General features: G+C 33.1%; 1 pseudogene; it reads left to right on the top strand.

Moving 5' to 3' along the window:
- The first annotated feature begins 24214 nt into the window (after nucleotides 1-24214).
- LOC144367349 (E3 ubiquitin-protein ligase RNF139 pseudogene) lies at nucleotides 24215-28200 on the top strand (annotated as a pseudogene).
- Nucleotides 28201-72089: the final 43889 nt, after the last annotated feature.

The following is a 72089-nucleotide window of genomic DNA, read 5'->3' as shown; positions in this document are numbered from 1 at the left end:
GGAGAAACACTATTTCCTCGGTGAGCAAGAATATTCAGAAGGGTAGCTGTGTCCGACTTTGAGATTTCTAATTAGGGACTACAGAGGAGGAGGTCATCAACATATTGTAGGAGGGTTGAGTTGGGGCATAGAGGGAATAAGTCCTCAAGATCTCCAGCGAGGACTTGTCCAAATATATGTGGGCTGCCTCAAAACCCCTGGGGCAGGACAATCCAGGTTAACTGTCGGGAATATCTAGTTTGTGCATCAGTCCAGGTGAAGACAAATATGTCTTGGGAAGAGACAGATAGTGGAATTGAAAAGAAGGCATCTTTAAGATCAATAGCTGAAAAAACAGATGGAGTTTGCAGGAATGGAGAAAAGGACAGTATAAGGGTTTGGAACCAGGGGATGTATGGGCATGGTTGAAGAATTTATTAACCTTAAATCCTGCACCATATGGTATGTTCCATTATGCTTTTTTACTGCTAAAATTGGGGTATCGAATGGAGAGTGTGTGGGACAGAGGAACCCTTTCTTAGTAAGCTCTGAATGATTGGCTTTAGGCTCTTAAGACTGGCAGTTGGCAGTGGGTATTGAGGCTGGTTTGGGAAGTGGTTAGGGTCTTTAAGATGCACTTCCACAGGAGAGTAATTTGCAGAGGACGGGGTTTCGGTATCCCATACAATTGGATCTACCATTTTACAGGGGATGGGAAAATGTGTGTTCTGGTGGTCGCTGGGGTCTCCACACCAGACACAAGGGGGTAGAGTTTCTTCTCTGTTGGGGAGTAAAGCCATGATGAAGATATAAGTAGGAGAGGACAATAAGGGTAAGGTTCTGGGGGCCTTCAAGATGGATAATGTATCCCTTCCCAACAAGAGCACCAGACATAGGAGGCACTGGATGTGAATTTGCGTGACAAGATATAAGATTACATTTAGTATATTTAAGATTATTCCAGCCCAAGGTAGTCTAAGCACAAAATTATTGGTTCAATTAGTGGAACAAATTCATAGTATTTTGCTTTTAGGCATTTCTGCATGCAGGGCTCAAGAACTTTCTTCAGAACTGCTGCTTTTTTTCCTTTTTAAATCTCTTATAGACTCTCTTCCAATGGTGGACTCAATGGTGGCCAATGATGTTCATCCTGCATGTAATGACCTTGTAGAAGGAATATTTTCCTAAAGCTTGGGCAGAAAATCCCTCCTGACCTAGTAGGGTTTTGGTATGGCTAGTTTATGTAACATGCCTATCCAAGAAAAGATACCATGTCAAGAGGATGAGGGTTATATGGTTGATGAGGTCTGCATCATGAGCCCTTGATGTCTCTCCCAGTTGAATTATCTGTGTTTCTTAGAGGAAAAAGGGGTTTGTGACCAGAAAAAAAAAGAATAAAGGCATATTGTGTAAATGATGACAATAAACACTAAAATATAATATGGCACCATGGCAAATTTGTATAATGAAGCTCATGCTGATGACTGATAGCCTAGTAATCAGCAGAAAAGAAGAGAGGCCACAAAAGCCGCTGAGATTTGAACAGTATTTTCTTATAAATGTGATTTGCCATTATCTAAAATCTATTTACATTTGCATTCAGTGACTTGATCAATTTTCTCAACACTTTGCCAAATAAAAAGCTTAGTACTGCTTATATTATGCTGTCCTGAAAGGAAGTATAGAGACTAGGGAGAAACCACACCTGTGGTAACAAGATGTGGAAGGGAAAAGAAGTCATTAAGAAACTCATGTATGCAAACGATCAATTGCCATAATTCAGATTTCATTTTGATACATTTATTTCCTTATAAGGACTAATTTACCCCATGTTTTTGTAGACCACACAATTCTTGGGTTTTACAAAGTGGAATAATATTAATAATAATAAACTATCTTTTTCTGATTTCTATTTGACATTTGTTTTAGTCAACTTTCGTTGTTGCAACCAGAAGACCTGACAAGGGCAATTGGAGGGGGGAAACTTTACTTAGGGGCTCATGGTTACAGCTGTCTCCATCCATAGAAGGCTGGCTCCATTCACTGGGGCTCAAGGTGAGGCAGAACAATATGGCAGAAGAGTGTGGTAGAAGAAAGTGGCTTAGGATACTGCAACAAGAAGGAGAGAGAGATAGAGAGAGAGAGAGAGAGAGAGAGAGAGAGAGAGAGAGAGAGAGAGAGCTCTTTACCACCACAAAATGTAAAAGCCAAAGGCATTCCCCCATGACCTAACTCCTCCAGGCACATCTTAATCTGTTTTCAGATATTACTCATTTAATCCCTATCAGGGGATTAATTCACTGATTTGGTTAAGGCTGTCATAATTCAATTGTGTCACCTTTAAGCCTTCTTGTATTATCTCACACATGTGCTTTTGAGAGATAACAAAATACCATATATCTGAACCATAACATGATTTCCTACCCTTATTCTAAATTGTATTATAGCATATTAATTTCTAATTACTTGAAGAAAAAATAATGTTCATGTTCAGGTACTAAGAGTGAATACTAATGTAAGGGCTTTTGGCTACATGCATTTATGTTTCTTGCTTGTGAAGACTGTGATGGCACCCTTACTGCTCCTACATCTACCTGCTCCCTAACCTGTAATATGAGAAATGAGTCTTTCTCTCTAGACCTCAGATGGAGCACACCACTCCTCTCAGGAGTTCTGTGTTTTGCATGCCATGAGGATTTTCATCTTCAATGTCTTTTTGCTAACATTATGCAAGGTGTCAAGTTATATGAATGCTGCCAATGCTTTGGACTCTTCCAACAGGTACACATTTTGCATGTTTACTCCCTTTTGATACTTTAAAACCATATCAATGAAATCAGCCAAAACATTGATAGAGACTGCTGCCCTGAGGGTGCCAGACCCCCCATTTTACTTGGCTATCTCTCAAAGTCATAGTGAACTTGACCTGTAATGTAATTCTCCAACCTTTGGAATAATCTATGTAATATTTGTTCTCAAGTCCCAAGAAGATAGTTCTATATGAAATAATATTTCAAATGTTTCCCATGACATCATCCTTTATTCTAAAATCCCAATTACTTTCCCAATAACAAAATGTCCCTGGAAACTGAACTAGAAATATTCTAAAATCTCAATCTTTTATGTTTCCCTTTAACACAATTATCATTTCCAGTCAATTCTCTATCTTGATGATCAGTTCTAAACAATACTGTGAGCATATCATACACACTTATGCCAAAGGTGGGAAGGAATGAACATTAATAAATTGTTTCCTATGAATGCAAATAATATCTGAGAAAGAAGCAACATAATTGATTTTTACTCAGTTTCAGGGTTTAGTGTGACTGATATCAATGCATCCTCAGAATAAATATGTAATGAGATTCTTTACTCTGTGATTGTTTAAATCTTTTTATATGCTTTAGCTGGTGGGTCCTATTTTACTCTTTAAAATCAAGGAAAAATGAAATATTGTTCATATCATTGATGCACTGACTGTGCACCTGGCAGGCAACAAAAGTTTAAAAACCTTAAATTATCATCATTCTTGAAGCTGGAAGTCAGAATTTTTGTCTTGCTTTCCTCTTTATGTCCCTTTGTTTGCAAGGAAGATAGATGGTTCTTTAATGACTAATCCAGAAAAGTTTTATTTTTATTCCAAAATTTTACATATTTTGGTATAAGAGTATACTTGAGAAATGAATACCAGACTAATGGTATTTAAAATATTTATATATTTGTGTAATAGGTATGTATCTTAGATAAGAATATAGCCACATAGCATTTAAATTCATTGTAGCTATAGAAAATTTAGAAAAAGTAAAAATTAAAGAAAGACAACTTAGGAATTCATAAAAAGTAATGACCACATGTGGTTTTAGATCAGATGATTATTTAAAGATTGAAACTACTCCATAGTTATCAGGATCTACATACTTAATATTACATATTTCAATTTAAATTATTTCTATTAATGCATTAATGCTATGTAATTTAATAGTAAGAGTCCTGTCTGATATTCCAAATAGTACTTTGAAAAAAAAAGAATATATCAGCTCGTTCCATATTTTATGGAACCCATCTCTGGTGAAATACCATAAATGTTCAATAGTACAGCTGTCATATTCATAAAGCCCCATTGGTGTAAGGGAAGTGTTTTAAGTCTTGAGGTATCTAAATCACTCAACTCCCTTCCTCAATTACTACCTTCCTATATTTTTAGACTATACAGCATTTTCCATTTTCATTGGCAACAGGAGAGAAGTGGATTAGCCAATTCTAGAGATAACTAGTTAAGAGATCAACTGATTCTGTGAGTACATCATCAACAAAATCAGCATAAAAGAATTAGAAAGAACCACCCTGTTTTTATGGAGACAGATGGGTAAGGCAGTATCACTCCTTCATTCTGCCCTGCACAATGTGGGATGGCAGCCCAAAGTGATATATAAATGGCAGAGAAATTTTCTTTAATAGTTGTAATGGTTAATTTTAGGTCTAACTTGACAAAGTTCCCAGTATGGGATCGAACACCAATCTAGATGTTGTGGTGAAGGTATACTTTAGATATAATTAACAGTTAAATTATGAGAGTTTGAGTGAAGTATATCAACTTCCTTAAAGTAGATGTACCTCATCAAGTCATTTGAAGGTCCTGAGAGGATAAAGAGAGGTCACCATAGGTAAAGGAAACTTCTGCCTCTAGATTCATTCAGACTCAAGAATGAAACACCTTTCTTTCTTTTTCTCTCTAAAAATAGGGTGTATATATATACATATATATGTGTATACACACACACACACACACACACATATTTTATTGCTCTTCTATATAACCCTGACTAATATAATTGTTCTTATTTGGGGATTATTAAACAAATAACAAAAATATTATAGATTTGCTATAATTTTTAGAGAAAAAATGATATATTAGTATATATCACTAAATACCCTTTTAAGAAATGTTTCTTATTTACCTATGTGCTTCAGATGCTCACTAAGTTTATCCTCAGTAGTCTCATCTTTCTATAACCCCCTCTGCTTGAGTGTGACTAGGATTATGTTAGACTGCAAAAGTGATGGAGCAGTCACAACCACAGCTAAGTGCCTCATGTAAGATTTATCTTAGTAGAATATAGGCAGAAATTTTTTTGTTGGCCTGGAAGAAGGGGAGGTACCATGTTTTAGAGAGGGCTTGTGCAATTGCCATGTAGCATGAAACTAAGAGTGACCTCTAGGAGCCAAGAGCAGCATGCAGATGACAACCATCAACAAAATATGATCACATTCTGTCAAGTGCAGAAATAGTTAATTCTGCTAACAAGTTCATACCCAAAGATGAGAACACCTGTCTTCTGAATGACATGCTTCTTGGGCAGACCTATGTCTCTTACTTTTAAGATTCTCAGCATGGAACCCCTTTATGCAAGGCCCAAACTTCTGACTGACAGAAACTTAAAAATAATAAATTTATGTGGTTTTAAGCTCCTAAACTTCTTCCCCTCTTTCTCCATATTTGAGCAACTTGATAAAAAAGTCTTGTACTCCATTTTGTTTGGCACTGGCTAAATCCCACCATTCTTGGCTTATACATGTACACAGGGAGTTTCTCCACATAACACTAACCCTAACTACAATAAAAGAAAAAAACACATAATCTCCAATTCTAGCTATCTCAAGCCATTTAAGGAACTGCTTAGGATCCTTCCCTATTCTCCCCATAAGTTCTCATTATGTTAGTAAATTACTTTATAATTTTACTTCTGGTGTGTGGGTGGGGGGTATGCATGTGTGTGTGTGTGTGTGTGTGTGTGTGTGTGTGTGTGTGTGTGTGTGTGAGAGAGAGAGAGAGAGAGAGAGAGAGAGAGAGAGAGAGAGAGAATATGAATCAGTTCTTCCAACATACAGAGCAGTTTTAGGTGGAGTGGTCCATCAGACTTGTATGGGCAGACACAGTAGATGATGTCTACCCAAGAGGGAAATATCTGATGGAGAGGCTGTATTTGGGTACACAGACCATTTTTTTCCGAATCACATATCACATAAATTACTCTTCCAGCTTAGAAAGTGGTGGCAATAGGTGGAGTGGTGGGAAAAGCAGAAACTATTGTGATGTGATACTCTGAATGGAAGAAAACATTGAGAATGGAGAGAAGAAGCATTCCCTCTCTTCCCCAAATGTTAACATTCCTTTCTTTCTTTCTTTCTTTCTTTCTTTCTTTCTTTCTTTCTTTCTTTCTTTCTTTCTTTCTTTCTTTCTTTCTTTCTTTCTTTCTTTCTTTAATTCAAGGGTAGTTAACTACTGAGCCACATTCTCAGGCCTTTTTATTTTATTTTTTAAATTTTCAGGCAGGGTCTCATAAGGTTGCTTACAGTTGCAAAGTTGCTGAAGCTGAGTTTGAAACTCCTATCTTCCTATATCAGCCTGCAAGCTGCTGGGATTACAGTGCCACTAAGCCTAGCTATATTACTCCTATTTTTTAACCATTTGGATGCCATTCCCTGCTCCTGTGTTCCTGACACACACACATGTTTCTCTTGGAATTCTGGATTTCCATTCTCACATCCTTAGTGTCTTAGTTTTTTTTTTTTTTTAATTATTCTTGTCTCTATTTTTCCCAACAAATCTTTCATTTTGATTCTTTGGATGAACAAAATATTTAAATACGAAACTATATTATTGATTGATATAAATTATATTCTTGCTGCTAAATTAAACATTAAAGTTTCTCCAGTATTCATGCATTTCAGGTCCATTTCCTAAAGATCTTATCTATGTCCAGGCAAGAGACTACCATGATAAGGGTTTTATGCACTCTACTTAATCAGTGAAAAGATCTCGCACTATTATACTACTCAAATCCTAAAAGAGGATTTGTTCTTGCCAGAGAAATCTATTTTCTAAGCTCTGGGATATGTTCACAAAGATAAATCAAAAGCAATTGGTTTCTAAAGTTACTCTTGAAATGAGTATGATAGCTATTTGTTAGCAGTTTAGAAGAGCAAGAAATAAGATACCAAATAAAGTGTGAAAAGTAGTTTTGAAACTCACATTATACCAGATTTAGCATTTTCTGTTAAATATGCCCAAAGGAAGTTTATATAAAATCCTAATATATTTTAACTGTAATTTTGTAATATTGGGCATGATGAAGCTTAAATATAACACTTTACATGCTCATGATAGAGATTTACATATATCCTTCACAGGCAAATACATAAAATTTCTTTCAATGTCACCATTTGTGTGTGTGTGATTGTGTGTGTGTGTGTGTGTGTGTGTGTGTGTGTGTGTGTGTGTGTTAAAAATGTGAGTTATCCCAGAAGTCATGATTCACACAGTTTTTGGTCTGGCATATATGTCATGCATGTTGGTCCTAAGCTAAAATCTGTCATTTATTTTTCTAAGGAACATAATATATTGTGTCACTACATAAAACATGGACCCAAGTATGGCTCCTCTAACTCTGATTTTAAAGTATGAGTGCACATATTGACTGAAGGCTGGCCTGCCAATTGATGATCATTGTCTTGTCTGACAATGTTTACCTAGCAGCTGTAAAAGACATAAAGTTCAGTAAAAATGACTAAAGTTTTATAAGTCACCTTGGCTACACATTAGGGTTCCATACTTCTGAAATTTCATTTACTACCCTCAAAACCAAAAATCATATCCTTAAGCCTGTAACAAATAATCTCTGTTGCAAACCTCATTTTCTTACTTTATCTTTAAAATGTTGATTTAAAAAAATATTAAAGTAAAAAAAAATTATGGTATCTCCTGGAGATCTCATTCTCAAACCAAATTTTCAAACCACATAAATTTGTGGCCACACTGCAAAAAAAATGAGCATTCCAGACTTCTCTCCCAAATTTCCCCATATTAATCAAAAAGATGAAGTTTGTTAAGAGCTATTTTCAACAAAAGTAAAATAAAACTTTTATGTGGGATCATCAAAACCCTAATATAAAGTGAATGTTATGACAACATACTGTGGATGATCAGAAGTCTTTGTATTAGAGTTCCTGTTTGGAATTGTGTTCTAAAAGCATGGAGAATTTCAAAGCTTATATTCAAATAAATGGAGTTAATTGTTTTGATTTTTTATGTAGAACTTGAGTCACTTGGATTAAAGATTTTTCTAATATGCCTATACAACAATTTACAAGAAATATGTGCAAACATATAGAACACTTATACAATATAATGAAAATCATATTAAAGTGAAGAATTATGTCATTTTAATTTTTTTTTTTAATTTTCATATTTTTGATACTGGGAAATGAATACAGGAGTATTCAAACACTGAGCCACATCCCCTGTTCTATTTTATATTTTATTTAGAGACAAGGTTCTCACTGAGTTGCTTAGTGCCTCACCATAGCTGAGGCTGGCTTTGAAATCAAGATCATCCTGCCTCAACCTCCTGAGCCTCTGGGACTACAGGCATTTCCCACCACACCCAGCATGTCATTTCTCTTAACAGTAAGATATGGGATTAATTAGACCTTTACTTATTTAATTTAATATATATATTTTACCCATTCCAATATTCTTTCCTCATTGTTGGATGTTATAAGGTTTTTTCTACTTCCTTTGTATTCAGAGTTTTAGTTAGCAATCCTTAAGAGTGGATTTTTCTAGCTACAAATTTTTTAGGTTTACTTGGAGAATTGTCTCTACTTCCTATTTTATCTTCATTCCTTAAAAATATTTCTAGGAATTCATGAATGGTTTTAATTCAGATACATACATACACATATACATGTATATATGTATTTTTTTTTCTTTCAGAATTTGAAAATGAATTTGCTGCTTCCTTCCAGAAGACAAGAAGTCTGCTGTCTTTGGAAGTGGTGGTTTCCCATAAGAGCCACATCTTTTCTGCCTGCTTTGGAACTATCTTCTTTGTCTTTGGTCTTTCGGAAGTTTAATTAGAATGTATTCTCCCATTAATTTTATTTAGATCTGTCCCATTTGTTTCTTATTTGGTTTTTTGAATTGTTATATTGTGTTTTCTACAAGTTTGGGAAGTTTTCAGCAATTATTTTTTCACTCTGCCATTCTCATTCTTTCTCTTCTTTTAGTTCCTGGAATTCAATATTACAAATATATCTCTATCTCTTTTGTTATTGTTCACATGCTTGAGACTATTGTTTATTTATTTATTTGATCTATTTTTTCCTTTGTTCAGAATGGGAAAATATGAAAAATACCCAAAGCTTAATGATTGCAATACTCTAACATCTCTACTATTTAGCCCATTCAGCAACAGATATTGCATTATTCGATTATGAATCTTTGCATATTCTTTCATAGAAGGTGGTATCCCTGAGCAGGTATAGCAAACTGGGGCAGGATTTGTGTGAAAAATTAGCTTCCTTTCAAACCTAGGTATACAATTTCAGCAAAATGACCAGTTGAGTCAGACTGCCTTAGGGAGGGGGGTTCAGATTGTTATTTTCTAGTAAGAGTAGAACACCAGTACACGGTTTACTTTTGACTCTGAGTGGGTTTGCAAGCTCAGTTCCCTAGTGCATCCTTCTGATTACATGAGAGAAGTGGATGAAAACAGGTTACTGACCCACTTTTCCCTGTGGGATGGGGCAGAGACTTAGCATGTAGAGCACAACTCCTTGCCATTCAGGAGCATTGTGAAGCATTGTCACTGCCTTGAGAGAGAAAGGGAACACGGTCCTCCTCCATTGAGCTGAGGATAGAGGGTCTGTAGTGCTGCTTCCCGCTTTTACACAGGGGTTGGGAGAAGGGATGATCATCTTCTCATGCCAGTGCTGAAACTGGAAGGCAAGTGACGTTCCACTTGAGTTTAGCTGAAGTAAGGTAGTTGTTTTCTGTTGTCAGGCCACAATTTCCCAGTTTCTTTGGCAAGAAGGAAAAGTCTTCTCTTGATTTTTTTTTTTTGGTTTAGGTCACTTGGCAATTCTGGGCTAGAGACTTTTAGGGCTCCCTGAGAAATATGGGAAGATATGGAAATCAAGGATATTCTGCCATGTTGCTAAAGTACAGAGAATCCCAGGCATTGTGGTATACCTTTTTCTTTCTACCTTTTAAAATTTTCTTGTTTGTTGTGGTATTTTAAGAATGGGATATTGAAAAATGGGCATAATCCCTCCATGGAGTCCTATTTTTTATCCTCTCCTAGCATGTCACTCCATCTGCCTCTCAAATCTTTTTGCAAGATTGCAAGGTGTATTCTTTACACCACCAGGTACTTTCAGTAATCATGGAGTAGAGGTCTTCTTGCCTTTCTTTGTGCCTTCATTCCATCTGTGATATTATCCATGAAGCCCTGTGAAAGTGCATCTTCCTGCTTCCCCTAATTTTGAAGTGGATTCTCAGAATCACACAGTGGTTGTTCACTATTGACCAAAGGCATTGCACAAAGATGTGGAAAATTCTCAACCCTCAAGTTTGCACTTGTGCAAGAGGTTCTAGAATTATTTCTAATGTCAGAAGGGTTCACTGGAATTTCTAATAGCTAACATTTTTGTATACCACTTCCAGTGGTTTGAATGGATCTCATAAAAATTCATCCCCACCAAGAACCTAGAAATACAAAATTATGTAGATATAATCAAATTAAGATGAGATCATAGTAGGTGAGAGTGGGACCTAAATACAATATGACTGAGGTATTTATAATAAGAGGGAAATTTGAACAGAGGTACAAGAAGAATCCTGCATAAATGATTCATAAATAAAGTATGTTTTGTTAGTTTCTAAATTGTGTGTGGGGAAACTAAGTTCTCATTCCAGAGAGTTCTCATTTAAAAAAACAGAAACAAAACATAGAATATAGTAAACTCTTTGTGATAGATATTTTTTTCTTTAGGTTTACCTTAGCTTCAGGAGGTGTGTAATTTCACTGAGAGTGATGTGTCTTTAATCTGGGTTATTTAAGTCAAATGTCAAATTCCTGAACATTTTCTACTTACTCCTTTTTTTGATGTTGTCAACATCTATAGTATTTTCCTTGCTTATAATATCTCCTTTATCATTCATTTCTGAGTAACCAAAAAGGAAAACACATGATAACACTTAGCACCTTAGTTTGCTGACTTTCTTTAGTGATGTTCATTGAAAGTTCCAAATGAAATCCAAGATAGTTTATGTCTAACACTATAGGTAATCTTATCAACATTGCCCCAACCCTCTCATTTATCAGTTTATGAATTAAATATGTTTAAAAAACAGCACACATTGCAGAGCAAGATCAACAGTTTTCTTTGGTTTGAGCACATGTAGCTGTTTTTTTCTTCCTGCCAAGCCTGTCTTTGGCTAGGGTCATAAATACAAATCAAGGCTGATGTCAGAATTAACTTGGGCTCTGATGTAAGAACTACTTGGGGAAAGCAAACAGGGTATCCCAGAGAAGTGAAGGATACTAGTGTGTCCCCAAGATAATAAGAGGGTATCATGTAGATAAAGGTACATATCTAAACTTATATATCTATGATCATGCCATAAATTAATCTTTTGTAGGTCAATTTATAGTAGAAGTCTTTTTTTTCATACAATATATGTATGAAGATATATTTAGGGATACAGAATCATTGTAAGGCCAGCAGCATGATTCAGGACTCATGCCTTGTGCTTCACTTAAACATGGGATATAAATGCAAAAGTGTGGAGCACAATTTCAGTAGTGCTAGCTTTGGAGATTCCTGCTGTGTTCAACATAAGATTGAATTGTTACCCTGAGATGCCATCTCAATCCAGTCAGAATGTCAGTGATCAAAAACATAGATAACAATAAATACTGGCAAGGGTGTAGAGGGAAAAAAAACTCTGGTACACCATTGCTGGAAATATAAATTACTATAGCCACTATGGAAATCAGTATGGAGGTTCCTTAAAAAATGAAAAATACAATTACAATATGATCCATCTATACAACTTATTGGTATTTTCCCAGAGTTAAACTCAATATTCTCTAATGATACATGCATACCATGTTTATTGTAGGATGATTTGCAATAACAAAGTTGTAGACTCAGCCTGGATGTCCATCAATTAGATGAATGGATAAAGAAAATGTGGTATATATACACAATGGAGTTTTACCAAGCCATAAAGAAGAATGAAATTGTCATTTGCAAGAAAATGCAGGGAACTGAAGAACATGATATAATATTAACAAAGTGAGTCACTCTCAGAGAAGTATCAAATAGTTTCTCTCATAAGTGATGAGATGCTAATGTGAAAAAAATTATTTAAGTTTTGCCTAAAGTTGACCATACATAGCAAGGTATAACCTCACTTAGTATGTAGAAAACTGAAACTTAATAGTACATTCCCATAAAAATTACTGATTTTCTGTGTGAGCTACCAGAAAATAACAAGCCATAAACTAATTAGACACATTCCCATAAGGTGAACTCTAAGCTGTAACCAATCAGACTATTTCTGTCTGTAAGTTATCTTTCTATATATAAATACTGCCTGTCAACATTGCTGGATGGAAGTGTCTTTACCTTTAGTAGCCCATCGTGCACTAGATTGTTGAATCTGGTCTCTGCTCAAATGTGTTCTGCTATATTTGGTTTGTCTGAAGTTTTTCTTTTAACATAACATCAAGAGGATGGGGCTCAGTTATCATAAGAAATCCAGGTAGCTTTGAGAGAAAATCTCATTTTTTATACAATGGGAAATAAAGGAGTTGTCTGAATCCTTTTTAGTAGAAGGTGGTTGAGTCCTAAAATCCAAACAGTGATGATCCCACAGCATCCTAAGCTATGTCAAATCTTACTTGTCAAACAGAGAACAATCAAACCCCTGACAAAACTAATACTCAAGGTTGTCAGGAAAAATGGACATGGCTGCCAGAGGTGTCCTAACATATATTATTCCAGTCCCATCAAGAACACAACAGAATTAGTTTTCTGAAAATACTGACAAAAAACTCTCCATGAAATATAGACAAGAGGAAGAAACAGAGATGACAAACACATATATACACAGTATCCATGCAAATAATAGTTTCTGGCATGCAGGCTTCTTTCAAATTGCATTTGTTTTCCTGCCTGGATTCTAAAGAATATGAGAGATAAAACATAAAGATGATGAAGAACTCCTCTGTTACAGATAAAGGCCAAGTTGGACAACATGTCTACGTGCATTAGTCAAGTGGATTGAATTAAAATGTACAGCAGAATTTAGCACATTACACATCTGGATCTGAAAGTGCTAGCGTTGCGGAAAATGAAAGTTAATCTTTTGGAGAAGCAAAGGGGATCTCTGAAACCAATCATACCCCTATGTCAGGGAAAGGGAGCAGAGCTAAGCAGAGTATGACCAGGTATTCTTCCCAAATTTATCAATCACAGATGTACTACATACACTTGGGAGAAAGGATAAGCTCAACAAAAAACCTACAATCTACAGAGATTCAGAAACAGAAAAAAAACATAAAAATGAGGACATCCCCTCAACAAATCATTCTTTACTATCTCTATCTGTCTACCTAGCTATCATCTATCTCTGGTTCTCTGTTATGCTTAGGTGCATTCCTAAGAGTTGTATTCTAAATTACCAATTCTTCCATCCATACTTTATAAGAGATATTAAATTTAACAAACTTAATACTGCATTTTTATTTCAAATATTTCTAATTATTTTTATGTCCAGCTACATAGAAATATTTTCTTATTCCATTTTATTTATAATTTACTGATTTTCTATGTAAATGTTCTCCCCCCCCTCTCTCTAAAGCCATTATTACAGTGCTGTCTTTTATTTTCCTTTTCACTTAGAGTGAAAATATGCACTTAATGTTTTCCTGGTTCCTTCTAAGTTCTTCCCCCCTCTGGGGTTTAGAGTTTTAATACACAGGCTCATCTAGGATGTTGAGAAATTTGTTTTATTTTGTTCTACTTTTTCTTTTTTCAATTCTTTAGTGGTTTGCATGTTTGTCTTTTTTCATCACACATGGACTCTCATTCATAATTGTTGAGGTAAACACTAGTCAGTGCCTAGGCGAGCTTGTTCGTGAAAGAGGGATAAAAAGGATTCTAAAGAATGTGATAACGAAGAAAATAGAGATGGAAAACTGGCCACCCTCCTTGCCTCCAGTCTTTAGGTGAGGACCAAAATGGGGTGACTCTAGTTGTAAATTAAAAAATAAAATAAAAATGTGCTTATAAAATATCCAAAGAAATTCATCTGCACAAGAGAGACACAACATATCCTCTATGTTGCCTGGCCTGTAGGCATGGGGAAGCCCTCTGTTACATCCTGACCTGACACTGCCAAAAATAACAAAATTGCCAAAAGGCTTATAAATAATAAACTGTTGAAATCTTCTCATTTGAGTCCTCAAATTTCTTTCTTTGGAATTAGAATATAGTATGCTAGGGCTTTTGCAACCCTGGGGTGAAATGCTATTCGACTCTTTTGGGTGGCTGGATTCCTGCCCTTATTTTATAGGAGTTTGGAGAGATTGTAGATTACAGTCCTTGAGCCACTGGGAAGCTTGGTTCATGCTCCTGCCAAGAAAACAAATAAATTTTCCTTTACTTTCTGGTACATAGATTTTTATATAAGTTAAGGTAGAGACAAAGGTCAGCTTTAGCTATTTATAGATTCCTTTCAGGAGCAGGTAAATCTTACTGTACTCTCTGGAGTTATCATTAAGTTTGAATATGGCAACTTTTCTTCTCTTGAGACAGGTTTAATTCCAGTTTATTAGACCTGGCCACTTCCATCAGCTACTAGCCCAGACCTCACCATTATAATGTTAGTTGCTTCAGCCCCACTCACTGTTTCTAGTTTCTTCCTCTCACTCTAACACCTTAGAGGATGAGGTTTTTGGATTGCTTCTTGGATGTATTATCTCCCACCTCACACCCTGTATTGACAGTATGGAGGCGGACAGGAATGATGATGCAAGTTTTGCTATAAAGCCAGAAGTCCTTTGTTGGAGAGATTATACATATCCTTGTTTACTCAATTGAAGATATATATTTTCTTATAGTTCCAGAGGCCTAATTTTAAAGCCATTTTTTTACATTTATGGTATATGTGGCTTTTAAGGGCTTATCTATGTTGTTTAATTCATTTGCTAAGTATGTTTTCAGATAGTTCTGTCTATTCGTTCATACCAAGAATCCACTCCTCTAATGTGTTCTTAGAAGCAAGGATTCACTTTGCTGGGAGTTACCTTATTAATTTCCTAGCTCATTACTTCATAATTCTTCACATGAATACAGGTGAATTATTGTGTACTTACCCATGGTTGCTGAAGGTTATGTGAGATTTATGTGAAAGTTCCTTTCTTTCTTTTTCCTAAGGGATACCAATCCAGTTACCTTACTGACATCTTCAGCACGTCTCCTAGTTTTATATACCTGCATTGATTGACATTCAAATATATATTTCAAATTCCTGCGTCATAGCTCAATCCTGTATCAACCAAGAAAATCTCAAGATTTTTAACCATCTATTTACTCTGTTTTATGACAGAGCAGGTTTGACTGTTTCTTTGCTCTTCAGGAAACATGAACCTGGAGATGAAAAGGGAGTTTCCCTTCCTTGATATCCTCTAATCTCTTCAAGAGATTTTATTGGTGTATTTTAGCTCATTTTGCACTAGTGGTGAGGTCAGGTTGGAAAGCAATTGCAGTTTCCTGGAGGCCAGTGTACCAAGATTTTGATGCTTTTCTTTCTCTTCAAAAGCTATTTTTATAAATAGACTGGAACATTGATGTGAATGGTAAGGCTAGAAAAGCTAGCTTGAAGGCCTCATAGTCAGCATGAAAGTCAAGTCAATTTTTGGCAGGTATTTTACAATACAAGTCTTCTTGAATTATGATGGGGACCACCTGATAAACACATCATAAGTTGAAAAATGTGATAATATAAAAATGTATCTCACATTCCTAACCTACAGAATGTTCTAGCTTAGTAACAGAGTACTGTGCAACATGGTATTATGGGTATCTGTTGTTTTTCTCTGGATTTCAAGCCTTATAGAGAGCTACAGCTCACTACCACTTTGCAATATCACAAGAGAGTATGTTAGGACTGGGGCTGTAGCTCAGTCATAGACCACTTGCCTAGCACATATGTGAGGCACTGGGTTCAACCCTCTGCACCACATAAAATAAATTTTTTAAAAGGTAGTATGTCCACCTACAACTTAAACACTTTTAAAATGATAAAAAGCGAGTATCTTAACCATATATCAATAGCCCTGGAAAAGATTGAAATTGAAAATGAAAAGTACAGTTCTGATCATGTATCAATTTTGCATCATAAAAAAGTCAAAAAAGAAGACAAACCATCATAAACTGGGGCTGGGGATGTGGCTCAAGCAGTAGTGCACTCGCCTGGCATGCGTGCGGTCGGAATTCGATCCTCAGCACCACATACAAACAAACATGTTGTGTCTGTCGAAAACTTAAAAGAAATATTTAAAAAAATTCTCTCTCTCTCTCTCTCTCTCTCTCTCTCTCTCTCTCTCCCCCCTCTCTCTTTTAAAAAAAATCATAAACTGATGAGAGTCTGTACAGAAAACTAAACAAAGCTTTGCTTTCACTTGACTCAAGTCAAGAATTCCAAAGCAGTATAAAAAGTCCCACACAAGGGCTGTGGCTGTGTCTCAGTGATAGAGCACTCACCTTACCTTGCATGCATAAGACATTGGGTTCAATCCTCAGCACCACATAAAATAAAGTAAAGGTATTGTGTCCACTATAACTAATATGTAATATGTGTTTGTGTGTCTCACACAATATACTATCACTTGCATCTTAACCCCATACTAAAATATGAGAAACCTAATTGCACGAAGTTTCTCTTGAAATACTTGTCAACACTCAAATACCCAACAATATTTATTGATGATATTCAACAAATATTAGTAGAATAAATAAATAAACATGTAAGAGGTTTTTTATCTTTTATTATGAGTTTGATTGTCTTGAATCATTTCACTTGAGGCTGATTAGAAAGTAATCAGAAAAGTCTGGTTACCAAGTAATTCAAAGTAATGGCATCAATCTGTAGCACTGTGTGTCAGATACAAGAATACAATGAAGCTTGGTTCTCAGAAACCAGGCCTGATACTATTTTGTCACTTGGTTCTATTTTTACCCCAAGGTGTCCTCATCCTATTTAGGGTAAAAAGGAGAAAATGATGTCCATTATATTTTAGAGACCATAAAAGATTCCAGGTTATAGTTTATATGAGAGTAATATGCTCAAGATATTGTTAAGTGAGTAAATGTTTTTTAAATATACAGAAGTCAAAAAGGAAACAATTTTAACTAAACTTCACAGAAAACACTGACTAAATTTCCAAATGTAATTTACAGATCAAACAACTAAATTGCTATAAATTCTTGACACATGTTTTAGATGGCAGGAATAAACACATGTGGAGAAATAATAAGCCATATCTATTCACTCGTATAATCATGTTTGTGTTATGTATGGCTATGTAATAGAAATTAGCAGATAAAAACATTTATGATGTCCCATTTTTTGGAAGGAGAATCCAGGTGCATCAGGTTGTTTGTACTTTATGTTCTCACTAGGCTGCAGTCAAGCTTTCTGATGGGATTTGTATTCTCCAAGGGTCTTCAGAGAAATAAACTCAACGGTGTGTGGGTGTTTGTGTGTGTGTGCACGCACATGCACGTGTGATAATCGCTCAGTGTCTGTTGAAGACTGTTTCCAGTTTCTCCTATTTTACAAAAATCTAAGGATGCTAAAGTACCTATGGTATAGCTGGGTATAATATTTGTATTTGTATGTAACTTACACAATCCTCCAATATACTTCAGACTCTCTCTAGGTAACTTATATCTGATGCTATGTAAACAATGGCTATAATGTATTAGAGAATGATAACAAGGAAAATATGTCTTTATGTATATTGTAGTCAACATAACCTTAACTACATTTTCCATCCGCATTTGGTTCAATCCACTGATGCAGAACCTACATATATGGAGTGCTCATTGTGTGTATGTTAATAAAGTTAAAGAGAGAGAAAATTCACTTTAAGAAATTGGCTAACAGGATTATAGAATTTTGACAAGTTCAAATTCTGATGGACAAAGCAGGTATAGACCAGGAAAATGCTGTAGTTTGAGTTCAAAGGCAGTCTACTGGTGAAATTTTTCCTTTCTTAGGGAGAGCAGCCTGTGTTCTAGCAAGGCCTTCAACTGATTGCATAAGGCTTATCTACAATATGGAGGATAATCTTTACTCAAAGTCTACAGAGTATAATGTTGACATCATCAAAAAAGACAAATAAACAAATAAAAGAAACAATGACAAAAAAAATCATCTCAGAAACAGCCAGAATAATGGGTGACCATGTATGTAAGGTAGGTATCATGGCTCAGTCAAGTTGAAACCCAAAACTAATTAGCATGAAACTGTGGTCATCTCAAGGCTTGACGGGATAGACATCCATTGCCAAGCTCACAAACCTGTGTTTTCACAAAACAGATCCTTATTGTCTAAAAGTACAGTTGCTCACCAAAAGGTCTTTCTATAGGGTATGTTTAGAACATCACAACTGGTTGTCCCACGTCAAGGGAACTAATAGAGGAAATAAGAAAAGACATCCATAATGAAAGTAATGGTCTCTGCATATCCTAGTTTCAGAATTGATGTACTTCTGCCATATGTCTATGTGGACTATGTCTATGTACTATGTCTCTTTTGCCATATTCTATGTTTCAGGAGTGTATCAATAAATTTATTCCACAGTCCAGGAAAAGGAAGAACCTATGATGTCGAATACAGTAAGTATCCCTAGAGGCCACTTTAGAGGCTGCTCACCCCAATATGTATATAAGCTGTGGATCATTTAGGATATACTCTTGATGGCAAAAAATGTAAATGCTTACAGTAAATATTCTTCTTAATTGATTTACTTATTAATAGCAGAATAATAAAAAGTAAAATCTTGTCTTTTCCACATATCCCATCTTCCTCTGCATTTTCATTCTCACCTGCTTATTTTAAGGTACATAGTAGCTTCTAATTTAAGATTAAGCTAAATGTGGCCCTAGAAACATATTTAACATCAGCTTGTTTTTGAATAGCTTGCTTATTACAAATATTTCTTACCTTTTTATAGAATCGTAAAACAAATAAAAAAGACAAAAGAAAGAATAAATACACCGCTATGATTGTATGTAGCACACGAAGTGTATACATACTCTCTGATCCTAAGGGGGAAAATGCCAACACTGACCTGATTTTTCTCTTTTAGAAAATTGTGTGTGTGTGTGTGTGTGTGTGTGTGTGTGTGTTGAATTTATAAAATATAACATGTTGCAAAATACAATCCATCCAATTTTATTTTGAAATAAATATCGATTTTAAAAGGGAAACCATCAATTTTCTCTATTATAGTTTTATTTCAAGCAAATAATTTTCTTTCCTGTTTTTCTGATTAAATAAATTTCGCTAACAATGCATTGAATTTAATAAGAATCATATGAGATGATAAATTTTCTCAATTTGATATTTATGTGTAGAAGGATAACAAGGACAAAAACAAACAAAACCAACCAAACAAACAAAAACTCATCCAAAGAAACCCCAGGGTAAATAACAATAGTTGGTATTTACACATGGGTTTCAGAAGGGTCTTTTGCATTTTGACACATCTCAGTAAATGAGACCATCCAAAACAAAGAGAGGGTTCAAACCAGTGAGTTTCTGAGAGCAGACTTCAAGGAACCCTTGCATTCTATCCATGGGAGGGAGAAAGAAGAGAAGAAGTTAACAGTTGATTGATCATTTAATATTTACTGAGTAGTAATCCTAGGGGACCTGGGATACTTTTGAACAAGTACTATATTTAATGAAAAGATTTTGAAATCCTCCACCAAACTCTGCCTCCTGCTTAAGGCCCCTGTGAGGTTCAGCAAGCTTAGGAAATAAGCAGGTCTGTTCAGTTTTCCATTTTCTTTATTTTAATTTCCCATTCCTAAGAATGGAAGACAAGAACTGGAGAATAAGCAGCAGAGATCTCTTTCTTAGTGTTAAATTAATCAAGACTTTTTTTAATTGTAAGACTCAAAAAAATAGCAATAGCTATTTTTATTTGGCTCCTATGTAGGCATTTATGCATAGTGGAGAATCCTCATTCTTAAAAGCACTGTAAAATACCATTTTCCTTGGCACAATAGGAAACACCCATTAAAAGTAATTTCTGTTCCTTAGAGTGAGGATCAGGGTTGGAAGTGTGGAACTAGTGCTGGTTCTCCTTATTGAAATTATTTTGTTTCCATCCATTTTTTACTTTTCTTAAGAATTATTTTTGGCTTTCTGGTTAGCTGCATATGCTCCATGACTTAGGATGGGTTATATTCCAATAATCATGTCGTAAATTGAAAATACAAGAAGTAAAAAATACATTGAATACACCTACCCTACATTGCTCCTAGCTCAGCAATATAGTACACTGTAGAGTGTCACTTGCTTCCCCTCATTGTCATGGATGACTGGGGGGCTATGATTCTCTGCTGCTGACCAGCACCATGAGAGGATTCTACTGCATATCACTTCTCTGGGAACAATACAAATTCAAAATATGAAATACAGTTTCTACTAAATATGTATCAATTCTGCACAATTAAAAAGCCAAAAATTAACCTGTCTATTATAAGTAGGAATTACCTATATTTCTTGAATTGTCTAGCTATTTTACAAGTATTTCTGTATTCATTTTAAATTTAATGAAATTTATTTTGATCTCAGATATTCCTAAAGATGGTAGAATAATATGATCCTGGAACAACAGAGGTTTTCCTATCCCTGCTCCAGAGAAAATGTTCTCAAATTCCACAAAGGAAATCAAATTATCTCTCTTTCTTACTGATACCTTAGAAAATATTAATTGAACTTGAATTGACTTAGCAAAAATGTTATGTTTATTATTGCTTATGACTTATTTTTGAAATTTTGTCATTTTATTTTCATGGAATTCTTTCTTTTATGGGGGTGGGGGTGGGGCTAGCAATGGAACCTAGAGACTTGCATGTGCTAATCAATGCTAAGTAATTACTCTCCCACAGAACTATATCCTAGCCACAGTGAATCATATTTGTAATCTGATTTAACCACTGAGCTCATTTAACCACTGATTTCATTCCCAGCCTTTTGAAATTTTTTAGATTGAGATAGGATCTCACTAAGTTGCTTGGTCCTCACTAGAGCTGTAGAGGCTGGCTTTGAGCTCACAATCCTTTTTCCTAAGCCTCCCATGCCTCTGGGATGACAGGCATGTACCACTGTGACAGGCTGTATCATTTTATTGTGTATTTTATGACATATTAACTCAAATAACTATTTATTGTTGGCAACTGAAATGAATCAGACAGCTGTTGTGACATCAATTTTCTGGCTAAAAACAATAAAATACAAAAATACAATTAAGACTCTGAAAAATCTTATTTAGTCAGTGAACTGGTAAGATCTGGAAAAGAATTTAAGTCTCCTGAGTCCAGAGAACATTCCCATGGTTAGAATTATGAAGCTATGTTTATTTAGTTGGGAATTCCAATTTATGAATAAAGTATATCTACTTCTGAAACAGTGATGAAGTAAATATTTTTCACAGTAATATGAAAAAAGTTATATCTTTCATAGGGAGAAAATTCCATCTTCCTCAAATTGTTTTAGGTTTCCTTGGGACCCATTATATTCACACGACAGTTTTCATGATCATTTTTTCTTCCGGGGATGCTAAAAGCTGCTTGGATGATTCTTGTGTTGTCTAAAGGTAATCAGGTTGAACAAGAATTTGACTACCCTCTACAATTTCTCTTATCTTTACTTAGTAATCACATTTTTAAAGAAAATATTGCCCAGGGTACTAAAAATTGAAATAATATATACAACATGATTTTTATAATGCTTTCATATTATATTTTGTGGTGCTAAGAAGGTATGTGACACATTTGCTCACACGGGAAGGAGGATGTGTGGCTGGGGCATTAAGTAAGGAAATGATGAGGTACCTGGAGGCAAGAGGCTCTTGCTTCAAAGAAAAAAATAATCATATTTCACTGTCTAATTGGGATAATTTGGCTTTTTGCTTTTGTAAGAAAACCTTTAAGTATATATTTCATGAATGATTATTTATGAATATAGCAAATAAGAAACCTCATATGCTTCATGTAGAGGAGGCTAGCTAGTAACTAGACTTACACAGTAAGTGCTAAGTGTTGTGAGGTATGTGTCCAAAATGTGATAGGAAAGGCATCCAACGAAGTCTAGGAAGAAAATGAATCAAAACACCATTATCTAAGAAGTCATTCATCAAATTAAACTGAAATATAAGTATGACTTGGCTCTAAATATAAGGAAAAACAGCATGAAGTAGATAGGCACTATCAGTATTCACTAAGGATTTTGACTAATTTCTTAAAAAAAAATTCTCTTTAATCTTAGATAGGACACTGGATGTGACCAATGTGAGTGGAAATGACATGTTTTGATTGTGGACAGCAGCAATTAAGAGTCATTGTGCAATATTTCATACTTTCTTTTGTTGGTACAATGAAATCTAAAGACTCAGCTTGAAATAGAAACCCCTCACAACAATGCAGTTTCCTTACACCAAGGTCTCCCGTAAGTACGATGAGAACATGCTTCACCATGCATTGAACATGCAGTATTGGGAATAAAATTTGTGAACTTAAGCTCCCGACATGGTAGAGGTGTTTGTCAGTGTGGCTCAGCTTACCTTGATGGTTACAAAAATGATTTCTGTAAATGATGAATAATTCAGAACCAGGAAGTAGAGTGACAAGAAATACTGTTGGGACATCAGGACTAAACCATGAAACATTTTGCTTGCAAATTTTGATGAATTTGATTTTTATCTTGTGACTACATTACTGACATAAATGGACTGATATATTGTTGGCATACATAAAGTTTCACAATCTTGGCATTGCCGACATTTTGGGCTATATGTTTCCCTGATTTTAGGGACTGTCCTATGTATTGAGGATATTTAGTTACTTCTCTGGCCTTTATATACCAAATGACAGTTGTGTCCTCTTTCTCACTTATACAAGCCAAAAACATTCCCATACATTGCTAAGGATCCTTCACTGGGCAAACCCATCCTCATTTGGGAACTACAGGCATATAAGAGAAAAATGGATTCAAGATAAGCAACAGAGAGTGACTTTCATACCATAAAAGACCATTCACATTTTATAAACTAGTGGATGATAATCTCAAAGTTTTGTAAAAATTTCTTAGATTATACCATTGAATGTGGATTGCAGAGGGTTAATGTCAACCGTGAGGGTACTCCCTTGGAAGTGTCATGACATGTCTTAGACACTAATGTAGACAGACAACAGTGCATTGAGAGAGGAAAGCAAAAAGTCTGAATCCATTGAGGCAATAGTATCATAACAACATGAGTCATGTAAAATGCAGTTCTTCTCTGGTAGGAAGAATGTGACTTATAGGAAAATTCATAATGGTTTTCGAATTAAAAATTAAATTTCTCTTTAAGTTATATTTACAAGTCCAAGAAAAAAAGCCTTTATAAAATCTCTTGCATTATACTCTTCATCTCAAATTTAAAACATTGAAATATTATCCTGTAAATCAAGGATCTTGTACTAACAGTCAGATTTTGAAGGTTGATAGGAAAAAAATTGCTCCACTGTTTTTTGGTTATATACATCATGTGTATTAATTGGTTACATTCATAATCTATCACTGAATGACCATCTTACACTGTATATGCATGTTGACATTAGTTTTCCATTAATAAGAAAGACAATACTTATATAAATTTTTAAAAGCTTATCTTAAAAAGATAGCTGTGTGAAATTCTGTGTATTCTTTTAAGGTTTCTAACTCTCACAAGATCTAGGAACACTGTACTATCATCATTTCCAATGGGGGCACATTAAAGTCATCATTTTTCCTATTCTTCTCTACCTGGTACTTTAGAGCAAAATGGCAATTGCTGAATATAGTACACATATCCTTTTGATGGTAATGGTTCTGTAAATTATAGATTGACAATTTAAATATTAAAAAGTAGGCTATAACTTTGGAAACTTTGTATAATGAGGTGGGGGGAAAGGTAGCAAAATGTAAACATGCATTGAAAAACTCACTAATGATGTTTACTTCATTACTTAGGTGCTATTAGATTACATTGGATCACTCAAAAATAGAATATCTTTTCTGCTTTAATAACAGCATTTGTGTTTCTTTTTTATTGCAGGCATGGTACAAGAGTGGCAATTTCACAGTAAGCAGCTAGACTGATGCTATTCATTAGCAATAGTATAACGTATCATAGGAAAAAGTAATGTTCCATTTAACTACAAGTTTCAAAATCTTAAATCCATCTCTGCATGGCTGTCTAATACCGTACATGCATGATGCCATTGATTTTATTTTCATTAACAAGGTAAGAAAAGAAACATTTAAATAAATTTTAAAAGTTTATCTTTAAAAAGATAGCTGTGTGAAATTCTGTATATCATGCATTCTAGCTAGAAGAGAAAAAACAATCTCTCTCATTAGCTAGATTTCCTACTCAGCCCAGCTGGGCCATTGCAGTGATCTAGGGAGTCCAGGTGATCATGAGCCAATGATTATTCATTTGTATGAGCAGACAGAATAACATGCCAGTAATAGTTACCCACAGTCAGCATCTGTGCATAGACACTGATAGGGGTAATTGTGATGGCAGCCAAAATGGCAAATCCCAGCATACTCTCTGCCTGAACACAGCTATTTGAATGAAAAAAAAAAAAACCAGCAGACATTGAACCTGCTTGCATCTTCCAAATTTTCAGAACTGTGAGGAAATAAATTTCTTTTGAAAATAAATTACAAAATCTCAGGTGTTTTGTTACAGCAGCAGCAACACACTAAAACACTAATAATATTATACTACTCCAAAAAAGGGTATTGAAAGAGAGAAAGAAAAAATAGAGAAGAAAATAATCTTATGATGGATGAGATCAGGCATTAGAAATTCTATGTAGCATTTCCAGTACTGCATTATTTTTTTTCCATATAATAGGTGCTCATTCAAATGCATATAGTATTTTTGTCTCCATATAAAAAGTTTTGCTTTCAGTGTGCTTTAATTTATAAAACTGCTTGACTCTATAGACTTAACTGCTTACTCTACTCTTTTCATTCAAAGATAAAAGTGAAAAGATACCTCAATTAATTATTCAAATTATTTCTTTGTGTACTTCTAACACATTTTATCCATTTCCCTTGTGAGGCCTTCAGCATTCTTCTGCACAAACAATGACACATAGAGTATATCTTCCTAATACAGAGTTGCATAGTTTTTAGGTATAGGTGTAGAATTGGTGGTTAATATAAGATTATACAAGTTGTCTCCTGTATTTAGCAATATTATCTTTCAGGCCATATGAATGGTGTAAAGAAGTTGCAAATACTCATTAATTATGCTATAATTTATTATTTTAAAATGTCATTTTTATATGTTTGTTAAGGGATGTATAGAACTTTAACTTAGACAGAAAAACTTTCAAAAAGATTACATTTCAAGTACAAAGGAGGAAAAAGCAAAATGGTATGACTTGCTCCTCCAACACATCAAAGTGCATTGTATCTGATGATGGTACATACGGAGATTTCAAGAGTTGGTGGGTGACACATGTAGATGGAAGCTGAACTATAAGTAGCCTTATAGAAAATGGGGATCCCTGTAAAGCTTTCCAGTGAAGACTATCTGACATTGACTTTTGATGTTAGTTATATTCCTGGGCAGAGGTTGGGTTAGATGGAGTAATGAGTCATATGTCAAGAATTAGAATATAAATAGTAATTGCACATATATAAAAGAACCACTAACATTTATGAACATGTACTAATTCTCAAGACCTTTGTTAAATGCATTTTAATATATTATCCAAAATATTCTTACTCTAAAATAGAGAGATAGTTATTATTTTATGAATGAGGAAATAGATTCAGAGAGGTGGAGTTATTATATACAGGGCATGCCCAATGTTATGGGGTTTGAATATTATACAATGTAAAACTTGTTTAACAAAAAATTGGAAATAATAGATTCAAATTAGGAATATATATTTCTGATGAGAAAATTACAGAAAAATTTTAATTTTACAAAACTAAGACATAACATAACTATCTGATGGGACATCCGCACCTGCTGCTTCGGGGCCCCACCGCCACCATGAGCATCTGCCACACCAGGGCTGGGCAGGCCGGCCGGCGGGACAGGGCCCTGGATGGCGGCGGGTCGGGAGACTCACCCCACCCTCCCTCCTACTGTTCACCCTCCCTCCTCTCTCAGGCCCGCCCCACCGCTCAGCCTTTCTACTAGCTGCAACTTCAGTGTTGGTGAATTACTATGCTTCTTTGCACATTGACTTCTATGGTGCCTACAATACATCAGCTTTTGGAATTGAGCTGCTTCTTCGAAAAGGGCCCTCATTATGGATGGCACTCATTATTTTACAGCTAACATTTGGAATTGGATACATCACACTACTCCAGATTCATTCCATCTATTCACAATTAATTATTTTGGATCTCTTGGTTCCATTAATAGGATTAATCACAGAGCTACCCTTACATATCAAAGAGATTTTAGTTTTTACCTTTTCATTGATTCTCATATTAAATACAGTGCTTGTCTTAGCAGTGAAACTTAAGTGGTTTTATTATTCCACAGGATATGTTTATCTTTTAGTGAGGCACGTGTATCGAATTTATGGATGACAGTTATTGATGAAGGACACATGGAAGAGGATTCATTTCCTAGATATACTTCTGGCTGAAAAGGATTACAGCTCAGGCTACAGTGTTAATGTACACTTTAAGGATGGCAAATGAAACTGAGTCCTTTTTCATTTCTTGGGATGAATTCTGGGACCTCATTTGCAATCTTATAATTAGTGGATGTGATTCTACACTAACTGTCCTGGGCATGAGTGCTGTAATTTCCTCAGTAGCCCATTATTTGGGACTTGGAATATTGGCCTTTATTGGATCAACTGAAGAAGATGACAGGTGGCTTAGCTTTGTAGTACCAGTTTTATTTTTTATTTTTGTTCTTCAGACTGGTTTAAGTGGGCTAAGACCAGAAGAAAGACTTATTCACTTAAGTAGAAACATGTGCCTTTTATTAACTGCAGTCCTACATTTCATCCATGGAATGACAGACCCTGTATTCATGTCTCTCGGTGCCTCCAATGAATCATCTTTTTGTAGACATTTTCCTCTTCTGTTTGTCTCTGCTTGCCTGCTTATTCTTCCTCTTTTACTTAGTTATGTTCTTTGGCATCATTATGCACTAAATACATGGTTGTTTGCAGTTACAGCCTTTTCTGTGGAACTCTGCTTAAAAGTAATTGTTTCTCTCACTGTCTATACACTGTTCATGATTGATGGCTATTATAATGTCCTCTGGGAAAAGCTTGATGATTACATCTACTATGTTCGTTCAACAGGCAATATTATTGAATTTATATTTGGAGTAGTAATGTTTGCAAATGGGGCTTATACTATGATGTTTGTGTCAGGAAGTAAAATTTGAGCTTGTATGATGTGCCTACATGCCTATTTTATCATCTACTTACAAGCAAAGAATGGCTGGAAGACATTTATGAATTGTAGAACTGCTATGAAGAAAATTAATTCACTTCCTGAAATAAAAGGGATCGCCTTGCAAGAAATAGATGATGTATGTGCAATTTGCTATCATGAGTTTACAACATCTGCTCGTATTATGCCATGTAATCATTCCCATGCACTTTGCCTTCGAAAATGGCCGTATACTCAAGATACTTGTCCAATGTGCCATCAAAAAGTGTACATCAAAGATGATTGCGAGGATAATGCAAATATCTTTAACAACAATGGCTTTATTGCACCCAATGAAAATGAAAATCCAGAGGAAGCTATAAGGGAAGATGCTGCTGAATCTGACAGGGAATTGAACAAAGTACAGATTGTGATGATGATGTTCAAAGAGAAAGAAATGGAGAGATTCAGAACACAGGCACAGCAGCTGAAGAATTTATTAATGATGACACTGACTGATTAAAATAGCATTTACTAATCATTGAGGTATTTGTTTAAAATTCAGATCATCCAAAATTGAGTAATATGCTTCACTTCCATGTGTAACCAAGCACAAAAACAGTATCAATGTTGAATCTGTGAATGGTTTTCTGTTTACTGTGATGTGCTACTGTAAAAATACCTCTTTAATTACTTCTGGTCTCTTTGGTGACCTATTTCAATTTGTGTTCATTATTGTACATACAATAAAATGTTTTCATGTTTTTATGAAAAAAAAGAAAAATCATTAATACATATTTTCAATGTACTGAAAACAATTTTGTAAAACAGTATAACTTAGTATCTAAAATAGGTTTTACTTATGTTCAAAAGTTATTAATATTTCTTTCAATTGGTACTATAAAAAGTCAAAAGATTGGCTAGGTCTCCTGAGAATTTTCTAAATTTATTTTGCAAGGAATAACACCTGTTATTATGTTTTATATCTAAATTCACTAAAGACCTAAAAAGAGCATGCTACAGGGACACTGCTACATCGATGTTCATAGCAGCACAATTCACAATAGCAAGACTGTGGAACCAACCTAGATGCCCTTCAATAGACGAATGGATTAAAAAATTGTGGCATTTATACACAATGGAGTATTACTCTGCATTAAAAAATGACAAAATCGTAGAATTTGCAGGGAAATGGATGGCATTAGAGCAGATTATGCTAAGTGAAGCTAGCCAAGCCCTAAAAAACAAATGTCAAATGTCTTCTTTGATATAAAGAGAGCCACTAAGAATAGAACAGGAAGGAAGAGCATGAGGAAAAGACTAACAGTAAACTAAGACGAATGGGGGGAGAGAAAGGGAGAGAGAAGGGAAAGCATATGGAAATGGTAGGAGACCTTCAGTGATACACAAAATTATAAGAGGTTATGAGGGGCAAGGGGGAGGGGGAAAAAAGGGAGAGAATTGAACAACAGCAGAGGAGGTAGAGAGGGAAGCTGGGAGGGGAGGGGAGGGAAGGGGGGATAGTAGAGGATAGGAAAGGTAGCAGAATACAACAGTCACTAATATGCCATTATGTAAAAATGTGAGTATGTAACAGAAGTGAGTCTGCAATTTGTATTTGGGGAGTTCAAAACCCAATTGAGTCAAATGTATGAAAGATGATATATCATGAGCTCTGTAATGTTTTGAACAATCAATAAAAAATTGAAAATTTAAAAATAAATAAATAAATAAATTCTCTGTATTTAGCAAACCTCACTACTTTATTTAATATTTGTTTTCTCAAAGTAATCACACTTAGATTCAAAAGAAAGTAGAATTTTGAAAATGCAGTTAGAGGTTTCACATGCAATACCTTGCTATGATAATATTAAACTGTGTTAAATTATATCTAATTAAAAAATTACATAATGAACAGAATTCAAGATATGTTTAAAATATCAAGTGACCAGGCATAAGAGATATAAATAGTATGATGGAACTGAATTAATCTTCCTTTCTGTATATGGGTTATTAAGGGAAAAAAAGAGAGAGTTATAACAATGTGCCTGCAAATGCCTTTTAAAAATTTTATCTAAGTAAACTCTTCATCACATGGTGATATTATGATAATCAGACAATATATTCTATAATTTGATAATATACTTTTTTCCAATGTAGGAGCTCTCAGCTTTTGTGTTTCTTCTAAATATAATAATGCCTCTTTTTAAAATTCTATGAAGAAAAAGTAAAAACTGAAGGATGACCTCATTACCAATAATTCATGCTCAATCACGTTGTGTTGCATTTTATGAGAGTATTCTTGTAGAGTTATATGCTTTAGTTCTACCATTAGAATATGAAACTTGGAATTATTAGAATGGAATCAACAGATCATACCCAGATGTATAGTGATTTATTTCAGTGGTACTATTAGGATTGCAAAGTTTGCAAAGGCATTCACTAAAATTCTCAGTCTGTGGTAAAAAAAAATAGCTTGCCTTGAAAAGAAAAGTATTTTCAGGAGAACAAAATAATTTAATGTATTTTCTAGGTAATTATTTTTTTTGAATCACATTTACAATGTTGATGATTCTTTTCACTAGCAAGCTTCTGATAGAGGGTTCATTGAGGTTCAGTAAAAAAGCATAATTTTGAGGAAGTCCTTTTTTTTAACCTCTTGGCAGATTTAATCAAATTTTACCTGTATGTTAAGGCTACTGGGACATTTAATTTTATAGAACTGGCCACAGATATATTTGGAAGTTTTCTGTTGTTAAGATCTCCTATAATGTATTGATTAATGCCTCATGTTGTTAAGATCTCCTATAATGTATTGATTAATGCCTCATGTAGCTCTACAAAATTTAGACATTACCTTTGATGTAAGATTTATAGGATTATACTAGATAAATCAGTCAATGGAAAGACTCTTTGAATGACAATTGGTACCAATAATTTAAGATTTCTTCTTTTTCTTGCCAGAATAACATTTCTGTATTTCTTTTCTGACATATGTTATTGCATACTTTATGGCCATATTTTTATTTTGAAATTGAAATTTAAAGTAATATTTTACTTCTTTTTCCTCAAAACTTTTTGATTGAGAGCTTCTTTTATCATAGCAAAATTCTTCTTACATTAGGTTTAGATAGTTTTTCAGCATATATATGTCATTTCAAAACTTTATTAATGTAGAAATTATGGTAGAAATATCACTCTATCCAAGATGAAAGTTCCCCTAAAGGGAAACCTTGAAAATTATTAAATTATTTTATCTATTTGCTGTGGTAAAAGAAAGCAGTGTATATACATTTTTATCACTTTTGAGTGCATTTTAGTTGAATTTTTAGTGCTTCTATCAAAATATTTTTATATTATGTGAATGGAAATTGTGAAATCCCTCAGAGGGACATCATATAGTAATACTCCTCACCTCTCCTGACTCCCACAAAACTTCTTCAAGGGAAAGCATTAGCTTCCTGAGAATGAGTTGGATTAGGGTGCTAAGCATGTTGCAGCTCAGCCTTATGCTTTGGAGACAGCTTACCTTCAGGAAATAGACATGCCATGTCCTGTTTCCAAGGCATTCTGCCATGTTGAAAGATTGTCTGCAGTTAGTTAGTTGCCAGAGACAGAATCAATATTTTTCTTAATTTTAAGATTACAATTAGTAACATTTTACTTAAGAGTCACCAGTAATGCAGATGAAATGTTTATCTGTCTTATTTTATCTCTTCATTGGTTCAGAAGTCAGGTGGAGAATAGTGTGACTTTATATCTTAAGATTTTCATATTACAATAATATTTCCCAAGCAACCACAAAATAATACATGTGCTGTTTAGTTTTCTTCTTACCTAAGTAACAGATATAAAACAGAGCCGTGGGGAGGAGAGGTAGGAATCATAAAGAAAGCTTATTCATTAAATTATATGCAAAATATTAATGATAAAAGCATATGTGTTTTCAACCCATAGAGTACAGCATATCATAAATGAACTTCATGAAAATGTTTCCACTTAAGTGACATTGATTGGTGTATAGAAAATGAATAACTACAAGTTAGAGGTAGCATCAATGGAGAAGCAAATATGTGAGCCATAAGACAGAGGAAACTATAGAATCAATAAAAATCCTGGGATAAGGCTTCAAGTAAGCCATGAAAGACCTTGGGAAAATAATATTTTATTGCACCTCAACCTATATAAGCAACTTCAATAAAATATTAAAATGTATGCATCTCTGTGAGAGAGTTATTTATCAATGAAGATTAGAATAATAGGTAGAGAAGAGATATTTGTTTTACTCAGATCAATCAAAGTGCACCAACACCATTTTTTTCCTGATCCTGGGCCCAGAAACCCATTCTTCCTGTTAGTTGTAGTGGCATTCACAATTTCTAGCTAATTTCATATCTCTCATTATAAGAAAAGAGGTCAAGCATGTGTGATTTCCCAATTCCTGGCTAAGAATTATTATTAGAGTAATGATTGTAGCACTGTTATTGATCACAAACACATAGTTCTTTGAAACTAGTTTGTATTGAAACAAAGATGACCTTCTTACCTATGTAAGTAATTTTGTTCTGGTTATAGGTCATTACTTTTGTCATGATGCATCATGATACATTAAGTCACCAAAACTCCTGGCTAGCAATGACTCTCCCAAATGTCATTACTTGGCTTTAGCAGTAAAGACTGCAAGTGCAAATCTTGCCTGCAATATGAAGTAAAATGTGAACAATGGTTTATTTTCTGCAATGCTAAATTAACCATTTGGATTTTTGAAAAAAAAACCAGAATAACACATTCTTCAATTCTTTAGGCATTCTAGAATGTGATCTCTTTCAATACTGACTACATCACTTCCTTTCACATGCCACTCCTATTTCTGCAGGAAATAACTTCTCTCACCTGGCATGCTAAAGCCCAACCTAGAGAGTGTGATATTTCCCCATAGATCAGAGAAAAGAAAGAACATTAATCATAAAGGTCTGTACGTAGTAAGAAGAAAAGACCTTATAAGCCATAAGAAGTGATAGGTACGACCTCTTTCAGAGGATTACTTGACATATGGCAGAGGATCTGAAAAATGAATAAATTAACTGTACTGCATGCCAGTGGTGGGGATTCACAATAAACACTATATATTCATAACCCATTGTGTTATAAAATCCCATTAGATCAGCATGTGAAAACACAGAAAGGCAAGAGGCAGGAAATGTAAGTCCAAGTTAACTGATGGATTCTAAATTATATGATTGTTCTGGCCCCATGCCTAAAAATGACTAAATGTAACCCCAAATCAGAGGGTTCTCACTAATCCAGTGGTACAATTTCAAGTCATCCTCTGAAATTAATAACATATTGAGTAATGATAAATATCTGTTTTTCAGACCGTAATCTAAAAACTCTAATCCATTGGTTTGCAGATCAGGGCTCTTTGGGTATCTGGTCAACCTCATGTTAGTGTGAATTGGAGGATGGCATTTGAAAGCACCCTAAAGGAAAGAAATAATACTAGTGTCCAGATATACCACTACTGCCTCTGATATGTTCCAGGTCCCAAAGTCAGAAGGTGCTTCAAAATTGCTGAAAGTAGGAGGGAGACCCAAGGTGCATATTTTTTAGCTTGAATTAAACATACATACACAAAACACTGATTTAGTTTTAATTCTAAATTTACAATTTATGAAACAAGAGAACTCAAGCTGATACCTACCATTTCAATGACTTTTTAAAAAATCTTTACTATAGAAATAATAGCCACTTGGCAAAATTGGTGGCAGGAAAAAATGAAAAAAAAATTCATTAAGTGGGTTTCTGATATCATCAACCCTCATTAAATTACAATAGGGATTCAAGTTAGCTCAGACAGAAAATAATGCTGAAACAAAAATCATGTTATTTTGATGAACTCTAAAGTAAGACTTAATGAATACTACTGAAAGGAAAAGGATCTTTGAGATGGACTGAAGAACTTCACTCAAGTCTATGATGAAAAAAGCCCACTGACTAGGTAAAACATTTCTTATATATTGAAGTCCAAGAGATCTTTCAGCCTAAGACAACACAGGATACATAAACACAGAGTTACTATAATGGAATTATTTACTTTGTTGTAACTTTAAGTCCAACAAGTTATTTTCCCTATTTTGGAAAACCATATGATTGCTTGACTCTATTTTTACAAATTTAAGGATTCACATTTTGGTCTTGGGAGAGCATACTCGTTACTTGTAGGAGATGAAATTGTGTGGTTGTAAAAGAAATGCTATTTAGTTTCACCAAAATGCAAAGTAAAAGAATAAAAAAGTCACAGTAGAATATCATAGTAATTGGGCAATTACATCCTTTAAGCATCTCTATTACGCTCCTGAGAGGCTAATTGCTACTACTATTATAGTGAATGAATGTAGTCATTACACATTTGAAGACTTTGTCTGCTATTCATCTTTCTTTTGTGTGTATAAAATATATGGATAATATATATGTGTGTTTAACATATATGTACATATATATATATATATATATATATATATATATATATGTATGCCTTTGCATATACACATATGCATCTAAGTGTGTATACAAATTTGCTTCTATGTATACATGTAAAGAATTACATGGAAATAGCATTATATTATTTTTGAACAAAAATAAAAGTGTAAGTTACTTGGCCTTATTTTTCATACCCTTAGAGTCAGACCATCTACAGTAAAATGTTGTCTGATTATATTGGAAGAATAGGCTCCCATTGTGTCTTAAAATATATGAAAAAAATGTTGACAAATGTGTGTAGCTCATTTGTTCATACAGCTAATGGGTAACTATTTACCCATTGATTTCTCCATTTTGGTTTTGTTTGGAATGCACTTAAAACTGGCTATAAAATATATCAAAATGAATTAGCTCACTTTGTTATCTCTCCTGGGTACCCACTACAGGAGGGCATCACAGACTGGATTGCTATGGATATTTAAGAATGCACAAACTAAGTTTGCTTAAGGATGCATAAACTTAGTATCCTTTATCAAAAATGCTTGTACCAAAGTATTTCAGATTTTGGAATATTTTCAGACTATACTAGTTGAGCATTCCTAGTCTAAAAATATGAAATCCAAAATTATATAAATCCATTTTGGATTTTAGAGCTTTGCATCAAGAATGCTCAACCTATATAACATAACACTTATATTTTTAATTTTAGAAATGCACATTTCTTTGTGTTTGAAATTCTGGAAAGATGCCTGGCTCTCTAGTATCAAGTATCAAGTATCAAGACTACACAGACAAAAATGAAGTATACATAATTATCTTTTGTTACTCTTAATAAAAGAATACATACTCTGGCATGGTCTGGTAATATATGTTTTTTGGAGGATAAGGCCCAATGGCCACAGAGATGACGTTCTTTGTATTTCAAGTTATATTGTGAGATATCTGTATATATATATATATATATATATATATATATATATATATATAAAATATAGTATAAACTAAACATATATACACCATATCCCATATTGGGAACATGCTTGTGATTCAGACCAGCACTTGTCACTGAAAATACTGGCACACATTTATGTTTTAGGGATCTGTGAAAGAAAACATGCAGGAGTAGCTTGTATGGAACAAATGTTAAAACAGAAGTAAAGAGATAGGGAATGTCACTTAAACTGATATGCAGATTAAATAAGATAATTGACAATATATTTTAAAATGCAAAAAAACTATAATCTACTAAAGAAAAACAACTCAATGGATCATAGGTAAGGGATATGTAGTTTTGAAGGATGCTTATTTTTCCCCTAATTTATTTGATTATATTGCTAATATTTCAATCTCACACTATATTATTCATCTACTTGACTGTCTCTTAGTGACTCCATCTTTACATTCATTTTCAATTTCTGTACATCTTATCATCTAGCCATCATATTCTTTCTTCTACCTCTCTTTATTTTACACTTATTTATCTTTCACAGCAATACAATTTATAGAGGCAGTAATTTTTAAACAGGCTTTTCTCATAGGAAGCCTAGCTTTGAAATTAGGATGATCCTAGAGATGGACACTTCAGACAGGTACAGAAACATTCCCAACAAGAAGTATTAACTGGCTCATCCCACCTATAATGTAAAGGTCATCTTATGAAAGAATAATGAATATGGAGGAAAGGTGAGCTGATAATGTAACATAAAAATTTGATCATTTTAAAAGCACAATTTATATTATGTCAATAAAAAGGAAGTCAGTTATTAAAGCAATCCAAATCCTGTGTCAATTCTCATCTTCAGATTGTATTATTTCTAAAATTTTAATTCCAAATTATGACAAAATGAAAATGTTTTTATACTTGCATCTTTTCTTTTTGCTTTTGTTATTTATTGATCTCTAAAATATTATGTGAAAATTTTATATTTTCCCTCAATAATTGCTTTGCATAAACAACATGATTTTCAGTGCCTCTACCTAATAAGGATAATGAGCAAAAGTAAAATGCAAATGACAAGACCTGATGCAACAGTGAATCATCTAAATGCCTGATTCCCTTGACTTAAACCTGCTGTTGCCATAGAAGCAACTATTAGCATTCTGACAGAGGGTGCCAGAACCCATTGTCTCTTTCAGTCTCTCTTGTCTTCTCCTTCCTTTCCCTCCTCCCCTTCCCACTCCTTCATTTATGACAAAATTATTGTGCTTGGAAGTGCTAATTCCTTTTCAGAATTATGTTAACAACATTGAAACTCATCACAGTTGGATATTTTATTGGCTTGGGAACAGCCAAAAAAGAATACATGTGGTTTTTGAACACTGACTATTTTTCTTTTGTTGCAATATGCAGTCTTCTTTTCTCACCAGTAACTGGGATTTTATGTAATATGGTAACTAAGAATAAATGTACATTTGTATTTCTTTTACAACTGTAATTTCTTAAAAATTCTCTAAAGCCTGAAGGGAAAAGTAAGGAGGTATATGCTACCCACTAAAAGATCTGAATTGTTTCCCAGATAAATCTATCTTCTCCCCCAAATAATAATAACAAAATATACAAAAAATTATATTTAAGTGCTTGACAAATTTTACCCAAAATGATTAACTCATTCAAACTTTATTGCAGTGTTCCCATTCCCCTTGAAGATGTTAAACTCCTTTGTTCTAAGTTTTTAACTTAGTGGAATGGTTATCATGCATTTTGTATTTTTTTATTTACTAACACATTGTCAAAATTTTATTTTCTTCAAGTTTATACTTCCATGTAATATAATAGACCATTTTATCTATTTGTGTATTAATTTTCTATAGTTGTTATATGAAATAATACAAACTCTTTAAAAAGTGCTCATTTATTATTTGAAAATTTAATATGGATCTTACTTGGGTAAGATCAATGTGTTCACAAGGTTGTGTTCCTTCTGGATCTCTGAGAGAGAAGCCTGCAATGGCCTGTTGAATCTTTCACATATTGTGTCACTGTGAAACTTATTCTTCTTTGTCCCTTTTCCATTTACTGAATCATTGTTATTATATTTAAACCAATTAGATAATCAACATACCATGTCTATCTCAAAATATAAGAATATTCTAAAGAGAAACCTTAATTTCATTTCTAACCATAATGCCTGCTTGCCTTGTCACATAACATATTTTCAAGTTTTGGAGATTAGGTCATAGAAAAATCTTTGAGGGGTCTTTATTCTGCCTACCACTATGAATAAAAACTACAAAACCCTATAGTTCATACACATATGTGCATATTGTTGCAAACATACAAATATATGATTAGATGATCTGCAATAGAAATTTCTAAATGGTATGTGCAGCTTGAAAACAAAGTCATAAATCCATTTATCTTCATCAAGCAAAAGTAAAAATACAAATGCAAGAGAATAGTATTCTTAATACATACTACAATATTATTTTTTTTCACATCCTTTTTCCTTAACAATAATCTTAGAGTTGGCAGGTCAGATTTTACTATATTTTTCTGATTAGCAATCAGATATAAATTACTAAAAGTCTCCAAAATATTACTCATTTTACAATGACTACTCTCAAATTATGTTTCTCCAATTCATAGGGAAACAAATTTCCATCTTATAGACCTCACTGGTTTTCATTAATGTATTGTTTAAGCTTATTTATCATTCTTTTCATTACACATTAATCTCATACAGATGACTTATTTAGGTTTGACTTTGAAAAGATTATGGCCATAAGAAGGCAAATTACATAGGCATTTTTCCTCACATTGTTATTAGCCTACCATGTTAATCTCCACACAATTCATGCATTTTAGTAATACACCTTTGTTTAATAAAGACTCTATAGAATATTTTAGAAGGTAAATACAGGTACTTCACTTGCATCTTTTACTTGAAAGCTAATTATGCATGATTATTGATTACTCTTCCTTTCACTTTTTGGACTAGTTCATGCTAAGCATAAAGGATGGACTAAACTTGTAATTGAACCCATGAGATGTGACATTTGGTTCTGGATTTTCAATGATGAGGTAGGTGACTAGACTATTGCAGTAGGGACATGGGCAAATCGGGAAGGCCTGACAACAAGCCAAATTTGCAACTTTAGGGATAGTTGCCAAACCTCACAATGAAATTTAGTCTTCTTGAAAAATGAAGGAATAGAGTAGCTAAGTTGTGTAGTCACTATAAGGATCAAGAAGATGTTTCTTATAAGAAGAATCACCCAGAACATTCTTTCCTCCACTGTGGTGAAATTTTTTTTGCCAATTAATTCTTATTTCTTGCTACTCCCTAATATGTAAAGGGTTGTTAAATCCTCAGTTTTAATTACTGTAACACCATGATGGATATCAGGCACATACCTATCATGTTGTGTGTTGAAATGAATAGATGTTCAAAACCTTAAATCATGAAAAATATTGATATTCATACATGCAACAAGTTTGAGGATCAAATAAATTATGATAAGTATGATCACTAAAGAACTATAACATAGGGTTCTTCTGAGCCAGCAACTTGTTATGTTCATTAATGTAAATGAAATTGGAGATCAATTAAACCCCTGTGGAGCCTATGGCTCTGTGGAAACAGTAAGAGCCCCATCCATATGACTCAAAATCTTTTCACTACTTTTATGCTCAGCTTTCTTAAGTTTTTTTAATTGATTTTATTATTTTTTTAAATACTCCTAAGTTTTTAATCTAGATATTTTTGCCTCTCCCTAAGGAGCCTTGGTATTTAATTGTTGACTGAAAGGAGTATAACTTGCTTCAGATGCAGAAAGCAGAAAGTTATGAGGTGCAATTTTCATGGTTCTGTGTTCCCTTGTGAGATTGAACCAAATATACCCTACATGTGACTTAACACTCCAACCTCTATCATTATCTTTTATTCTTTTACCACCTGTTTAACCTCATATAATTTCACACAAATACCTTTCTCAGTTATTTTCCATTCTCAGGGAAATTCACCTTACATTAATGACTGTCTCATATACCTCTGTGTTTTCATAGCACCTACAAAGGACAGCATATATGTCTCTTATTACTTCATATTTTATGCTCTAAAAGTATTACAACTTAATGCAGTTCTCCCTCCATTCCAAGCTTTATGTCTGTCTTTATTGTGTCAGGTTCTGCTGACCATGACTCCTTGTTAATTTATTTAACACTAAAATCAACGAATTCTTCCAAACTGAAGTTATAATTCTTTGGAAAGCCTCCTACGAAGTAAAGTAAATCAAGTTAACAAAAATAATATTAAAATACATTAAAGTAGAAATAATATATACTATCATGGTTTAGATATGAGGTATCCCCAAACCCTCATGTATGAGACAATGCAAGAAGGTACAGAGGTAAAATGATAAGATTATCAAAGGTGTAACCTAATCAGTGGATTAGTAACCTAATCAATGGATTAACTGAGGTCAGGAAAGTTGTGACTGGAGGAAATAAGTCACTGGGGATGTGACTTTAGGATTTACATTTTGTCCATGGTGAATAGACATCTCTATTTTCTGATTGCCATGTCCTGAGCTGCTATCCCTCTTCATTCCTTTCTGCCATGATTTTCTACATCACCTTGGGTCTAGAGCAATGAAGTAGGCTGTTTAAAGACTCTGAAATCATGAGCTAAAATAAGCAGTTCTTTCTCTATATTGTTCTTGTTGGGTCTTTTGGTAACAAGGACAAAAAGCTAAATAAAATATATACCAATCAACAGAGGGACAATTTTCACAACAACAACAAAATCTATGAAACATTATATTAATATGAAGAAAATATTAATTGTTTAAATTATGAAGAAAATAAAATAATTAAAAGTAATTCAAAATAAAAGGGAATATCAGGGATGAATTTTTTAAATTAAATACAATTTAAAGAGATTATATTTTGTAAAAATGTAAAGATTTAAAAAAAAAGGTAGATCCCCAAAGCAAAAATTCTCAGTGTTAAGAAAAAGAGAAACAATGCTAATGAACAATAAATGTTTCCAAATAAACAATATTAGATATGGAATGAATGAGAAGCTGAGTCTGCCCCCTGACCTGTTTGATCTTATCATGTGGAATCAACAGTTGGAGGAGTCAGTTATCAAACTACATTAGTATGATTGATGATGTTTACGAGGGGCATCTCTGCGTATTCAGTTTTGTAAAAGTCCTACTGAATGGGAAAACAACCCAGAATGGGTCCCTAAAACTTAAATTCTGCAGGACTGAGGTTTGGCTTACCAGACAAGGAATAAAATATCTGTATGTTGACACATCATTAGCGGAGAGGGGAAATGCTGGCAGCAAAGAGAACATTAAAGGCATAGTTTTTTTAAAAACTGAAATTCAAGATATTTCTTATTTTATCCTTATTTTATGAAACTATTTAAAATCCTATTATTGAATCTTGTGACCAGGAAAGGAGTTGACTCTGTATCTATTTTGTCTCACCTAAGTGCCTCTTTTCTTACCTAAATGCTTCTTTCTTACCCAACCTTATATGAAGACTATCAATGACAGCTTATATTTTAAGTGTCAGGTGGTGAAATGACCAGATTTATTCCCAGATTGCACAATTATATGAAGGCGGATGGGATTTTGTGCTTCTACTATATTAGGGTACCCTGATTCTCACACAGGCAAAACACAAGGCTGATAGTGAGGACAAAAACGGGCAGGGAGTTCTCTGGTTCCTACTCCTATCTACTCTGCTTGCTGCACCTTGAGGCTGACATACATAGAATCTGTTTGCATTTGGTTTTAGCTAAAGGGAATCCACATAGAATATTCAAGGAATGGAGGCAAGTGAGGAGAGAATATTTAGTTTTCCTGATTTTTGCTCTTCAACATCATCCTGGGTGGGCCATCTCCTTTGATTAAATGTCAATACACTGCTCAAAATGAAAAACTACATAACTAACCTTCTCTTTATATATTTTTCAAATAGCTCTCTGTATCCCTTCTTGCCTAGCAGGCTACTGTTGGTTCCCCTATATTTTTACTTCCACAATTAGTTTCTTTAAATAAACCCTCTTTGAATTTTTTTGATTGTGCCATCTTATTGGGAATCTGCTGAATATACTAAGCTAACTCATAGACATCAATAATATTCAAATTAACAATGAACTGTACCTGGAATCATGAAAAAAAAATTAGTTCATAAAAGGCAGGGACAAATTCTTTGCCCATCTTTAATACCCATTTAGCACTAAATATCTAGTAGGACTTCAAATAGATTTGCTGGTTTATTAAATAAAATATTGTTTAAAAAGTAAATTCTAAATAAATATGTAATTACCAATTATATACATAATATTTTCCTCAAACACAAAAATATTCTTTGAATAGAGACATAAAACTGCCAGATGAGACATGATGAACCAATCAATGTCATTTTTCTCTAAGTTTGGCATCAACAGTTGTTTCTGTTTTTCTATAAAAAAACTCTTAAGAAGACCCTCTCATCTGATAATTTACATGATAGTAAAGGCTAATTCTTCTTAAATCTATTTAGATAATTTAGAATATATAGCCATGTCAGTAATGTCACCATCCACCGTGTAAAAACCCATGCTGTTCGTGGCCTACATTTACCTCTTCTGGGCTTTTCAGAATGGTCTCTCATTCTGATTCAGATTTTCTAAAAATTCACATTTTCCTTTCCCCAGGGCCATTGCCCTGTACGATTTTAGGGGAATATTAAATTCCAATTTCATTAAATTATAAACTTTATTTTTGTCTTTTCTTCATAAAAATTTTGATTTTCTTTTGTGGCAGATAAATATTCATGAGGAAATGTCAACTACCATATTTAGGCTTTTTAATTTGAAGCCACAGGCATTCACAGTGCATAATAAATTATACCTTTAAAACTGAGGTAGTTGACCATAGTGATATATATGGATACATTAAAGCAGCACATCCTGAGCATCTAGAGAAATTAATAATGACAGTTTTCTTAATTTATTATTATTAATATAAAATCATCATGAGAATGTGAAAAAGACACAATTTCTGCCTTAAAAATGCTCATGGGCAAGTGGTATCACAAGAAGTATAAATCTCTGGGGTATCTGACATGAGGTTCATTAAATTTAGAATTCTCCCTCCTAAGTTCTCTGTATTTTAATAAATGGGCTTTTTACTGAGTCAGAAAAATTTTACATTGTCTATCCAACTTAAACTGAAGCTACCATTTTATTGAAAAATGTCTGGAGTATTTTTTCAACAATTTACTTATTTGGATGTTTGCAGTATGAATTTGATCATCTCTTCTTACATTAAAACAAATATGTGCATAAAGAGCAATCTAATACAAATTATTAACAAACCAATAAATCTTTTATGCATAAGAATCACAATTATGATCTATTTGCATCCCTTAAAGTTGAGATGGCTTATTAATTAGAAATCAAGCAATGCACCATGTATTCATATTCTATTTTAAAATAGAGCAAGAATAAAAACAAAGAAAGAAAAATATGAAATAAGAGAAAAAATAGAATGAAAAAATCAAGCAACAGAAGTAAATTATGATTTGTCTTAAATCCTTTATATTATTTTTAAAATTTTTATAGTATTAGAATTTATTTTAGTAAGTGAAGTTGAACGTATTTATTGTGATTTAACATTGATCTCTTAATTTAATAATTTGGGTTGTATTATTAAGAAGAAGATAATATTAAATAATTAGTAAAAGACAAGGGTAAATCTATATATAGGTGAAATAAATTATCTATAAATTTCATTTTTTACTTTCAGGCAAATTTTAGCGGAATCTTACTTATTTAGAGTTAACTATCTAGAATTAAATATTCCTAATCTGGCCAAGAAATAATAAAAAAGAATCTCATTCCACCAACAAAAAAACTCTTGTACAAAATCACAACTTATAAAAATAGAGCATTGACTGTCTATGTTTCATGAAGTGTAAGATTGAGTTGTTTGAAAATTGTTATATGTATTTCTTCATGCTTAATAGTGCTGAATGAGTAAAATAGCACCATATTTAAAAATTAATAGACTGGAAGTTTTAAGTTTTTAAAAATTACACATTAAATAAATGCCTGTGATGAACTTCAAGAAATGCAAAATACACTCTATTTAAATGTTTAAATTATAAAGGAATCGGTATGCAGTTCAAGCAATCCCAGATATATCATATTTCTTCACTGTATTTCTACTCCTAAATGTAGTAAGAACTATAGTTCAGCAAGCAGCATATGCTTATCAACTGTATTTAAAGTGAACAAAATAACTTAGTAATAATTGGTCTCATTAGTGTGCACATAGGAACAAATTTCTCTGCAACAAGTAAAGATGGAGTGAGAGATATTATCAAGGATAATTCATTATGAAAGTTGTGTAATCTACTGAAACACAGTTATCACATTGTAGAAGAATGAAATTCATCATAAGACATAAACAAAATATCTATAATTTTACTTTGCAATACACACTGAAGCCACATTCCTGAAGTCTTTTTAGGTATCATTGTCCTCATGACTGCAGTTCTACATAGATGTTCCTCAAAGACTAGCCATTTGATTTTTTTATGTTTTTGAGAATTGAAAAGCATACATAGTAAAATACCTTTTGAGGTACAAAGATTATCTGGTTTTTTAGTGTTAATTGAAATTTAAATCATTTCTTATATCATCTTTATTCTCTGAGTCTTTAAAAAATTCTACAAAAAATACTAGTTTTCTTCCTTCCTTTTTGGTTAGTTTGCATTGAAGAATATATTTCTGAGTATATAAGTTGCATATTTTTTTCAAAATATTCACAGGTAAGTTAAAAAAAAAGATAGGAGTCATTTAATTCATGGAACATCTTAAGAGTAATTAAAGGTTGATAGTAATAGTTCATAGTTGATATTTCCAACCTACACTTATAGTATAAATTTCATAAAAATATTCTTCACTGTTTGAAGAGAGAAACCTTGTCTTGAAAGACAATAAAATTTGTTTCAACAAGTATTTATGTGCCAAAGAAATTTCCCTTACCACAGTAATTCTTTGGAATTGTTATCTTGTACATTTTTGGTAATTTTAGAGATATTTTATGTGAGTGTTGTCATGTGATTATTAAGTTTATATATTTCAAAATAATAGCATTTATACATTAAGGAGAACAACAATAGCTTCAGAAAGATATCTGAATAATGAAGACCATCTACTCAAACCAGATATTTTAGTCTTCTTACCTTTAACTTGCTAAGAAATACCTATATTATTCAGCCTCCTGAAAGTTGCTTTGTGAATGTGTGTACATATGAAGCATATCTGTATATTGTGTAACAGGAGTGACTAAAAGGCAATTTGGATTAATTTTTTAAAAATCCACTTTCTATTAATGCACATGTTAAAATTATTATATGTCAAAATATATAACTTAATTATACATTATTCATTCCAAAGATATTTTTCTAGTATGCATGAAAATGACTTTTTTGTTTAAGACAATGTGAATTTTCATGGAAATGCTGAAGTTCAATATATTGTCCATAAACACTTTGTTTATGATATTTGCATGCTCCTTTATTGGAAACATGGGGATCACATGTACACAGCTTTTATTACAGGTATTAATTGGAAAAAAATCACAACCAAAAAACATAAGGGAAGCAAAAACAAATAGTAAAGGAACCAATATTTTCTAAATGTCAGGCATGATGCCAAATTAACATTGGCCTTATTTAAATTAAATGGTATTATAAAATTATTTCTCAATCTATCTTACAGATTAGCAAAGGTTGGCATAGAAGAATTAAGCAGTATTCCTAGTGTTAATCTATTAATAACTAAAATAACAGGTATCCAAATATCACATTCTGAAGATAATTTATCATTTTTTACATTTGTCCAGTGGTTTTAAACCCCCACTATGACATCAGCATAATTATAACTTCAAACATACTTTTGGCCAAGGTCTTGTGTCTATTACATTTGACTTAAAAAAAGACTGATTTCACAACAGTTATTATATATTTTATTAATAAGTAGAAGACAGGAGTTCAAGTCCCCAAACACAAAGTAAGGAAGATGGATACATTAATTACCCTGATTTGATCAGTATATGCTGTAAGTATGTATGGAAATATATCCTTATAAATGTACCTTATAAATATTTCCAATTATCACATGTCAATCAAAATTCAAAAGTGTTCCAGGAGATGAACATGTTAACTACTCAGATTTGATCATTACTTTTGGGCATGTGTCACATTATCACATTAAAAATTGTAAATGTGTTCAGTTAATAGTAGTTTCTGTAATAAAGAAACTATGAAAAACGACTGAATATTAGAAATTTATTTTTAAAACCCCTGAATCACCCAGATGAAGAGAAATAGCTTATATCTATAAAACAGCTTATAACTTGTAACTAGTATGACTAAAACCTAATTTTTAAAATTTATTTATGCAAATTCTTGATGATGTTGGGATTAAGAGTAGTGTTGAGTTATTAAAATATTCTTCAATTAGAGCGATAATTTATAAAGCATGTTTTAAGAGATGTTATGCTCCGAGAGAATAATACCTAAGTCATCATAGGATTCTGCTTTAAAATCAGGGTTAACTTAGCCATTATCAGGAAACTTCTAACACATTCTAAATATAGAAATATAGAATTTATAGAAATAAAGCTACAGAAATAATTGGTTTTGTTGAAACATTTCAGCTGAAATATTTCCTATGATCAATGAATGAACAATTCAGATATCCATACAAGTAAAGGCAAAGAAGTTATTTTACTATAAGTTCTTGGCAGGGGGGATCCTTTCTAAAATTTCCATAGACCACACATTACCTCAAAGTTTCTGTACTTATTGTTATTCTAGATTATATTCACCTACAAAATAGAAAAATGTAAATTACAAGCTGCTGAAAGATAACACGGAAGAATTATATTCAACTTGCAAATGGAAACTAATAAGAATACCATCAAGTTCTTAGAGGATAAAGACTTGTGATTTCTCTTTTGTCTTCCCTCTGGAGAAAACTTATCAGTGTGCCTTTGGTTTTACCATCTAAGTATAGAAATGAAAATCCTCAAGAAGGATTTATTATTAAGTAACTGAAATAAATTAGTCACATGAATTCTGCATTCATAAATTGTAATTACTTAGGGAATCTTTGTCTGTATCTAAAACTTAGTTTGTCAAAAAAATAAAGAAAGCCTTGAGAGGTATATTCATTTTGAGAATAAAGTTTAATCTAATACAGAATTAGTTCTTTTTTTCCCTTAGGATTGACATTTGTTTACCTGAAAATAATAACATTTTATAACCTTATATGCAAAGAGCTGATATTGTAGCAAGGCACAATGGCTTGCTACCTTTATTATATTTGCATTTATTTTATGGCCTCCACTTGCCTTTCAGAGTCAAGCACAGTGTTTAAAGGGAGAGAGACAGAAACAAATCTGAATTAATTTTTCTTCTTTTTCACAATATAAAAATGTATCTATTGCCAATTAAAATCTCAAAAACTACAGTCCTGAAAACCACAATTATAAAATCTTTGAAGTCTAAAATCTCATAATCCTAAAGGATTAAAATCCCAGATGATGAAATTCTGAAGGCCAAAGTCTTGAAATCCATGATTCCCAAAGGTGGGACCGGGTAGGAAGCCAAATACTAGAATTGGCAACATGCTATGAACTTCAGTTTAAAACTGTGTCATTTGTCTGTATTGGCATTCCTTCCAGTGGATGGAATTTCAAGAAGTTTGAATGAATTAAAGCTGCATTAGTCTAAATAAGGCTGCAGAGTTATTGAATGGTTCAAAAATATGTGTCCTGCTGGATAAAAGACACCCAAGAGTATTGCTCTTTGATCACCAATGTTGTTTCTTCATAATCTGTGGGCTGAATACAAGTGCATGCAGAATGAATTTCCTTGTACTCAGTACAACATAGAAGCATGGCCCAGGAGATGGGAAAATTTAATAAGAAATGCTCATGTCCGAGTACATTGCATCACAGAAGAATTTCAAGAAGAGCAGCACCACAAAGAAAATGAATGTGAATATGTTCTACAAGGAGTGACATGCTTTTAAAGAGATAAAGCTGTTATTCATTATAATTCGAATCTTCAAAATATAATAAATGATTATAATTGTCCATGCAATTATCCTGATCTATCATAATCAAATTATCCTGATCTAACAAAATAATGATACTATTTTGTTCCCCAATAATACTTCTGTACAATTTTCCAGAAAAATACACAGATTTCCTTATTTCCTTTCTTTTATATTTTTCTAGTTGTAGATGGTCACAATACCTTTATTTTGTTTATTTATTTTTATGTGGTGCTAAGGATCAAACCCATTCCTCACACATGCCAGGCAGATATTCTACCACTGAGCCACAATCCCAGCCCCTTCCTTATTCCTTTGAGTGTTCATTTCTGAAGATTCACATGTCATAGAAGCTCATTAAATAAATGTGTATTTTTTTCTTTCTAATCTATCTTTTATTATTGGGATGATAGTGAGGAATATATATTACAACCCTCCATTACTCTGCATTTTCATTGCTGGGGTAAAGCATGTTCTCTGTGACCCATCATAGGAAGAATAGAATATAGGAAAGCTGCAAGTGGATTCCTCTGGGTTCTTTCTGTGTCTTCCTTCCTTGTGACCTGATCATGTGTCTTTACTACTTAGCTCTAATGAATCTTAGCTGTAAGTATCAGTGTGCAATGGATCTTTTGACCCTTTCTAAAGAATCTCTGAAAATTAAGTTCAGTTTCGGGACTTTGATCACCAGAAAAAATTGACCTGATAGAAAAGAACCAAACACTGCTTCTATATTTCTGCCTAATGTGTCTAGCTTAAATATAATCATGAAGAGACATCAGACAAATCAAAATTGAGTGACATCTTACAAAATAACTTGTTCAAGATGTCATTGGAAAAAAGACAAAAGGAAAACATGAAGGGAATTTCACAGAATAGAAGAGATTTAAAGAGACATGAAAAGACAATATGATGATGTATGATACTAAAGTGAATGCTAAACTTGTAAAAATGAAAAATACCTTTAAAGGACATATTGGATAATTTAATTTCAAAAGTTTTTATCAGCACATTATATAGTTGTACATAATGTTGACATTCATTTTTACATAATCATGTGTGGAGTAAAATTTTCTTCAATTCATTCCCCAGCATTTTCTCTTACCGTCTTCCCCCTGCAACCCCATGTTCCCCTTCCTCTACCAGTCTTCCCTAATTTTCAGATCCGGATGAGTAATTAGACAATAGTAAAATATGGTTAAATTTTCTTATTTTAATAATTTTACCATGTTTAGTGTAGCAGGGAATATTACTTTTATTAGGAAACGTGCTATGGTATTTAGAGGCAATTCCCAATAGGGATGTGTGTGTGTGTGTGTGTGTGTCTGTGTGTGTGTGTGTGTGTGTGTGTGTGTGTGTATGCAAGTTAGGAGAGGGGGAAAACAGTGAGATAGGATAAGAAAAAAACCAGAAAGATAAAACAAGACTAAATATAAATAATTAGCAAATCTAAGTAAAAAATAAAAGGGAGTCACTTGTACCATTCTGACAAATTTTCTGTTAAAATTTATATCAAAATAAAATTTTTTTAAAAATTAAGTAATGCATGAGTTACATTTAACAATGCAAAGTTACATAATGATAAAGGTAAATATTTTCTCTCCAGCCAAACTCTTTTTGAATTTCAACATTATTTAAAGTTTAATTGTTCCCAATACTTTGGTTATAGACCTCAAATTGTACATTTAATTAGCAGGTTTTTTTTTAATATTGAATGATGTTTCTTCCTGATGTTTCATTCACTACTACTTAAAGTTTTGTGTGTGTAGTGGTGATTGGGGGCAATGAATGTCCAGTCATACTTTTATAAAATAAACATCTTAATAAATTAGTGTGTATCATTATGCATTTTCCTCTTAAGATATACAAAACCCTTAAACAATTGTTATATGGTGTATTATATTATGTGATATGTTATCTATTATACCATTTGGACACACATATAAAATTTTAAGATTTGGTGTGCTTTTGTGTGTGTGTTTACTCAAATGGAATCATGAGTAGAACCTGAAAAGTTGCATCTTTCACTGAAAAATATGTCAAGGATAATCCCAATACATAAGGTTCTAATTTGTTATTTATTGGAAAAGTATACACATGTAAATAAGGGATTTTATTTAAAATAGTTTTTTTGTTGTTGTTCATGTTTGTTTTTAGTAAAGTATTTTTCTGCTGAATTTTATTTATTTATTTATTACCTCTCAATCACCCTGTCCATCCACTATTCACTTATTTCTACATACAACCAAATGACTCAGGTTAAAATTTAAAGAGTTTTCTCCATTCTTTTTTTTTCCTTTTATTTTGAAGTATTTTATACTTTTTAAAATTACTGCCCTAAGTGAGCCATTATCATAATATTATTTGTTTATTATTAGATTTATAAGGTGTTAAAAGTGAAATTATTTGGTCTCAGATTCAGCTAGGTCTCCAAAACAATATCTTTTATGTGGTATTATAGTAAGTAGTGAGACAATTATTACATTTATAAATATGGAGATGAAAGTCCATTTATCAAGATTCCCCAAGCATCCACTTATAAAACACTTATGTAATGGGAGGTTGAAGTGAACTCTACAGGCAACCGGTGCTCTTTCCAAGGGACAGTTGGCATTGTTTCCATAATCACCTCAGGTTCTGAAAGGGGACTTCAAGAGACCATGGAAGAGAAGAAAATTATGACAGAAGGGTGCATAGAGGAAGACTGCTCTGCTCACCACAGGTGGAAAACAAAGGGAGAAGTAAAAACAAGATATAATCCCCAAGGGTTTGCCCCAGTGAACTGTTTTCTCCAGCCATGCCCCACCTGCCTGTAATCACCACCCACATGAGTCTATTCACATTATTAATCCATCAAATGGATTGATCCATTGAGGAGTTACAGCTCTCATCATTGTCTAAAACCTGCACATCTGAACCTTTCTACATTGAAGCTCATGCTTTGAGCAAATGAGCGTTTGGGGACATTCCAGTTCCAAACCATATCAATCACATTTTTAAAGATTTTATGTCGTATTTTCAGCTTCTATTCTGGTTGGTCTAAGTAGATTTACAATTGATGCATCATTTTCATATAAATTTTTTCTTTTATCATTATATAACCCCCCCAGATTTAGATTATGAAATTTATTTTACTGTTCATATTTTTTGTTCAGTTGAAATTTTTACTAATTTTTAATTTGTTTTAATTAGTTATACATGACAGTAGAATGCATTTATGTACTTTGATATGTCAAACATAGATGGGATATAATTTCTCATTTTTCTGAGTGTACATGTTGTAGACTCACATTGGTCATGCAGTCACATATATACATAAAGTAACAATGTCTGTTTTTTTCTACTATCTTTCCTATCCCCATATCCCCTCCTCTCCTGTCTCCTCACTTCCCTCTACCTAATCTAAGGTAATGCTATTCCTCTCTAGTGCCCTGGTCTTATTGTTAATTAGCATTCGCATATTAGAGAAAATATTCAGCCTTTGATTTGGGAGGATTGGCTTATTTTGCTTAGCATGATATTCTCCAGTTCCATCCATTTACTGGAAAATGCCATAATTTCACTCTTCTTTAAGGCTGAATGATATTCCATTGAGTATATATACCACATTTTCTTTACCCATCCATTTATTAAAGGATTGAAATTTGGCCTACTTTATTTTTAGCTTTTTGGATCCTGAATTTCCTCTTCTATAATGGTCACAATGACAAACATGTTATATTTTTGTAGCAGATTTCTCCGATATACATTCAATGATCTCAATTTCTTTATTTTGAAACTGTCACATAGCTGTATTTATTATTAAGAAATGAACAATGGTTGAATTATTGTCTTAATGTAACCTGAGAGTGTCTTTTAACGAGAGATCTCAGATCATTTTCATTCAAGTATTTGACCAACATAATAAATAAGTTATTCCTTGGTTTATATACTTTTTATTATATAACACCTACTGAGTTTTATATTCAATTGTAATATTTTCATCATTTTTTTCTTGCTTGATCAAATTTTCTCAAATTATACTTGAAGTTTATACATTTTCCCACACAAAATACATGGATTATATCACTGTTTGTCCTTTATATCCCAGTGCTTTATGAGCACTTTAGAAAATTTACTCTTTCTGCACTTCATTGTCAAAATTTGGCAATGCTTTTACTAAACTATTTCTACTCTCACCCCTCTACCACTCCACAAATGTCTTATATTGTCTAAGACTCAATTACAGGAAAGTGTGACAATCCCTGTCTTGGAAATATAATTGTCACAGTTCTCCTTCCCCTTTCTGGCCTTTTTTGGGGTCCTGGTGCATATTCTTGCTCTTCTCTCAGGAATACTCTTTGCCTTCTGTTTCCTAAAAGTGACAGTGTTTTGCCCTTAACCCTTATAGAATAAGGCATGTAATTCATAGGGTAGTTGGTTGAAAGGTCCAGATAGAGTTTTCTGATGCTCCCACACCACTGTGAGCAGTACCAGCTCAAAAAAGTTGCTTATTAGATTTTCAGGAATTTTATAAGTGGGTCGAATCATCAATAATAGAAATATTCTATCATAGAAATCAACAAATGCTATAAATGAGAATGACTCATTTGTTTTCCTGGAATTTTTTAAAAACCTTGCCCAGTACACTATACAGGATAAATCATAGGAATACAGGTAAGATTCTTAGGTGATAGCTAATCAAAAGAATTAGGAATTATTTTTGGGGGGTGCATGAACAAATAAAAATCAAAGACCAGCGATAAAAGTAGGAAAATATCCTGAGAGTCAGTATAGCTGGAGTGAAAGAAGCAAACAATGTTCTTGTACTTATAAAATTTATAGTTTGGGGGAGAATCAGGTAAAGGAGTGGATAAACTGAATGAATGGATCATGAATGAATGAATGATGAACATCACAGTTGGGTGGGGGACAGGGTGCATTCACAAAATAAATGGTAGTAGAGGTAAAATGTTTACTATTTTAATAATTTATTCAATAAAATGGTTCTAAAATTTCCCCAGGGTAGTTCAAAGTCTCATTTTCACTTTATGGAATTAGGATAAGAATAAGATTGAAGGTATTTTATCTTACATTATATGCCAAGTCTAAATCTTTAAATCTCTACTTGCAAATATTATTTTTTAGAAAAACCTCTTTACTAAACTTTACTGAAAGAAGTGAATTTCAAACTCTTAACACCTCTAACCATATATATGGATGACCTTGCATATAACAATAGTGTTTTCAATTTATTATTTACAAATAGCTTTAATAGCTTTTATTTTTAAAGAATCCTACTCTATTCATGTATAAGAATTTAATAAAAATAGCACTTCTAGATTTATTTTTTTTCATAATTTGAGCCAGTAATGAACAGCTCTTGAATTTGCTCATTGAACAATTTTTTTTCTTCAAAGTGAAAAATTGTGCTCTTTATGAAAATGTTAATAGGGAAAGGCACATTTATGTGATATTAAATTGAATTTGAAAGAATGCATAAAATTAAACTATAACCTTTTTTTCTGTATCAATAAAGATTTAATCTGGCTCCACTGAATAAAGATCGAGGTTTCCAATTTAAATAACTGCCAGCTCTGATGCTACTCAGTGATTATAAACACATCTTGGGGAAATTGTGTACTTCTCCTCTTCATTTCCCTTTCTCAATGGATGGCCTGTCTAGAAAATAAGCAGTGAATTGCTGTGAGTGACATTTGAATTTAGAATATTTACCAACATCACATAATTGTGAACAAAGTGTTTCCATATATATTTTCCATTCACTTTGATTGCAATGTTTATAAAGTATATTGGAGAAGATAGAATATTAGAAAAATGATAATACTAGTTGTCTAAAAAGAAAGGAATACTTTCATTACTCCTTCATGTCAAAATGGCATGTGGTAGTGTGGGGTATTCAATCTCCATTAGAATAGATTCAACTAGACTAACAGCTTAAGAAGGTACTTATGGAATAATGATTTTCTAGCTAATATGCAGTCATGTAATCAGACGATCCTGTTACCATTGTCATCCAAGGCATAAAGATTTAATTATAGCATATCTGTTTATATACCTGTATCTACATATATATATATATATAAACACACCCTGAACAAAATTTAAAAGCAGAAGTTCATTTTATTTAACACTATCTGTGTTTTGCTATTGTTGTGTTTCTCAGCTTCAATTGTCTTTATTGAGCTATCATTTACATTTATCCCCTTGGATTTGCTCCTTAATCAATTTAAATGAGGATTTTATTTACTCATATTATTTGCTATAAAATATTTACTAGCAGTGATGATAGTAATTTCAATACTCCCTTTCAGTTTCCTTTATGTATAAGTTCCCAAAATTAAACCTTTAAAAATAGTTCTTCTTTGCCCTCCCACTACAATTTCAAGCACATTTCTATGTAGTTTTAATATTCTGGTCTTACCTTAATTGTAGAAACCTCAAAGTACATCAAAAATAGTTTCTAAAGTCTATATAAAGAGAAATTACCACCATTTTGTTCTGTGCATCAAGCCTGTTAACTTTCTGCAAGAATTGCTCATCTTTTTCTATCTTTATACAGTATTTGTCTAGATTCGATAAAAAAGCTTCTGGATATAATGCATGTTATGCCTCATTCCCCACTCTGAAGTAACTTAAAAATCAGAAACGGAAGGAAAGTAGATTCACTTTTCAATTTTTCCATATTTTTAAAGATTAAATTGTCCTTCTTTTGATTGCTATTCTTATTTTCAATAGTGCTGACATTTCTCTTATTGAAACCTGAGATGTTGTCCTCTTTAAAGATTTCCTTGCAAGTGATAAAAGTTTATGTTTCTTAGCAGATCAAGATCTTCTTCTTTCTTATAAATAACTAATAGGGAAGATGGACATAGAGTAACCTGCTTTGGATCTTATTTTATAAAAAATCAGACTAGGATACATACCATGTTACAGAGTTCTCAAAAATAAAATGAAAAAGATTGCTTTACCCGATATTGTTTCTATATTAGAAGAGACAGCTACTTTAGCATATTGTCAGTCTGAATGAGTTCAGTAGCAGCTGTCACACAATTTTAGCCAATTTTCTACAGTCTCATAGAGAAACAATGTCACCACCATAAAAAGGAATGACATTAATTGTTCCTAGGATTTAAAATATGTTGCTTATAATATTTTCATTAAAATTTGCATTATTCTCCCAAGATTGTATTACTGAAAATAAAATAGGCTGAACAGTTTGGGGCACTGGTAGTAGTTTCTGTTTAGACAAAGCAATCAAAAAAATGTATATGTTTAAGACATTATGTCTTACATTTAATAATAAATTTTGTTTTGAAATGATGAGTATAGATATCAGCACTGATGATATTTGTATTGGATTGGCAATGCTAAAGATTCAGTATTACTTTGTCATTGAAATTTTTGAAAGAACAGATATTACTTTTGATTGACTTACATGATACAAACAAACAACCAGCAAATAGCCATTTTTGTATGAAAAATTGGGCTGTCTCAAAGAATGTAAGAAAAAAATCTTGAATGGGAAAGTTTTCCACAAAGGAGAGTGCCTGAGATCTCAGGGGAAGAGTTAGCCACCCTCCTTAGAAGTCAACTTATATTAAGACTCCTCTCTTGACTAAATTTGTAATGGGTGAAAATTACCGCTAGATTTTCATTTTAGAAAATATCACGGCAGTGCCGAGAACTTCTTGGCTAAACTGTGGTGTCTCATGCTTAAGTACAGACTTTCCAAGAAGGAACTTCTGAGATTGGAAAAGCAAAATTCAGTTAATTCAACAGGTAGGAAAATGGGCACTATAAAATGTATCCAATATTCTTTAAGTAATGGGCTAACCCATCTGCGTAATGGGCTAACCCTTTGTGTATGGGCTAATCCATACTCTACATTCAACTACATAAAATTCATTTTTCATCCCCACCCCCCATTGGAGGAAATTTACTTCATAATATCAGGTTATGTTTAAATCCATTAACTACAGTATCAATTTACAATATCTATTCTATAATTCATAAGTTGTGCATTCTTAAATTGTCAATTTTATTAGAATTAATTAGCCTGCTAATTTAAAATATTTTGCAACAATACCCCTGAAGACCATATTTTGTCTTGAACTTTGCAATGAACATATGCTGTTCCTGTCTTTAGATCATAGGATAGTAAATAATAAGTTTCCTCTTTGGCTGATATTTAGAAACATCAAAGCATTCAATCTTGAAGTCAGAAAATGCTGTGAGAAAGAGTTTATTTAGGGCATAAATCCTCCCTGTGGTTTAATTAAAGATTGGTAATTAGGATTATTATGTGTTGTGGCTTATCTTGAATTCTGATCACCGTGTTTTGTTCCCAGTTGGCCCTTGTGATCTTTTCTTCATGCTTCAAATAGTTTTACCAATTTGATCCTGAGAAAAATCCTTTGTGACTCAATTTATGAAATAAATATGCTACAACAGTTCAGGCAGAATAATAACAAAGATATAATAGAAATTGTATGATTAAGTTATTTCCTTTGAAGTGTACTTTGCCAAAATTTATTACCCTTGTTTGCTTTTCTTTTGTTTCAAAATGTAATTACTAAAAACTCATTATAAAATCTTTCTCAATTATTATCTGTAGATTATATGTACATAATTTCATATATTTCATATATATTATATATATGAAAGTATGAATATATTACTTATTCCATTTCCTATGATTTTTATAATAATAATGTTATATATTTAATAATTTTCTTATGGAAAACATACTATTTTCCTATTTTAAGAGGGAAATATATGTAGAGGAGAAATTTCCTTAAGATTTTTTTGAATGTCATATATTAAAGGCTTTTTTCAGTTTGTCCAAACTTAATTTTTTTTTTATTTATTCAAGAATTTGTAGAAGCTTGGTCCCAAAATGATACATTCTGAATTTTGATTTAAATGCTTGAAAAGTTTGCCAAATTCTATGATGTTTAGGTTTTGAAGGGCAATGAGGTTGTGTACTAGATAAATCTGGTCAAACTTCATTTTGACATTCACTCTGACATAATGGGGAAATCTTCCAAACTATCTCAGTTTCAACCTGATGGAAAATTAATGACTGATAGGAAAATCTTAAGTTTATGAGCTTTATTAACCAATCCCTGACACCAGGAAAATCAGAAGCAGTTAAAAAATATAACCATTCTAATTTCTCCTTTTGTTTTGAGAACAAAAATTGTATTCTAATTCTATCTTAAGTTTTAAAAATCTATGTCCTTTTTGCTATAGTTAAAAAGGAACAGATTCACCATAAACTTTATTATTACTAAAATAATGAACTACTATAATATGAGCAAAAAATAGATATATGAAAAGTAAGATTTTTTAAAAACCTTAGGTAAAATGATGTTTAATGATTCTTAATTTTATTTTTCCTCACAAGACCCTAATTCATTCTGATAAAATATGTTAATACTATGGTGAGTTACAACCTAAAATACGTAGATAGGAGAGTCTTAGTAGAACATATGTTCTGTCTCAGTTATTAAATTCGCAGCGGCATTTTTTAGGATGTAGTCACTTATACTTCCAATGAGGACTTCTTATTAATTTTATCATCATATCATCATCTCTGCATGCCTGAAAGGAAAAGAGAACCACAAATACTTATGGTCAGGAGCAATATCAACTATACCCTCTGAGCTTTTTTATTTACCTATTCATTTTTTTATTTGATTTGTTTTCATGATTGCAATGTACTTCAGGCTAAATCTTTCTTATGTAGAGTAACAAAGTAAAATATTTTCATCTTATGATCTATATCATTGGATATCTGCTTCTTTTTTAACATATGGCAGCAATAATCAGTGAACAAATTGAGTGTGACTGTGTTCCAGTTTAAAAAAAATTAATGGTCTGTAAGTCATAGTTATTGAACCTTAACTTGAAGTGATACTCAACTCTGAGGAGATCCTCTGGATCCCTCTATTTCTCATCATCATCACTTCTTGGGCTCCAACAAATCTTTTCTCATGTACTCATGCAGGCTGTATACTCTAAAACTCAAGGGGATTTTGTGTTTTTATTTCAACTGCCATAGGAATGGTGTCTCTTGGATTTCTGACTTGTGGGAATCTTATTTACTAATCTTTGTGTCCAAGTTGCATCAACCCAATATACTTCTGTTTTGTAGATACCAGTATCTTCTTGTTTATGTTGTAACCAAACTATAATGTAATAGTGCTTAATCAGATGGACAAGGTTTGGGGAAACTATTCCTGCAATAAACATCATCGATATGCTTATTTCACATTAACTCTTTTTGATATATAATTTGTAGATAAAATTTTAGAAATGATAGAAACAACAACAAAAAATGCTGTTAACTTCTTAAAAATTCAATACACAAATTGATATGATAGCTATTTTCATCAGCTTTTGAATGCTGTGACTGAAAGACCTGAGAAGAACAACATAGAGGAGGAAAAGTTTATTTGGGGCTCATGGCTTCAGAAGTCTCAATCCATAAATGGCCAACTCCATTATGGTGGAATGAAGTGAGGCAGAACATCATGGTGGAAAGGAATAGTGGATGAAAGGAACTCAGTACATAATAATCAGGAAGAAGAGAGCACTGCTCACTAGGGACAAGATATAAATCTCAAAGGCATGCCCCCAGTAACCAACTTTAAGAGTTATTATCTTTGCTATACTTAGACATTTCATAACTGTACCTGCCTACAGTTACTGCCCAGTTAAACCATCAGTGGATCAAATCACGATTTAGGCTATAACTCTCATAATCTAATCATTTCATGTCTAACCACTCTTGTATTGGTTCACATATGACCATTTGGGAGACACCTTATATCTAAACCATAGCAATAATGCATAATCAACTTTATATTATATCTCTTGTTTCTCCTTAAAATTTTTCTATCATAAAGCTTATGTGATTGTGATTTTTAATTATTTACAAGTTTTTCATTAAATGGATTGACTGTAATTTCTTTGAATGATTCCTTTTTGAATTTTAGCATTGTCAATTTTTTTATTGGTACAATAATACTGAAATGAAATGGGTACATATAAAGCTTGGAGCATATCTACAATTATTTTCTTAGGATAAACTGTGATCATATGGTTTCTGAGTCAGTACTCCATATCCCCAGAAAGGAAATGTAAGTATTCAAAAGAATGATGACTATCTGGAGTGACAGAGATGCCTATTACCCTGATCTGATCATTACATATTATACACATGCATCAAAGTGTTAGATTATATCACATAAATATGTATCCTTACAATTTGTTAATCAAATTTAAAAAATGTTTAAAAGAACATGTAAACATGCCTGTTAATTATTATCCTCACCAACAATGAGCATTATCTTCATATTGATATTTCATGTAAAAACACGATTATCTAAATATTATTTCCTGATTTAAAAATGACCCATTTATCTGACAATTTCAGAAAACAAATTCACAAATACACAAATATTTTCTATATAGTAAGAATCAAGCTATTAGAGAACATATATTTACTGTATACTTTTTTCTGGTTTGGTACACAGAGGAAAAATTTAAACTTCTCTCAAAGATTCTAGATTATCATTAAGACAACATAGGATGCAACTTTCAGAGATCATTATCATTATTAATAAATATTCACTCTAAAATATTTCAGTGTTATTTGATTTTGTCCACTTTAAAGATTTATTATTTTATAATAAGAAAAAGCAGACATAAATAAATGCACATGATTGAGACTATGTACTAATAAGCTGCTCTCTCACTGTCTCTCAGGACAACCGACTTACTAATGTACAACTTCAACACTGCATGCTTTATGAGTTTTATTTTGTTGTTGAGAAGTCCTTGTGTGCTTTCCTTTTCTCATGCTGAATAGTAGGGATGGGGGAAAAATCATCCCTTTATTTACTTACAGCAATGGGAAGAACATGGTGATGGTGTACTAGGGTTTTAGAGGAAGTGTATTTGAGGGAAATTAATCTAAGAATGACTGTGAATAGAAGTATGTTAGAAGCCTTCCATTTGATAGGGTGAGTAGGTTAAGAGTTATTATCTTTGCTATACTTAGACATTTCATGCTTTTATTTAAACTGCCTTTTCTTTCTGCTTCCTGTGTACTCTCAAACGCCTTTTCAAATAATTATTTCTTGTATATTATTTGATTCACTGAGAACCACTTCATGTTATTGATTATTTTTAGAGAAAATATGAAAAGGCTTTGTTGACTATAATGATCGCAATGCTTATTAATTGGTAAGTTTTCTTTGGCCTTTTAAAATGCCATCCAAAATGTACTGTTATTATTGGTTCTAGACAGGTGTTGAAAAAGTAATCATAGAAATGGCATGGGAGCAAACTAGAAGAAAGAGAGGTAGTGGTCAAGAAAGTGACTTTGATTTTTTGGATGATATCAATCTAAAGACCAATGACAAAATATAAACCTATGTTAGGCATGGTGAGGCACACTTATAATCCCAGCATCTCATGAGGCTAGTGCAGGGAGATTGCAAATTAGAGGCCAATCTTGGAAATTGAGTAAGATTTTTCTTCTCAAAATACAAATAACAGGGCTAAAGATGTAGCTCAATAGTACAGCACCCCTGGATTCAAGCCCCACTACTGAAAAAAGAATGCTATATTACTATATTTAATTATTACATACCAGTGAATAGAAGTAAAATATTATTACTGCTTCTGAATGTCTTGCAAATAACTAAATGAAAACATGTCAGTGGTATTAGTAGTGTAGACTTTGTATAACCTCTAATTCTGAGAAGCTCTTAAGAAATCATATCAAGTAGCCAAAAAGATTAATATTCTCCTCCTCTCCTGAGAGGAAAAGGGATTAGACATTTTATTTGCTGACCTGTACTATTTGACATCATATGGTAAGAGAATGAGAATAAATTGCAGCAGACACTACTAGTTGTGCTATATTTTTCATTCTTACCCTTTCTTTGGAAATGGAAATTTTGGTATTAAGCGTAATCATGGGTGAAAACCATATTCTTTCCAAGCATCTCTGGCATCTAGGTACAGTCATGTAACTGAATTCTGGGCAACAGATGTGAAAAATATGATGTGAATCACTTCTGTCATACAATGAAAGGGAAAGTGCATGTCTTGCCTTTTTGTCTGTGTCTGTCTTGCTGGCTGGAATTTGGATATCATGAAACATCATGTTAAGTTTGTTAGCAATACAGGAGAGAGATGGGAACTATCACTGCAGTCACACATCAGTCCTGGAAGACTTATGCTTTGAATGTACATAACAGATAATGTCTATCTTAAGGGCTATTTTATCCTTTGTTTTTGAAGCCAAAGTTTTATCAATAAGCCAACTAGACACAAATAAAACAAATATAAATGGGCTAAAATAAGCAAAAGTAAGGAATTTATATTTCCTTGGAATTCATGATTTCAACAACATTGATTATTATTAATATCATAGTCATAACATTATAGCAAATTTTTCATAATATTTAAGTAAGACAATGAACCTGGTTAGAAAAGAACTCAAAAGATTTTGTGAGTGTTATTATTCACAGAAAAATATGAACTATGATATCCAATCTAACTCAATAAATTTTACATGTTGACTATAAGTTCCATAGTTGGACAAACAAAGTAACGCACAACTAAATTAAATCATACTAATTGCAATTAATTTAGTAGGAGCAAAATAGTTTGAAATCATGTAAGATTAAATACACAGTACGTTCTTTGCAGGTGTAAAATCTATTATACTGCTTATTTCATTCAAGTTTTTTCACTCATAAAACTACTACCATAAAATATATGATTTGACTGCATTATTGTAAAATTTAATATGTTTTCAACAAAGGTTTATTAATTGCTTTCTATTTGTTTCTGTGCTAGGCCCTAGAAATGAAGAGTTAATACAAAGTGCCTCTATATAAGAAAATCTAAATCAGGAGTGAGAATGAAGGTGGGGAAAATTAATTCTATAGGTAGTAATGAGTGTGATATTATTAGTATAAACAAAGATCTTTGGAAGCACAAATGGGAATGTGATTAATTTTCTTCTGAAATTTATGATAGGTTTTGTTGAAGAACTGATATATGATTTAGAAAAGAATGAGTTGTATTTTTCCGGCCTTGACTTTTTAGAGGTTTCCAAGAGTCAAATTTATCACAATGTAAAATGAGCTGCTTCAAAAAGCAGTAAATTTTCTATTACTGAAGATGATAGAGCACAAACTGGGAGAAGTTTATATATAATGCTCTGCTGGGAAGTTAAGCATTTGTGTTGGGGTGTTTGGCAGGTGTATACCTTACTTCTCTAAGTTCCTTTTCTTCTAAGATGGTAAGCTCCTTATATCTGCTTTGGGGAATAGGTTAGAGGAGAAGAAGAGAAAGAGAGAAAGAGAGAGAGAGAGAGATTTCAGGCAAATGGACAGTATGTACAAATACTTAAAAGTGTTTCATATATTTGAACACCTGGAATCGGCCTGTGTGGTCACAGTGGATAATTGCAGGAGTGCATTGGGGGGTGGTGGGGAAGTGCCATTGGCGACTTCCATTGGGGATGAGACAGATACTTAAATTGAGTTCAGATAAATAAAAGTCTTGAATAGAATGTTAGAAGTTTCATATTTATTCTGTAAGCTACTGAGTTACAACAGAAGTTTTGGAGTAGGACAGACATGAAAGAATGATTTAATCAAGTGAAGGTATCACTAGTCACAAAATCAAATAGGATCATGAGAGAAATTAAATGGGCATGTAGTGTTTTTGCCTACAAAGCAGTTCCTTCTTCCTGGTTAAAAGTGTCTCCTTTTCCATACAGAACCACTTCTTCTGGACCACAGTCTTGGTATGACTGTAAAGGTGGGCATGGAACCTAAGCAAGGAAATGAGGAAATTGCCCTTGAATTTGAATTTTGTTGAAAGCACACAATTGGAGCTGATTTCTCTTCCAGTGACCTTGTCTTGGAAAGCTTATCCATTCGTTCCTTACACTCAGTTGTGTGGAGATGCCCTATTCTTGTGTTCTTCTGAAGTATCATTGTTCAGTCTTTTCTTTATTACAGTTTGCTATTCTAATCTTCTCATAAACTCCAGACTGGTATCTTGTCAGAGTTCATCTCTGTTGTTTACAAACAGAAAACCCCACTACACACACACACAACTACTATCCTGTCTGATAATAGCATATATTGCTCACATTGCCACTTCATTTAGTGAGCTTACTAGGATTATTAGAAAACAAAAACAAAAACAAAACAAAACAAAAATGGCACTGATGTTAGCATGATGGACAACAGGAAGTTCCAGATCCTCCTCTGCCATGCTGCGATTTGACAGTAATACACAGAGCAGTTGCTTCTGTGAGTAATTCACAAGTCACTTGACAGGTTTCTGCATCCCAGGTGAACACAGAACCAGCCACAGCAAAGCCAGTGGGCTCCTGTTTTACACAAAGCCTCCTGCTGGAACAGCACATCAGGAAGAAGTCTTCAGTTCTCATCTGGGAATGGAAAGAGGTGGATAATATATTCAATACTCTGACTATTTGGGGAACCTTCCGAGGGACAGGTTTCTGCTTGCCTGAATCTGTATAGTGACAAGAAAGGATTCCAGTTTGGGAGCTGTTGAGAACAAAATCAATAATTTGGACTAGAAAGCACTTGCTTGGCAGACTCTTCCCCCTGATTCAATAAAAAACAAGTGGGCAAAACCCTGTAAATCGTAGGCTTTCATTCTGGAGGGAAAGAGTTGAGTATGGTGGCCACCTGAGGGATTCATTGCTGTCTGCCTGTGCTGGAGCATTGAGGTTGACCCAGCTCACTGTAGACACCAGGTATCAGGTGTTAGCTGAGAACAAAGAAGCATTGCATGAGCATAACTCACCAGGGAGACCCCACCTCCAGCTCAGCATGACATGACTGGCAAAACACCCAGCATGGGCTGCTTGCTTTCTGGGCTCATAAAAAGTAGACTAAAATGTACATTGAAGGTTCAAAGTTTTGGGAAGACTAATTGGGAGATTGGTTTCTGTCCTGCCTGACTCCATGTGCTGACAAGACTTGGTGATTTCCAGATGTCTGGAAGCAACTGAAAGCAACAGAATGAGCCAAGTAGTTTCCTGTCGCTCCAGAGAGAGAACCAACAGTACCGCAGAGAGACACCAGGGGTAGAAAGCAATTACAAACTCCTGCAAAAAGAAACTAAACATCACTAACATTAGGAATTTACATTGACAATACAAAAAAGACATACATCCACAGAAATGTTTAAAAGTCTTCAGATTCTCAAGTTAAACTGAAAAGAGAAGGTCTTCCACTGTGGGAAGTCTGCATGGAGGCATGAACAGTATAGAAGTTTCTGAAACTTTCTCATGATTCAACTAACCTGTTTCTTGGAAACCTTTAAGAGAAATTTATACATTACATTACATTATGAGTAATGTAATATTATTTCCAACAGCCAAGATTCAGCAGCAACCCAATATATCAACAGATGAATGGATAAAGAAGACATTGTGTATGGATAAATACTTTAGCATATTAAAAATTGGAAATTCTTCCCTTTATAATATATAGACGAGGCTTGAGAACATTATTCTAATTGAAATAAGCCAGAAGGAGAAATAATGCTTGATTTTACTCACATGAGATACCCAAAGTAGTGAAACTTCTAGAAACAACATGGAAAGGTGGTTGCCAGAGGCTGAGGGGTGGGGAGATTGGGGAGTTGCTCTCCAGTGAGTATAAAATTTCAGTTAATAAAGATGAAAACATTCTAGAGATCTGCTGTACAACCTCATGTTTAGAGTTCATAATACTGTATACTTAAAAATGTGTTGAGGGCAGATTTCATGTTTTATATTTTTTACCTCAATAGAAAAAAAAGTACATATCAAACAGGTAAACTTATTAAAAAGTCTGAAGGAGCCAATAGTTCCATAGATTATTTATCATTCTCAAATTTATGTGAATGCAGATAACTGTGTTTATTGCAGATGGTCAAACGGATATGCTTTAAAAGAACCTGAACCATTTTATATACTGTAGGATGAAGGTTGGAGTGAATCCCTAGGTGATGTCGCTCTTAACTCCTATTAGTAATATAAATAGTTTACCTTGTTTTGAAAGAAAGCCTTCCTTATGTCTTAGATTGGTATACTAATTATCTTGTTCAAGAATTATTTAAAACAGGATTGTGTAAGGAAGCATGCAACACAAAACCTAGCATTCTATATTGGGGATTCTTTTTATCCAATAACAAAAAAGCTAGAAGACGATGCCTTCTCTCACAGTTGAGTGGCATGAGGTCCAGCATCGCTCTGGTTCTCTCTTGACCTCACCATTGTATATACTGCCACTCAAGGTATAAAACAAGAGGGAAGGAACAGCATCATCTGCCCACCTCTTTTTTTTTTTAATCTAGAATAAGAGTTCTATGTTTAGATGAATTCTGTCAGGATTGAGTTAGAAGACTCTACAGGGTTAAAAGAGTGTTTGAGAGAATAGTAAAGTCGATTTTCATAATTTTCATAATTATGGTCTACAAAGTTGCTGTGAATCTTGAACTGCTGAATCTTACATCATTGTACTGCAGTATGTTCAAGTTCAGGATTCTATGAGCCTCAGGTGACAACATTTTTATCAACTGATCAATATATAACCTTATATTGTATGTGCTTCTGTCTAAATGCACTCTCCTTTCCTTATGTTATAGAATCTAAACATTGAGCTCACAGCCAACTGCACTGTAACTCACACCCTGCCGCAGTCTGGCTAGGCACAAAATCAAGAGCCACTCAAGTAGGAACAAACTTTATTTTTTGAAACTGCCGCCAATGCCCCATACACTCCCGGGAAGATTGCTGATCAACTCATGCGGCATTCTCCCAGATCCTAAGAGGAAGTTCCTCCTCCGGAATTCCCTCCTACTGCACTTCCCCAACCAATGGGAACTCTCCAGGAGTCTAGCAGGCCAAGGTGAACAGCAGGAGTCCAATATCCATATGAATGCAAATCTTAACATAATCATATCATCTCAATGGTTTGCTGGCATCATCTTTCAACCAAAAATGCCATGCATCATATTACTTGGCTGTGGCTCTTAGCAACACCCAAATAAGTTTATGGGATACATTCTATCCCCATAAGGCACATCATCATCTCCTGAGGCTTGGGAACTAGTCAGCCCTTTAGCACTCTACTTGTGGGCCATTTCAAATGGGGAAAATCATCAATATAAAGCACAAAATATGAATAATATGACACCAACTAGCCTGCCAAAAGGTCATTTTTCTGGATTATGAGAGATGAAACAAGAAGGCAGAATGCTTCCCAGTTTGCACTCGGTTGGGAACATATGTCCAGCAACTGAATTTTTCTATGATTCTGCAGATGTACACAAATGGAAACTGTCCAGAGATTAATTTCAGATATAAATAATTTGAGCAAGTAAGCACATTTATAAATACAGAATCTATGGATAATGATAGTTTACTGTACTTTGATGGGCATATTGCTGCATCTAACAAAATCAGGGAGAAGGAAGGAATGAGGGACTGAGTAAGAACATATAGAACCTATTACAGTAGAGCAAGAAGATCTTCAAATGTGGGCAAGGTATGTTTCCAATATAATGTTTTGTGATTTTAGGACTTTGAAATATATGTCTAAGTAATTTTGTTGAAGGTATGAAAAATATGAGACTCTCATTTGGTGTAGATAAGTGATCTGCAGTGTTATGACTGCAACATAAGAAAACTAGTAAGGAACATTCTACTTATGAATGGGTATGACCAATGGATGATAAAATTATAAATATCTAATATTTACATTTTTCTCTTTGGTAGTTGATTTCTTAATATTATCCTTAAACTCCAGTAAATTCTGTTACATAGAGGCCCAGGGAGGTGGTACATAAATACAGGCGAGGGATCTCTGGAATCATGTAGGATACATATAACTAGACCTGGAGATGAGAGAAGAGACTGGGAACTAGCATTTATAATAGGTGAGAATTAGGTTCTTGTCATTTGAAAGCTATATTAGAAGTTGACTTCTACTTGCCATTTGTGTTCCATATATACACAAATAATTTAATTTGGGAAAGGTCAATTAAATGAATTTTTCAATGCTTATCTACCCATGGATCTTATAGCCTCATTCCTCCTAAAATTGAAGCTGGAGCTCGCACTATGATCTTTCTACTGGAAATCTTTTAATGAAATATGTTAAGTTTTTCTCCAAACAAAAGAAGCCTAGCTTTTTATAGCTACCATGTCCTCCTTTCTCTCATTCTCTAGTGTCACACGTGCCCCCCTGGGAGATGATCAGCAGACAGCAACATTTTATTTCTTGCTTTTTTTTATGGAGTTGAACAAAACACTCAGCATTCAGGGGTGAGAGATGTCATATTCATGCCAAATGCACATGGATTAAGGAAGCACAAAGGAAGAAAAAGGATGGATAATATCACTCTGGTGTTAAGAGAAGTAGGTTTTTTTTTTGGTGCAAGATGATATCTGGAAGCTTTGTTATTCTGGTGTACAGAATTCTTCAAAAATTCTTATGCAAATTTCTTTTAAATTTTTGAACCTTCAATATACACTTAGTCTACTCCTTTCCTGCCCAGAAAGCAAGCATCTGGGATTTTTCCCAGTCATGTCATACTGAACTGGAGGGGGGGTCACTTTGATGGGTTATACTCATGCAACTCTTGTTTGTTCTCAGATGCCACCTGAAATCTACAGAGGTCTGGGTCATCTCAGTGCTCCAATTCATTTTCTGTTAGGAAATCTAAATATTCTGACCAGTTATAATACTATAGTTTGCCTGATGATAGAGTCAGATTTAGTTTCATATATTTATTCACTTATTCAACATTTATATATTAGGTACTATATTAGTCAGGGTGGGCTAGAGAACTAGAATTAACAGGTTCTATGTATACTAAATGTATAAATATAGATAGTTATAGATAAATAATATAGACATATAAAGATATGGTTAGATACAGGCAGGCAGAGAAAGGAGGGTAAAGAGAGAGAGAAAGAGAGGAAGAGAGAGAGAGAGGGAGAGAGAGAGAGAGGAAGGAAGGAAGGAAGGAAGGAGTGGGAGATTTATTATGAGAATTGGCTCACATGCTTATGAAGTCTGAGTAGTTCCATTTTTATGGTGTCTATACCCTGGAGAACTACATAATTTCATACTCTAGCTCAATTCTAGGACCAAGTCCTCTACCTTTTTGCTTCATCCTACCCTGCACAGTTTAGATGATGCCCATCCACATTGAAGAGGACTGGCCTTTTTTATTCTCTCCTGATTTTAAAGCTATTTTCATCAAGAAACACTTTCACAGACACAAATAAATTGCATTTTACCAGGTCCCTGGTCATCACCTTGACCAGCCAGCTTGACAAATAAAATTAATCTTCCTGGGTAACTACTATAAGCTACAACATTGGTAGGCAAGGCATATTGAAAGTGAAAATGACAAATAAAATCTGCCTTCTTGGAACTTCAATTCCAGCAAGGGAGACTTAGCACCAAGTTCAGCATATTTGTTAATGATAACAGTGCTCATGTTTTCAAAGTATTGAATTATCTGCTTCCCTGTTACCTAATTTGGAAAAATATTCCCAGGCCAGTTTGTCTAGATTCTCAAATAAGGGTACCAAAACTTGTTTTTGTATGTAGTTTTATACCAACAATGATATGTATAAGAATTATATAGCAAATATATATTACCTACCTTATATATGTATAAGATATTGAACACATTATAATGTAATTTATAACAAAGGTAGGTTAACATTTGTTACTTTAAAACATACATTTATATCAAAGAATTGGACACTCATAGCAGAACATAAAACAAGAAGATGAAGATTGTGCAATGGAAAAGACTCTTTCATCCTCATGACATAGAGTAATTGAAAAAGTACTTAAATATTCTGAAGTATTTCATTTACCCCCCATTTTTTGTTGTTCAATGTGAAATGACTATGAAAGTATAGAAAAAATAACAGTTATTTTTAAAAATAGGCCCATCTGAAAATCAAATTTTGCTTTTCCTGTTAATTATTATATATTGGTAAGTAGGTGCATGTGCACTAAAATGTGTGATGTTGATATACCATTCAATCAAAGCCAGATAATAAGCCATACTATTCTTAAAAAAAAGATTATTCATGGTCTTCTTCACAGGGGACTAGTAGGTGCATTTTCAGTTCTTTAGAATCTGTTCAAACTATAGAGTTTGAGCTAATTTATCTCTGTTAAGGTGCAATGGAAAGAAACTCTTTATTTTTTTATTACTGCACTTTTCTTTTGTGTTTTCCCCCTTCTCTACCTGCCTTTCATTACTTAGGTCATTTTGCTGTGGCTGTTCTGCTAATTTGAGAGCTAAGTTGTGTTATTTTGAATTTTAATTTGAGTGATTACATCTAACTTATTAAGACTTGTGCTCATATTTATTCTCCTCCATAAATTTCTGAAACAAATTTGTATAAACATGACTATTGGTTCAGATTTTGTATTTGTTCTTGATATACTACTCTGCACTCAACTATGAAGCAGTGCTCTGCATTTTAAGGAGTTGAAAACTATGTTGTAATTAGCTTTTCAGACAATGCACTTGGTACATTATTTTCTTGCTCTTGTTTCTCTTGTGTCTTACTGTATAATGCAGACATTATTCCATTCCCTGAACTAAAGCTGATAAGTATGTTTCCAAGGAGAATATTTGATTATTGCACTTTCAGGCTTTTTTATACTCAAGTATATATGTACTCAACTCCTTATATGAAAATAGTTTTAGGTACACATAATATTTTTTGATTCACATTTTATTTTCAGTATCTTTAGAATATTATTTTATCATGTTATTTCTACCAGAGCTATCATTTGATGTCAATGTGATTTGTGTTTCCTTGGGATTCAGGTAATCTTTCTCATTAAAATATTTTAGAATTTTACTCTGGTCTTTGATCTTTTGAAATGTCTTCTTAAATAATGCACTTAGGTGTTAAAAGAATAATACACCATGAATAAATGTATTAAAGTATATTATAATGACCTAGCAAATTTTACTTTAAAATTCTTAATATTTTCAACATGAGTAATCTCTTAAGATTATTCACTCCATTAACAGCATAAAGAATATCCACCTAGTCATGCTTATTATGAGAAAACATTTTGATACATTCAAAATGAATACTTAATAGAAACTCTTATGAAAGTCAGGAATAGGGGCATAAAAGTACTTAACATTGTCACTGATAGCTAACAGAAATCTACATGAAACAGTAAAAGATGAATAGCATCCCTATTAGATCCAGACCTTAGACAGATAAAAGCACATAGGGTTTATATTTTCCACCTCCAATAAAAATTAAACTCTCTTCTGTGAAGTGGAAATTTTAGGTCTTATACAATTAGAAGAGTAGATATAAATCAAACTTGAAAATTGGCTTGTTAACTTTGTTCTTTTATTTAATTCAATCAATGTAATTCATTCAAATTCACCCTCTGCCTCATTTTGTGTGTGTGTGTGTGTGTGTGTGTGTGTGTGTGTGTGTGTAAATGGCTGTAGCATTTTAAGCATTTTACTCCCATATCAGGATGTCCAAGACAAGAAATGTTATTTCTTCCTTTGGTTGATTTAAGAGAGAAGAAAATTTATTCCAAGAATTCTCTAGCAAATCATTGCCTCTGTATCTTATCCCCAAATTTGTTTATAAGCTCAAATTACATCCTTCAATTTGTCTAAAGGTAAGGTCATATGAGAATTAGTTTACACTTGAATTGCTATTCCAAACACAATAGCTGGTTTGACAGGATTTCCCTTGAATCATCAAATTTAATTTTGAAGCTGGATTTCAGATTAGTTGTTTCTGAAGCAAACAGATTGCCTAAAGTTTGTAGAGTTTTGGATAGCTGATTTTAAACTTTAAGTTACTGATAGAGTGAATAAGTGAATAGTTACCAACAATGACCTTTGCATTTTCACCACAACTACTGCAAATTATACTACAAATCTTAGACAATTAAAAAGAACCGTAAAAAGAAATGAATAGAAATATTGGAAAACAGTGAATAGAAGAAGTCGCAAAGTTAGTATTTTACAATGTTATCTTGCAATAAATAAAATAAGGCCAACTAAAAATATGAATTATTTGGTGGAATTCTTCATATCAGATCAACATTTGGAAAAAGACCTTCTTGACACATTAGTGTAAATGATTAGAAATTGCACTAAATCTTTTACAGCCCAATTTACATATGCAGAATAGTCATGAATACCTACTCAGTGTTGAAAGAAGCCTGATTATATACTGTGTAGGGTCTCCATGTTTAAAGTTATAAAACCTTATTGAAGAACTTATCATCAGTCAAGGATGAGACAGCATAATTAAGAATTAAATTTTTTTAAAAAATATACAGATTGCAACAAATGAATCAAAACACTCCTCATCAATATTACTTCAAATTAATCAATGAAAAAATATCATATTTTAGTTGTTTTTATTCATAAGCACTTTAAATAGAAATACAATCAATAATTCTATAAGAACACATTTATAGTGGGCTCCAATTGTAGATGTTCAGATATTTAACTTGCTTCAAGGATAGAACTCATGTGACTAAAGAATGTAAGAAGTGCTTGATTGAATTTTTCTGTGGATCCTGATTGTGAGCTACTTCAGTGTTTCTCAAGTCTGCATATTAAAATCACCTTGGACCTTTAAAAATCATTGATGTGTAAGTTCATGCACACTAATTACATCATATTTCTGGGTATAACACCAGGTCTCTAGAACTTTTTTAAAGTTTCCCAAATGACTCTAAAGTAAATCCAGTGTTGACAACCTCTAAAATTTCTACTGCTGGCTTTCTGATGATGCTGGGAAAGGAAAACAAAAAGTATTTGTGTGGAAAATTTGGAAATAATTTTTGTAAATTGGTAAGCTACAAAGAAATTGATGAGCAAAACATCTTAACCATTCATAGATAATGTGCTGTAGAAGATTTAAAATGTTTACCAAAACGGACAACATGTTTTGAAATTAAAACATCTTTCATTCTTACAAAAGTCTAAAATTGCTCAGAAAATAAATTATCTTTGGTTAAGCTGAGTGTTTTATCATGAGATATTCTGTAGATGTTTCCCCTTTCCCAAGCCAGAACTAAGATTCCAGTCTCTGAGTAGACTCAGATGAAGGGGGGAAGAGGGCCCAGATTCACTGGGTGAATGATCAGCAGGAAGTAAAGGTTAGGTGTAGGTTTGGAAGCCAGGAAGCTCAGCCAAAATGAAAAATCCAAAATCAGGTTAAAATAAATAGGACCAAATCTGATATTTTACAATATAAATATATTTTTCTTTATTCCAGGTATGAAATGACAGTGGCCTGAAGACAAAATCACAAAAAAGAAAAGAAAACAAAAAATACAAAACAAAACCAAAACCCAAAAAACACTATGTTCAGTAACTGCTCAAAGCTAGTTCTTTCAGAGAGTTTCTGCTTTGCATTTATCTAATATCAACTATGGAACATCTGGAAACAAGCTAAGATATTTTGCAAGTAACAAATTACAGTGTCTTATTCAAGCATATTGCTGGTATTATTAGAAGACTATTTCCATAATTCATAGGACTTCATTAAAACACACTGAAGTAACATTCAACATAGAACTCCTTTTTAATTGAATCTTTTCAAGTAATATTTTAGTAGGAAAATATTCTCTATTAGATGAATATGAACAAATTATATTTCTGTAACAGGTGATTTAAAAATATAATTCATAAGTAATTTAATGTATTAATTTTCCATTTCATTGATTGCTATTTTAGTACATAAATATTTTTTATGCAATCCTGCCACTGTGACAACATGGTTGTACCTGAAAAAAAACCCATGCTTAGTGAAATGAATCAGTCATAGAAGGACAAATTCTACACTTAAAAAAATGATAATAAAGCTGGAAAAAGTAACTACTACTTTTGGTTTAGTGATTTTA

This window comes from Ictidomys tridecemlineatus, chromosome 1 (assembly GCF_052094955.1).
Source record: "Ictidomys tridecemlineatus isolate mIctTri1 chromosome 1, mIctTri1.hap1, whole genome shotgun sequence".
Taxonomy (NCBI): Eukaryota; Metazoa; Chordata; class Mammalia; order Rodentia; family Sciuridae; genus Ictidomys; species Ictidomys tridecemlineatus.
This window is presented reverse-complemented; position numbering and strand designations above follow the sequence as displayed.